Source organism: Rhopilema esculentum, chromosome 19, assembly GCF_057945365.1.
Source record: "Rhopilema esculentum isolate cy_ngs chromosome 19, ASM5794536v1, whole genome shotgun sequence".
In the NCBI taxonomy this organism is placed as follows: Eukaryota; Metazoa; Cnidaria; class Scyphozoa; order Rhizostomeae; family Rhizostomatidae; genus Rhopilema; species Rhopilema esculentum.
In genome coordinates this window covers 305,521-365,790 of record NC_142833.1, presented here as the reverse complement: position 1 = coordinate 365,790, position 60,270 = coordinate 305,521, and the positions used below count along the sequence as shown (strand labels likewise).

Here is a 60,270-nt window from a genome sequence, read left to right as displayed (position 1 = left end):
ATAACCATGAAGAGCAGACTCAAACTCTAAGGACACCATAACCATGAAGAGCAGACTCAAACTCTAAGGACACCATAATCATGAAGAGCAGACTCAAACTCTAAGGACACGATAACCATGAAGAGCAGACTCAAACTCTAAGGACACCATAACCATGAAGAGCAGACTCAAACTCTAAGGACACCATAACCATGAAGAGCAGACTCAAACTCTAAGGACACCATAACCATGAAGAGCAGACTCAAACTCTAAGGACACGATAACCATGAAGAGCAGACTCAAACTCTAAGGACACCATAACCATGAAGAGCAGACTCAAACTCTAAGGACACCATAACCATGAAGAGCAGATTAGATATACTAAAACAGTTGTCTCTAGGAGAGCACTTTGTTCATAGGTCTTGCTACCAGAACTTAACAAAACCCATATTAGTGCAAAAAAATAAAGATGAAAAGGCCAAAAGATCGCAAAAAGCATTGCCCTTTGGAAAAAGAAAGAAGGCTATGCGTACTGGAAGCCTCTTCTCGATACTTGCCATGAAGGGCCCGTCGGCAAAAGCAATCAACGGAAGAAGCAGCCAATCCGAGTAATAAAGATGCTTTCATCTTGTAAATCACTCAAGCAAGTGCATTCAACAAACTTTTCTCTTGGTTTCTCTGCAATGGAAAGAAAAAGAGCGACTCGTTGATGTAATTAAGGAGGTTCTGATGGCAGAAAACGCAGCTCTTCTTAGTTACAGAACTGTTTTTCCCCTCCAATTTTGCTGCACCAGAACTCGTCGAGGAAGAATGTCACCAATCGAAGCTCTTCAAACCAACCACGAAGAGGCCGACAAAAAGTATGCTTGCTGCTACACCACGCATTGAAAAGTAATAACCGTGGAATACTACGTGGAATTGAGAAGTAATACTAAATAGATTCTTCAGTCTAGCTCGTGGAAGATAGATATCCTTAAAGTCTTTCTCCCCAATGCAGTTCTAAACCTTGCAGACTACATAAGTGAGCCATTATTATTTCGCCTTTTTACCGCTAGATAATAACGGAATTTTTCTTCAAACTGTTGTCGCCCACTCGACAAGCATCTGACTGGTCGCTAGAATTTGGAGACAAGCATCAACTCCAATCATGCAGCAGGGTCACCCTCATTTCAGTATTCAGAATTCTAAAATTTTAATTTGAAGCATTTTTTGTGCCATACTTTGAAAGTTGTGCTGCTACAGAAATCTTTATAAGTTACAACTGTTACAAAAATATTTTAATAATTCTACTGGGTGAGAAATTAATTTTTTGCTGACGGACAAAGTATGGGAGGAAAGCGCCCTTTTTTAGTAGGCAATGCCGAGTTAAGGACGGCTTGTCAACTGAGCAAAGCAAAGGAGCTTGAGCTCGCTCCTCGTTTTTGGAAAACAAGAACTTAAGTAACAGTATTAAAGAACCTTCAGTCGATACAGAGTTTGATGCAGCTTTATCATCGTGCTCGGGATAAAGAATTTTTGCAATGTTGTGAATTTTTAGTATAGCCGTTGTAATCTTCCTTAACTGGCAATTAGAAACACAAACATCTGAAGAGAAGTCTTGTTTTCTATTTCGTATTTAACAGAATAAATCCAAAAAGTAACTGTAAAAGAATAGCTGCTGCATCTTTTACTGGTAGCTGTGCCTACTGGTAGCTGCTGCAATTTTTACTTTTCACTTCCAAATATTTTTTTAAGAAGCCCTGACTGAGAGACATTCTGTAGATTGCAGAAGATTTAAAACAGAAACAATCTATTCTACAGCCTCCAATCCATTCTACAGCCTCCAATCCATTCTACAGCCTCCATCCAATGCCTTCCTCTAGAATTCTCAAGTAATCGGTTATGCACTAGAGCGGTTATTATTCGCGGTTTTCTTTTAGAAAGAGGAGTGTTATGCCACATTAAGCTTGAAAATCTTTCCTCTCAAAATGTAACACTTACAAAAAAAACCATGTCATATCTCCGACAAAATCATAGTTTCTCCGACGAAAAAGATTCGCTTGACAGAGGGTTTCCAAACTCAACCCCCTCTATCTATGCCACAGACAGCTAGGCAACGTGCCCTGTTTCCCTGTGCGCTTGCTTCTCCAATAGGTATCTATCTTTTCCGTGACTGTTTCTATACAATCATTTTTTATAAGAAACAGGTTATAAGAAACGGTAGGCTCAATTTTTCGAAAGTCAAGAAACAACCCTTCCCAAATCGAAAAAAGCTAAGAAACTTTTATAATTTGCAGTTTTAATTTTCCGAGTTGACACTCGAAACAGTCTTGACATTGAACATCACTGTATATTGCAACAGTATACTTGAGAGTTTGCATTAATTGTCAGTTAATTGCACACTCAAGAATTTTCTTTTTAAAAATTTGTTTTAACTTCAATTTGACATTGATGTTGTTCAATGAGCTTAATTACTGTTTACAGATCTCAACAGAGTTAGTTTTTCTAGGAGAACAAAATTCCTTGATCACTTTGTTAGTTTATCTCTGAATGTGAGTAAACTATTTACTTTGCCTTGGAAGCACGTTTAAAAAATTCATTACATAAGAATTTAAGAAACACGTAAGAAACTTTTGATAGCAGAATGGCCAGAAAATTTAAGAAACTGCTTACCAGCACCGGACTTGTGTTTCTTATTAAAAATACCTGTACCACTTGTTCCTGGAATAATTTCCTACGCTCAAGTAAGGATAAGCCCCACCTAAAAAATCATTTTTGTAAATAAGCCCCCCCCCTCGAATATGCCCCCATTGCAGAATATTATCTTACTTAAGAAAGCCTCCAGAGGACAATTGCTATACAGTATTACTTTCTTTGCCAGGAGACCAAAAAGCAAAAAAACGAATTTTGTGATGGTAGAAAATTATAATGTTTGTTAGATCTTCACACAGCAATTTGCAACTCTTTTAATGATTTCAGTTGTTGTAATTAGAAGCTCAAAATGCTCATTTTCATCTCAAATTCTCAAGACTTTTGTAATTTTTCAATTTATTTCATTGAGAAAATTATGTCGTTTTATGTCGATCTTTGAGAAAAATACTAAACTTTGAAATACGACCCCCCCCCCCCCTCGAAAAAGACCCCCTCGAATAAGCCCCCATCCAAAAATTCATTTTTGCAAATATGCCCCGGCGGCTTATTCAAGGCTTGACGATATCGCCTATTCTCTATTCTGCAATTATTTTGGCTTTTTAGAAGTTGATATCGTGCCACAAAGAGTATGATGAAAAGATTAACAATTGACAACATTCGCAGATTGCAACGATGACATGCTCACGCACAACCCCCTGTCAAGATAATTTAGACATGTGCAGGGCCCAACTCACCAGTGGCTTGATAGAGGGAAGTACTGTCCTGTCCGAGAAGAGCAGCTAGTCCCTTGGTGAACGGTCACATATCTGAGAAGCTAAAAAAGCTTGGCAACAATGATTGGCCAGTCTAAAGAAGAGCTGGTCATCGAGGAGCCCGTCAAGTTCGGCCAATCTTCGGGGAAGGTGAAGTTTCTGGTTGCTATTGCCGTTGTACTGGCAGTTTTAGCCGTTTTGTTCATTGGGCTGTATGCAACTGAGCGAAAGAATCTTAAGAACCTCGAAGAAGAAACTGCATCAGTAAAGCAAAAGGGCGGCACCATGACAACGAAATCGCCTGTAACCAGAAATCCTGTAACAAGAAATCCTGTAACAACAAATCCCGTAACAAAAGCACCAGAACCAGATCTTCGACCAAGCACTATCCAGGTTGCTGCAAGTAAGTTGCCTTTGTTGTACTTCCGTTTTGTAATTGTGTGACAATATTCTGTTTGTCACAGGGTCCATCAGTTCACGAACTCTCGAGCATGATCTTTATTATCAAAGTGCTGGTCATCGCCAACTTTCCTATTTTGAGATTATTTTTCTTACCAGGTTATAATTGCATTCTTCGAAATATTAATTCCCAAACTCTCGGCGACTTTGCACGTACGAGGCCACAGAAATAGAGAATTACGGCATTCTAAGGACTGCCAAAACTGTAACTAAAATATTTAAATCTCAAATTTGAACGCTAGGAAGATCGGTTTTTTACCATTTTGCAATATAATTCAGGCACGCTGAGCAGTTCATTAGGGGGGTATGAAGCTTCGATGCCCGACGAAAGGGCGTGTCATACTTGATGGAAGGGTGTGTCATGCCTGAACATCAATTTTAGGTCACATTGTCTCAAGGGCTGAAATCATCGGGGACCACGAGAGAGGGTCACTAAGTATGTTAGGCCTTCAGAGGCTATTTTTCAAGGTCAAAAAATATCCCTCTAGTTTTTCTGGTGTTGGCTATAAACATTTTTTTCCGAAAAGCAAGCATTTGTAAGACCTGTCTTTTCTATAAAAGATAAATAGTCTTCACTTTCTAAATCTCCTAGCTAGAAGGAAAGCAATTTAAAAAGAGATTGAAGTAGGGTCTCAATTTTATCACAGTGCAACAACAAAAAACAGCTTGGAAATTTCGGAATTTAGAAACAGCTAAGCAGACTACAATGTTTCAATAAAGAAGAGCTTCAGTTGCATTTTCTGAGTTTGATTTTCAGTTTTCGGTAGTTCCGTAAGGAATTTAAACATTTTTAGACAGCCAAGCACAAAGTAAGTATCTCTGAATTCATCATAGCAAAATCCTTCAAGAAAAGCTTTTTTATTGGAAATATTTTACAGGTACACTTATCATCAAAGCTCAATTTTCGTGTTTTCATAATCATTGATATTGTTCAGAAATAGAAGAATCTCGAAAGTTTTTGGCAATTCATATCTTAATTATACAAATCCTTGATAAATTGTATATTATTTCCCGCTTGAACTGATTAAAACTTTCTGCTACTTGTTACGGTAATTTGAATTTTTTTAACCCAAAATTTTGGCGGCTGTACGGCCATTTTTTTGGCAAGGGTGCAGTACTTTCAGACCGTAAATGTTAAACCTTTATTTAATTTTGGGGCATAACTCCTTATGAATGTATGGTGAAAGTTTAATAAGAAAATGTTGCTTGATTTTTTTCTACAACGTATTCCTGAATATGAAAATTAAAATATGAAAACTGAACTGAACTGATTCCGAGATGGCAAATCCTTCATGCTTTGATTTATGATGCTTCAAAAATTATCAGTCTTCCATGGGCTCCGACGAAGGATGGAAGCGGGGCGGATCAGGGGAAGATTTAGCAATCTTTGACAAAGAAATTTGAAAAAAACTGTATTGTTTTGCAAAAAAGTGTTGAGGGGGGTATGCCCTGTGTTCATTTCCTTTTTGCATCAAACACACTTTACTTTCCGTCTATACTTTAGCTGTCGATCTATACTTCAGACTCTACTTCCGCATCTCGAGGCGAGATAAACATGTGCACGTCGAGCTCGAGACGAAAGCGCTGATCAGTGGACGAAAAACAGAAATGTATACATGTTGCTGTTGCTTGCCTCGTTTCTGTTTGGTTTTCCCAAATGGGCGGAAATTGACAAAATAATGGGGGAAAGACCATAAATTCAAAAACCATGCTAGGGCAAAGAGTAGCAATTAATGTGCGACCTAAAGAAAATTTCAAGATTTGCCCGACCGATATACCGGCAGCCATAAATTTGCCCGACAAAATCGGCTTTCTTGAAGATTGGGGGGGCCCCTCCAGCACCTCCCTCCATACCCCCCCAGCAGTTTCGCCCCTGACGCTGAGCCAGAAGGGCTGGGTGATCTGTAGCCCCCATCCCACTTTTTCTCTGAAATATGATATCATAGTTGTGGCATCAAAGATTATATCGTAAATCCTCGAATTGCCCTCCCCTCTCGAAAATCCCCCTCGAAACCCCCCTCGAACAAGTCCCCATCCTAGAACTACAAATTGTCAATAAGCCCCACCTTCGAATAAGCCCCCCTCGAATAAGCCCCCACTGCTACCGTACATTCTTGAATTTGGCCCCTCAATTTGATGATTTTTGCCATCTGAGGTATTACCTATGGCGTTTTATTGAATTACCGCAACAAATTCGTACTTTTGGTAGTAATTAATTAAATGCTCATAAAGAAACTACTACCAAAATAAACGAGGTCTGTTAATGATGTCTTCTTGATATCTACAATAATTTTGTATGAATTTGTCATTTTATCGTTTTGGTCAACATGGTTTGACGATATAAGACATGAACATAAGAGTTTTCAAATATAGCCTTTATCAAAAGAAGAACTATTCTACTCAAAACACAACGTTTGGTAGATTTGTAAAATTTCGGTATTATTTTGCAAGATAATAAATAGCACTTACAACCTGCATCACATTGTACAGTTTCTGGTACTTACTTGAATACATTGTATTCCACAGCTAATCCTTTCTTCACCTTTCAACCTTAATTGGAAATCCTAATATTTCTCCTATTGCTAACCACATGCATCTCTAAAACTTGGGTTTCTCTCCCTAGCTCTCCCTCGACAACTTTTTCATTTCTAATTTGTCCTTCTTTGGAATTCTGCTTTAATAAATGGGGTGGCGTGGCGATCAGAAATCATCATTTTGTATTCTTGATAAAATCCGGTCGAAAGCCTTTCATATATTCATATTCATATTCAACTTTTATACATAAAAACCCTTCAGCTTTACATTAATGCGAGATATTATTGCAATATATATCCTTTCTTCTTTCAAATCAACAATCCCTCCCTTGTTAGCCTCTCCCTCCTTTTCCTTGATGGGGATCCGCGTTAAGCTTTCAGGCATCATCCTAATACAAGTCAAGTCAAGTCAGGTCAGGTCAAGTCAAGTCAAGTCAATTCATATCCTTAGTCTCAGGACCGTTGGGTCACTTTGATGAATTTACTACCTTCTTCCAGTTGTCACGATCTTCAGCAGCCAAATGCAGTCCCTAATCTTTATGCCTGTCCATCTTTATATGTCATTCATCCAATTTATTCTTGGCTGACCTCGCTTTCTCGATCCTAATACAGCCAAGTAAAAACTCCCCTTGAGTGGAGCCTCCATCAGGCGACATAGAAAATCTGCCCCACTTTAAGGAATTATGCCACTCATTTTACCCTGTCATTTTATTGACGAATTCGGCGGAAAATAGGTAAAAATTAACCATATCAAAGTTTTTCGATAAAAATTTTTTTTGAGGGGCCTTGGACGCAAAAGTATCACGTGACCTAGTGGCATAGAAATTGACAAGCGGAGACTACGCTACAAACGCATAGAGTAACTAACAAAGATTTCTTTACTTTGAACGAATTGAATGCTATTTACCAAACAGTTAGCTCGTTTTGATAAAAGAATCGAAATAAAAGATTTCCAAGAGCCCCTTCGCCAGAAAGCCATTAATAAGATGCCACGAAATGTCGCCACGCCTCCCAAAAATCTGGAATACACATTTCATGTCATCTTTCCTCTAATGGAAACATTTCATTTTCAATTCAACTTAAACTACAATTACAAATCTCACTATTACAAGGTAATTTGCAATTGGCTAGCCTGGTTTTACAAGAAAAAACTATAACAATCGTAAGGTAAAAGGAAAAACTGAGAAAAATAAAACAACCAAAATTAAAACGGATGTAATTCCGGATTTGTCCATGGTTTATTTTTGCAACAAAATATGTAGTACGTAGTACGGATGGCAATGTTGGAAAGTTTAGAGATGAGATACCGTTTTTGTTGTTGATCGATGGAGAGAGAGTCACACATTTTGAAGAAGGAGATGCAGGAATTGCCAAAGATGCCAAGAGAGCTCATAGAAAGATTCACAAAAGAGACACATTTGAACTTTCGCTGTAAGTCAGATAGGAGAGGAGCATACTTGCTGTGTTTTCTTGTTGCATTTGTGTCAAGATTGGATTCAAAACCAACAGTAAGCTCTAAGATGTATAGGTAATTGTTGTTAGTCTTCAAGAGAAGATCTGGGCGAAGGTTTTCTCCAGTTATGATTGATGGTGAAAGATAGCCAGGTATATCAGCGTAGATGGTAGATTCATTAACAGCTTTAAGAGACGTAGCTAGAAAGTTTAAGATAGAGTTATGACGCCAGGTGTATCGGCCTTGTTCCAAGTATGTTTTGCAGCCAGCAACAACGTGAAGGAGTGTTTCTGGCAGAAAACAGAAAGAACAATCAGAAGTCTGGCTCAAGTTCCACTTTTTCAAGTTTTTCTGTGTAGCAAGGGTATTGTTCAGGTACCTTATGGTGAAATTGAAAATATTCTGAGGCATGCTACTTTGCACCTTGGACCAAAGTTTGTTTATTTGTGGAAGATCCTGGTTAAAAAGATGTGACAATAAAGATCCTTGGGAAGTTAGAATGTTTTGCAGACGATCTTTATGTTCTTGCTGGACAGCCTTTAATGCTTCTTTCGTGTTCCTATATATATCATATTGTATATTTGTGCTACTGCTGGTATTTTTCCATAAAGAGCGAATGTTATCGTTTGGTGAAGATTTCAATGCGTTGCGTAAAATAGTTTGACACTGTAGGAATTTGGCGGATGGTAAAGTTAGGCTGAGTCCAAACTGGTTTTTAGAAAGAATAATGCTACTCAAGGTAGCACTTATTGGGAGGTCGAGCCACTGGCGGATGTATTTGGATACAAGGTTGTCAAGATTCTCGACAACCCACGTCTTTGAAAGATCTGCTACAGTAAGGTTCCAAGAGATTTTAGAAAGAACAAAGTTGTGATAAAGAAGCAACTTATTTTTTGCATGTAGAGGCTGGGAATCAATTTGTTTGAGCATGTTGGACAGTGATGATAAAAGATCAGATTTATGTTCTTGGTTTGTCATTTCAAAGTCAAAATGACGACCGAGGTACTTAAAAGAATTTCCATTCGAGACAGGTGGGATAGATTCGTTGTTTATGAAAAGCTTAGGTTGATACTGAAGAGAACGTGTGGAAAATTTCTTTATTCCAAAAGTGATGCATTTATCGACACGTATGATCATGTTAGCCCATTGGCACCAGCGAGTGAAACAATTCAGTAGAAGTTGGTTTTCTTTCTCATTGCTGGTGATAACGGCAGCATCGTCTGCGAATTGAAACCAATGGACTGGTTGAAACATACGGTCGTTCTGATCATGTGGGGAGAAACCTAACTGTTTGTATTTTTCAGCTTTTATGTACTGTATGAATGTGTTGAAGCATAGATTAAATAGTAGAGGACTGAGGCAGTCGCCTTGAAGAACACCGCGACGGACTGGAATAGCAGGAGTATTATAGTGGCTTGTGATGATAGAGGTTTTAAAATCGGTGTAAAGGCTAGAGATAAGAAGTTGTATGTTGTCAGGGATATGATGGTAAGATAGTACAGTGGGTATCAAATTATGATGTACTTCTCCAAATGCATTTTTAAGATCGAGAAGAGTGACAACTAGTGAACGTTGCTTGATACGAGCTTTGTTTATGACCTGAGCCATCATGGCAGTATGCTCTAAGGTCCCTGAAATATTCGAGGTGAAGCCTTTTTGTATTTCGTGCTCAATGAGACCATTAACTTTAAGAAAATTAAATAGACTGTCACGCAGGCATGATGTGAAGATTTTCAAAGGCACTGGCTCAAGAGTGATTGGCCTGAAGTTTGCTGGATCGTCATTGCTACCCTTTTTGTGAATTAGGATAGTGCATGCCTTTTTCCACTCTAAAGGAACTTTTCCAGAGAGCCAGATATTATGAATGATATTTGTTATCAAAGAGCGTAAATATGGACATCGTTTAAAAACAATGATGGAAATTTTGTCACGGGGACATGGAGTGGCTGAAGATTTCATACGCCGAATTACTGATGTGATCTTTTCATAAGAAGGAGGCTCCAAAGGAAAAGGGTGGCCAGGCTCCCTAAGAGATGGAATCCATGAAGGAATAGAAAAGTTTTTGCATGGCAACAGAGAAGAAAACATTTTAAAGAAATACTGAGAGCATTGATCTTTGGAAAAGGATGGCAGCAGAGTCGAGCTTGTTTGGAGAACGCGTTTGACGTATCCCCAAAAACTCTTTGAAATGAAGTTATCGTGATTTGAGATGTTTTTAACTACTGTAGAAGCAGATGAGTTAAGTCGTTGACGTAAGAGCCGTGAAACGTATTTAATTTCAATGACAGGTGCGCCGTTTCTTTTCAATAACTGTAGTTCTTTTTTCAATTTTTTGGTAGCATGGTCTTGATATTTTGCAGCAAGTTCTTCATTTACTTCTTCGACAAATCCGCAAGTATCTCTGAAATAATTATAAATTGCTTGATTCATTGACTGTATGGATTGATCAATTGAGGACAGGTCCATGGGGTTGATTGTAAAAAAGTATTTGAAGTATTCGTTAGCGACAGTCCATTCTTCGTTTGACCTTGGAAGACAAACGCCAGGTTTCAGTTCAAAATATTCATTCAAAGAGATATCGGCCAATACAATCTCATTGTCTAGGGTTTCCTCTGATACCTGTTCGAAAGTGTCGTCACTTTGGAAACCGCTAATGACTCGACATCTCCTTTGATGCATTTTCAATCCTTTCATCCCCTTGCATTCTTTACCACAGGAGCATTTGACAATTCTTTCGTTGATGACAGACGCGCTTTCATTTTCTATTTCAATAAATGGAATGTTAATTGATCCCGACGGGCCACTGTCATTGTTGTCCAACCGTCGCTTGCACCTCCAAGTATGGCGGCCTAAGGCCTGAAATTCTTTACCGCAGAACGAACAAATTGCGAAAAACAGCAATATCCAAAGCACGAACGAACGAAACATATTCAAAAAAAGATACTTTGTTGACACAATAAAAAATAAGTAGTATTTGAATCCGTTGATGTAAGTATCCAGGCAGTTAAATAGCTATAAAACGAGAGCCGTGCACGATGGCATCTGTGCGCCAAAGCTCAACGACCATAATGATCAATAGTAATAATAGTAATAATAATAATAATAATAATAACAATAATAATAACAATAATAATAATAATAACAATAATAATAAAGCTGAAAAGCTGGTCATGGTTAAGGAACGGAGATCTGAAAGGGTGCACTGAAGCATTAGTATGTAGTGCACAGGAGCAGGCGCTGCGCACCAATTATACCAAGCACTACATTGATAAAACAAGTGATACGCCTTTATGTAGAATGTGCGGTGACAAGGGAGAAACAGTTAGTCATCTGGTGAACGAATGTGCTAAACTGGCACAGACAGAATATAAAAGACGACACGACAATGTGGCAAGGTATATTCATTGGTTGTTAGCGGAAAAGTGCGGATTTGAAAGAGCCACAAAATGGTATGAACAGAAACCTGAAGGAGTTTTAGAGAATCACAAGTTTAAGCTACTGTGGGATTTTATGATTCAATGTGATAGGGTTGTTGAAGCTAGAAGGCCAGACATTGTTGTCGTTGACAAGGAAAAAAAGGATGCGAAGATAATCGATATTGCCATTCCTGGTGATAATAGGGTAAAAGGTAAAGAACAAGAAAAAATTGAGAAATATCAACCATTAAAGGAGCAAATCGGAAATCTGTGGAATATGAAGAAGGTGACAGTCATCCCTGTTGTGATTGGGGCATTAGGGTGTATATTATATTGTTTTGAAGAGCACATGGAAAAGATCGGAATTGATGTATAGTTACAGGTGATACAAAAGACAGCACTGCTAGGAACAGCCAGGATTTTGAGACAGACATTGTCTATGTAAACTTGAGATGACAGAATGGGACCTTTGTCAGCTTGTTGCTGACTGCTCCCTCCTATATTATCCGGACCAATTAACATCTAGGTGTCTGTGAATCACTTAATTAGCCATAATAATAATAATAATAATAATGGAAACATTTCATTTTCAATTCAACTTAAACTACAATTACAAATCTCACTATTACAAGGTAATTTGCAATTGGCTAGCCTGGTTTTACAAGAAAAAACTATAACAATCGTAAGGTAAAAGGAAAAACTGAGAAAAATAAAACAACCAAAATTAAAACGGATGTAATTCTCGGATTTGTCCATGGTTTATTTTTGCAACAAAATATGTAGTACGTAGTACGAATGGCAATGTTGGAAAGTTTAGAGATGAGATACCGTTTTTGTTGTTGATCGATGGAGAGAGAGTCACACATTTTGAAGAAAGAGATGCAGGAATTGCCAAAGATGCCAAGAGAGCTCATAGAAAGATTCACAAAAGAGACACATTTGAACTTTCGCTGTAAGTCAGATAAAAGAGGAGCATACTTGCTGTGTTTTCTTGTAGCATTTGTGTTAAGATTGGATTCGAAGCCAACAGTTAGCTCTAAAATGTAGAGGTAATTGTTGTTAGTCCTCAAGAGAAGATCAGGGCGAAGGTTTTCTCCAGTTATGATTGATGGTGAAAGAAAGCCAGGTATATCAGCGTAGATGGTAGATTCGTTGACAGCTTTTAATGACGTAGCCAGAAAGTTTAGGATAGAGTTATGTCGCCAGGTGTATCGGCCTTGTTCCAGATATGTTTTGCAGCCAGCAACAACGTGAAGGAGGGTTTCTGGCAGAAAACAGAAAGAACAGTCAGAAGGCTGGCTTAATGTCCACTTATAATAATAATAATAATAATAATGGAAACTTTTCATTTTCAATTTAATTAAAACTACAATTACAAATTTCACTATTACAAAGGTAATTTGCAATTGGCTAGCCTGGGTTTACAAAGAAAAAGACTATTACAAGCACAAACAAAAGAAATTAACAAAAAAAAGAAGGAAAAAGTGTGTTCGTCATTGTTTGTTTTAGAAGTCGTCAGTAGCCGAGATCGTTAGAATTGAAGAAGTTCAGGATTATTCGAAGATTTATTTCTGCGGCAGAAAATGAAATAGGTAGTACGGATAGTTAAGTTGGATAGTTTGGAGATCATGAAGCGGAGATGATTCTCGCTGATATCTAGAGCGTTGCACATGTCGATGAAAGAGGAGCAAGAGAGACCAAAGATACCTAGGGAACTGATAGAAAGATTAACAAACATGATAGAAGAATAGGCTGAGCTTAGGCTGTGAATGAGATTCGAGTATTTCTCTCTTTTGCGGTTAGCATTAACATCCAAGTTAGTTTCGTATCCTACTGTAAGCTCGAGTATGAATAGTCGATGGTCAGAAGTGACTAGAAGGAGATCAGGACGGAAAGAGTCTCCTGTTATGATAGAGGGTGAGAGATAACCTGAAAGGTCTGCGTAAAGAGAGCAATTAGGTATAGCTTTTAAAGATTGTGCTAGGAAGTTCAATGCAGAGTTATGGCGCCATGTGTATAATAATAGTAATAATAATAGTAATAGCAACAACAACAACAACAATAATAATAATGAAAACATTTTTTATTTTATATTCTTCTACTTACAACAGTAACCTCACTTTACAGGTAGTTACCATCGGCTAGCCTGGTGACAAGTTTACTAATTTTACAAAAGTTATAACATTTAAATAAATCATATGAGTGCAAAGAATCTTTAGAAGGAGAGCAGTTCAGGGTTTGTCCAAGTCTTATTGCGCATACAGAATATATAATAGGATGTGCGTATAATTATTGCTGACAGTTTTTTAATTATAAAATTACGGTGTTGGTAGTCAAGTTTTAGTTCATCACACATATCGATGAAAGAATCACAGGAGTTACCAAAGATACCGAGACAGCTGATAGATAGATTAACAAAGTTTACTTTTTTGAACTTAATAATAATAATAATAATGGAAACATTTCATTTTCAATTCAACTTAAACTACAATTACAAATCTCACTATTACAAGGTAATTTGCAATTGGCTAGCCTGGTTTTACAAGAAAAAACTATAACAATCGTAAGGTAAAAGAAAAAACTGAGAAGAATAAAACAACCAAAATTAAAACGGATGTAATTCCGGATTTGTCCATGGTTTATTTTTGCAACAAAATATGTAGTACGTAGTACGAATGGCAATTTTGGAAAGTTTAGAGATGAGATACCGTTTTTGTTGTTGATCGATGGAGAGAGAGTCACACATTTTGAAGAAAGAGATGCAGGAATTGCCAAAGATGCCAAGAGAGCTCATAGAAAGATTCACAAAAGAGACACATTTGAACTTTCGCTGTAAGTCAGATAGGAGAGGAGCATACTTGCTGTGTTTTCTTGTTGCATTTGTGTCAAGATTGGATTCAAAACCAACAGTAAGCTCCAAGATGTATAGGTAATTGTTGTTAGTCTTCAAGAGAAGATCTGGGCGAAGGTTTTCTCCAGTTATAATTGATGGTGAAAGATAGCCAGGTATATCAGCGTAGATGGTAGATTCATTAACAGCTTTAAGAGACGTAGCTAGAAAGTTTAAGATAGAGTTATGACGCCAGGTGTATCGGCCTTGTTCCAAGTATGTTTTGCAGCCAGCAACAACGTGAAGGAGGGTTTCTGGCAGAAAACAGAAAGAACAATCAGAAGTCTGGCTCAAGTTCCACTTTTTCAAGTTTTTCTGTGTAGCAAGGGTATTGTTCAGGTACCTTATGGTGAAATTGAAAATATTCTGAGGCATGCTACTTTGCACCTTGGACCAAAGTTTGTTTATTTGTGGAAGATCCTGGTTAAAAAGATGTGACAATAAAGATCCTTGGGAAGTTAGAATGTTTTGCAGACGATCTTTATGTTCTTGCTGGACAGCCTTTAATGCTTCTTTCGTGTTCCTATATATATCATATTGTATATTTGTGCTACTGCTGGTATTTTTCCATAAAGAGCGAATGTTATCGTTTGGTGAAGATTTCAATGCGTTGCGTAAAATAGTTTGACACTGTAGGAATTTGGCGGATGGTAAAGTTAGGCTGAGTCCAAACTGGTTTTTAGAAAGAATAATGCTACTCAAGGTAGCACTTATTGGGAGGTCGAGCCACTGGCGGATGTATTTGGATACAAGGTTGTCAAGATTCTCGACAACCCACGTCTTTGAAAGATCTGCTACAGTAAGGTTCCAAGAGATTTTAGAAAGAACAAAGTTGTGATAAAGAAGCAACTTATTTTTTGCATGTAGAGGCTGGGAATCAATTTGTTTGAGCATGTTGGACAGTGATGATAAAAGATCAGATTTATGTTCTTGGTTTGTCATTTCAAAGTCAAAATGACGACCGAGGTACTTAAAAGAATTTCCATTCGAGACAGGTGGGATAGATTCGTTGTTTATGAAAAGCTTAGGTTGATACTGGAGAGAACGTGTGGAAAATTTCTTTATTCCAAAAGTGATGCATTTATCGACACGTATGATCATGTTAGCCCATTGGCACCAGCGAGTGAAACAATTCAGTAGAAGTTGGTTTTCTTTCTCATTGCTGGTGATAACGGCAGCATCGTCTGCGAATTGAAACCAATGGACTGGTTGAAACATACGGTCGTTCTGATCATGTGGGGAGAAACCTAACTGTTTGTATTTTTCAGCTTTTATGTACTGTATGAATGTGTTGAAGCATAGATTAAATAGTAGAGGACTGAGGCAGTCGCCTTGAAGAACACCGCGACGGACTGGAATAGCAGGAGTATTATAGTGGCTTGTGATGATAGAGGTTTTAAAATCGGTGTAAAGGCTAGAGATAAGAAGTTGTATGTTGTCAGGAATATGATGGTAAGATAGTACAGTGGGTATCAAATTATGATGTACTTCTCCAAATGCATTTTTAAGATCGAGAAGAGTGACAACTAGTGAACGTTGCTTGATACGAGCTTTGTTTATGACCTGAGCCATCATGGCAGTATGCTCTAAGGTCCCTGAAATATTCGAGGTGAAGCCTTTTTGTATTTCGTGCTCAATGAGACCATTAACTTTAAGAAAATTAAATAGACTGTCACGCAGGCATGATGTGAAGATTTTCAAAGGCACTGGCTCAAGAGTGATTGGCCTGAAGTTTGCTGGATCGTCATTGCTACCCTTTTTGTGAATTAGGATAGTGCATGCCTTTTTCCACTCTAAAGGAACTTTTCCAGAGAGCCAGATATTATGAATGATATTTGTTATCAAAGAGCGTAAATATGGACATCGTTTAAAAACAATGATGGAAATTTTGTCACGGGGACATGGAGTGGCTGAAGATTTCATACGCCGAATTACTGATGTGATCTTTTCATAAGAAGGAGGCTCCAAAGGAAAAGGGTGGTCAGGCTCCCTAAGAGATGGAATCCATGAAGGAATAGAAAAGTTTTTGCATGGCAACAGAGAAGAAAACATTTTAAAGAAATACTGAGAGCATTGATCTTTGGAAAAGGATGGCAGCAGAGTCGAGCTTGTTTGGAGAACGCGTTTGACGTATCCCCAAAAACTCTTTGAAATGAAGTTATCGTGATTTGAGATGTTTTTAACTACGGTAGAAGCAGATGAGTTAAGTCGTTGTCGTAAGAGCCGTGAAACGTATTTAATTTCAATGACAGGTGCGCCGTTTCTTTTCAATAACTGTAGTTCTTTTTTCAATTTTTTGGTAGCATGGTCTTGATATTTTGCAGCAAGTTCTTCATTTACTTCTTCGACAAATCCGCAAGTATCTCTGAAATAATTATAAATTGCTTGATTCATTGACTGTATGGATTGATCAATTGAGGACAGGTCCATGGGGTTGATTGTAAAAAAGTATTTGAAGTATTCGTTAGCGACAGTCCATTCTTCGTTTGACCTTGGAAGACAAACGCCAGGTTTCAGTTCAAAATATTCATTCAAAGAGATATCGGCCAATACAATCTCATTGTCTAGGGTTTCCTCTGATACCTGTTCGAAAGTGTCGTCACTTTGGAAACCGCTAATGACTCGACATCTCCTTTGATGCATAATAATAATAATAATGATAATAATAATCGCCCAAGACCAAAGTCTCTTCACGAGGAATTATCAAGCCAATGTGTTGCACAATGGAGCAAATGAAAAATGTAGATTCTGTGAGGGAAAGGTAGAAACGATTGACCACCTTGCCTCAAGTTGTTCTGTACTGACACCAATTGAATACAAAATCGCCATGATAGGATTGGTCAATACCTCCACTGGAAAATCCTGAACCACTTCTTCTTAGAAACCAAGAGTAACTGGTACGAGCACCATCCAAAACCAGTTACTGAAGGGAAAAATGTCACCATTCTCTGGGACTTTTCAGTCCAAACTGACCGCACTATACAGGCAAACCGTCCAGACATTATTGTCAGAGATAAGACCAAAAACACCTGCCTACTCATAGATATGAGTGTGCCGTCAGATAAGAATGTTTCTGCAAAAGTGTTTGAGAAACTCTCCAAATATAAAGACCTGGAGATTGAAATTGGAAAGATGTGGCACCTCAGAACAAAGACCATTCCAGTAGTAGTAGGTGCCCTAGGTATGATAAAGAAAGGAACTGCTAATTATGTAAAGCAAATTCCAGGTGATCCATCCCTTAACAAGGTCCAAAAATAGTCCTGAACAGCACTGCACACATACTGAGAAGAACGCTTTCTATTTGAACAATTCTTTTAAAGATATATTTCTTTTTATGATAATGACTTTATTTTTATACACACAATTTTTAAATATATGCAGTATAACAATGCTCTTAAATTACTCCAATTTCACTCACCCTAGGTCACTGGTAGTGACTCGGTGTTTGATCTAAAAATAGCAAACCAGAAGAAATTGACCATAATAATAATAATAATAATAATAATAATAATAATAATAATAATAATAATAATACTCTGACACTCTTCAGAGTTTAAAACGTCAAAACATAGATCGAAAACTCTGCGCTAGAAAATATTAATACCCAGTTGTGGAACGAAATAGGCCAATCAGAAACGCGAGCACATGACTGTTGAGGTTCCCCAATCAGTGCCGCTTGCCTATTGAGAATGTTAACAGTGGAGTTCTAAGGTGGAAACGAAGTGCCAGATGGAAAGAAGATCGGGCTTTACAAATAATCCGAAACATTTCGCCATTATAGTTTTTTGTACAATCTGGGCTTTTCAGTAAATGCTGCCCGATAGCAGAATCGCATGTTCTATTCAAAATCGATTTATACAGTTAAACATTTTCTAGGTTCCCAAATGATCCCAAATCCTCAAATCTCTCCTTTCAATGCTCTGCTTTCAGCAACTTGTCTAAGATTGTCAAGTTCTACGTCATACGTTTCACATGATACGTTTCTCGCCAAAAGTTTGGAGGTCTTATAAAACCTCAGATTGTGGCAATATTTTGCAGACACGTTAAGATAGCTACCATTTACAAGTTTCAAGATAAAAAATTTGGCGCCAAATTAGGTGGTATAAGTCCTTTAAGGACTGTCCTATCTAGGCAGAGATTGTACAGATTAAGGACAGAAGGAGATACAGCAATGCACTCATGTTAAATATCTTTCATTTTCGACATTTATGCCAGTAATCGCAAAATTTGCGATTCGTTGGAAATTTATAAAAAAATCCATTCGATTCTACCACATGTTTGGTTTTGAATGCCTTTCACCATTGTTTTTGAAAAAGGGAATTCAGGCTTTCCTGCAGCTTCCTCTCGTAAATCAAGACTGTTATAAGTTTTTAAGAACAAAGAAGGATGGAAAATGAAAATCTGCATAGAGGCAAGAATGTTCTTTTGGCAAAAAGAGTTTTGATAGCTTTATTACGCAAGAATAAGAGCAAAATTTATAAAAATTTATATTGGGCCCGCTACCGTCCCACGCTACCGCTAATTTACTACTAAGTAACAATGTTTTCTAAATCAAAATAAAAAATGAGTTGGAATTTCCTATTCAAGTTTCATCAATGCGATAAGATACGATACGATATGATACGATACTATTCAACACAATACATTAAATACAGTACAATACAATACAATACAGTACAATACAATACAATACAATACAATACAATACAATACAATACAATACAATACAATACAATATAGTACAATACTGTACAATACAATCAAGATATTGATTGGCCGTGGTCAAAGGCCGTGGAACGTCTTACTAATTAAGGGGGCTAGAACGTTTTTTGGGGAGCTTAACACTAAACATGCTAAAAACCAAGAACACTGCAATTTTGGTTTAGTTTTAAGTACATTTTGGAAATTATTGGGGTGTGGCTTAAGCCCCCGTGCCCCCCCTCCCGTTTTCGCGGTCTCTGGTCGTGGGCCTCTTCACAAGCTTTTTGCAATTGTTCCAATTTTCTGACATTCTTCAGCAGTTTCAAACCGCAAATTTCTTTCAAATGATTGTTCAGTCGTGTTCTGGTCTTCCGCTACCTCGCTTGCCGTGAACAATACCAGGGAGGAGAGGTTTTTCGAGGCTGTCATGTCTTATGACCGAATAAAATCTGCTTGCGAGCATAGATCATGTTCAGCATTCAGGTTTCGGCTTCACAGTTAATCGTTTGCAACACATCAACACACGTTCGTGTTCTTTTCTGCCCAACTGGTGCATAATTTGAAACTTTTCAACCTTTTTTATCTGATGACTTGAGGACCCAGCATTATCATCATAGGGATATTATCTTTTTTTTGCTTTTAAAGGGATGCTCCTATACTTGCAGGCAATGGCTGCACGTTTTGCAATGCCAATTCTTCTCCTGATTTCTATGGTATCGTCGTTATTATTCGTAAAGGTCGCACCAAGTTGGATGAGTTCATTGACCTTTCGACTGGTTCGTTGTTGACTGAGATGTAAGAATGGCTAGAATGGTTACCTGCATTACTAGTTCTTCCCATTTTCATGACATGATTTTCATGACCTTCGTCCTCCTTGCATTTAGCAAACGTCCCTTGCGTTCGCTCTCATTATTTACCCTGTTCACAAGATCTTGAAGTTCTGTAATGCTTGTGGCTATTAGAACAATATTGTTCGCATATTTCAAGTTTGTAATTTTGAGACATGCAACTTTAACTTTTCCGTCAAGCTCATGTAGCGCTTTTCGCATCATTTTTGAACAATCATTGAGCAGATGGAGATGGGAATCTCCATGTCTCGCATGTTTTTCCATGAAATGTCATGTATTATCGTGTCAAATGCTCCTGTATAATCAATAAAGCAGAGATACAGCCTGTATAATACAGGTCTTTTTCTTGTTTAGGGTTTGTTTTCTTCTGCCTTCCCCTGGTGTGAACCCACAGTGTTCTGCTGAAATTTCCGGTTTTAGTTTATTTTCCTTTCGACCAGCAATGTTTTATAACAGAATTTTGCTACTTTTGCATATTAACTACAGGCAAGACTAGTAGAGTGTTACAGCTTTGTTGCCGCCAATCTACTTTTGGTTTTTGAGTTGATCGTCTAAAGCAGAAATGCTAGATGCTTAAAATGATTTTAGCGACATACGAAAACTGGCTTGTCTTCAAGAAAGAGTATCAGAGTAACACAATAAATTAATAAATTTGTTCTGTTACTATGTTGAAAATTTCCTTTAATTAAGAATAGACATATTTTATATCATTTGGGTTAAATCTGATCGACCTCAATAAAAAATGGTGGCATGCAGAGAAGAATCTTAGATCAACAGGAAAGGTGCAGCGTCATTCAGCAAACATTCACAAAAACGAATCGTTTCGGTTTATCAAATAAATTAATTTATATCTCACAGGGTAGCGAAACCTCAGTCGTGTATTGTATAGAATATGGTTAAATGGCTTAGCGAAATATTTCCGAAGCGTCAGGCAAAACAACATTCCAAGCATCTTAAACCAATAAATGGTGCCAGGTTGATATTTCAGGGTGCTGGCTTAGCATCTCGTAAACATACTCCACGAGGCTGGAGTGCATGTTGGGGATGTTTTTTATTTTCAAGCGTAAGGGGAAGTATCTAGGGAAAATTTAGCTTCCTGTGCAAAGTTAAAAGAAGGTGGTGTATAAATTTGTGTACACGTGCCATTCTAAGATGATTCTTCATGTTTGCAGAAGACTCACAAACAAACAGAAACATAATGACTATTTGCTTGCATATATGTAATTTAGCAACGAAAGCAAACTAATTGCATGGTTATGATAACGTGTGAAAAGAGAAAATAGTCGTTGCCCACCAATGGGGATTTTTGTTGAAGTTGAGGAAACTGGCGCGAGAGACGTAAAACGCCTGCAGCACGGAAACCCTGGAAAAAACGTGGAAAACATTGAAATTATTTGCGATAAGGGCATGTCATTGAGATGTGATGGGCAGTTATCGTAATTTTGTTTGCTATTGAAAATACGGCGCTGAGAAAGCTTTGAAAATCTGAGCAAAAATCTTGTCCACTATATATGTACTTCCTATTGACGCAATATCTCAAGGTTTTATTTCCAAAGTCCTGAACGATATTGGCATCGCGCGCTCAACAAATACAGAACGTTAGGAAAGGCTAATCATTGGTTGCCTATAGCGGTACTTCAGTTTGCGGTCGGAAATCGGTTTGCTTCTATCACTCTGGTTTAGCTTTATACCAGTACTTACGAATGGTATGATTGCAGCAGGCATAGCCTATTCAAAGAGCTGAAATCCCATGAAAATACCTGATAAGCAACATACTTCTTCGACTGTTAGGAAGATGCCATTTGTCTAAAGATTGTTGACAACTCCTTTGTGTAAAGTTTTAGGCTATATCGATTTTGCCTGACTGGAATACATCTGGAATTGTGATATTCAAATTATCGACAGCCGAGAAAAATTGCAGGTTGCACATACTGATTCAAGCACCTGAGAGGAGCAGAACATTGCAGATGTGCTAGGGTGCTTTTGTGATATTTCCAGCTTGCAATACAGGGATATATCTAAGTTTGAAATTATGGGAAAGAGTGCAAGGAATCAGCAGTACTCGACTATAAGAATCCATCATACTATATCACGCCAGATTAGGAGAATTCGCTGTTTGTACACACTGGCCCTAGTAAGTACTGGAGTTGCAGTTGCGTTTATTGTTCTGTATGCGGTTAAGGAACAACAATCTTCTAGGAAGAAAGAGTGTCTGCAATCAAATTGTGTCCAAGTAGCTGCTGGTGAGATCAATTATTCCATTTTCAGCGTTAATTTTGTTTAGCGATAATTTTGCATGGTACTCGTGGTGAGATCAATTTTTTTGCATCGTATAGCAATGATTGATAATACATTGCAATTTATAATTGAAGGAATACGAACGAGAATTATTTCTTTTTCGCTCAAAAGATACCTTTGCAGTGATTGACATGTGAGTTTATTCAGCAATCTTCGGCGTTTAAAGTTCAATTGGATGTCACCTCTTAAATATTTTATTGTAATTCCTGCAATGTTATCTATGTGATTCAATCTTATTTCTCATCGCTGCCAAATGCACATTTCTAAATCTTTAAGTTTTACCTTTTCTACCTTGTATCAAGTGTGGCATTTTGCTTTGTTAAAAATAGTAGTCTACCTAGCTTCCGAGTGTAGTTTTAGGACACTTTCGTGAGACTATCGCGCAGTGGTCTTCCTCTCGATGTGACAAAATTTCTTGATACTCATGCCCGGAATTATATAGAGCTGGCCATACTCCTTGGCTACTCCAAGTGAGCCTGGTCATAGTAGGGACTCCAACTCTGACCCTTGGATCTTTAGTCCAGGACCCTGACCACCGACCCATCCCCACGCTACTTAAGCATTGCATAATCTTACGAGAAACACAATTTGCAACATATGGCAATATGGTATATAATGACTGTATATTTAATAGTAAAATTTCATGATTTTCGACAGTGATACTTACAAATTGAGTCTCTCAAATTACAAAATAGGGAAATTTGGAGGTTAATTTGGAATTTTCGAAGAAACAAGTATCCTTTTTGAAAATTCTTTACTTTTTAAAGATAGTGGTGTGTGGTAAGACTGATGTGATGATTCGCAAACTCTGAATAATGATATGTGTAAGGTTTCTCAGAAAGTTTTAAAAAAAAGATAACAAACAAATAAGAAACAATTTTTAGTTGACTGATGTTGATTCTTAGAAGTATCTCTAAATGTTCAGAAACGGGCTGTTAGAGGTTTACCGAGTGGTTTCTCATACAGAAATGATTCAATTCAAGCACATTCCAATCACATACTTCATTTGATCCTTTTTACCATCGGGTGGTTTCTAGATTTGCCTAAATGTAATTGATCCGTTATACGCAAATTGCGGATTCAACCACCGTACAATACGGAAATCTTGTTTACATGGTTTCGAACGTGTAGAAAGAGAGCCTGCACACTGTTCAACTAGAATGTTGCCTTGTTTTCATCATGTCTGACAAATCCTACAGATTTCCCACGCGAACGAGAAAGCGGAGAAATCGAACAGCCGAAGTAAATCAATTAGCATCATTTCAAACAATTTCCCTGCCCTACGAATGAACGTTGGTTTAGAGCTCTATTTTCATGGCATTTTCAGAACCAGAAATTTGAAAATATTTAGAGTCTATATTCAGTTTATAACAGTTATTTTGGTGCTTTATAGAAAATCGGACGAATTGCCAGAAAACTGTTTCTGTAAACGACTAATTCTAAGTGGTGTTTTTTTGTTGACCCAGCCCTGCTTCCAGCGCGTCTTCTTTTGCTTTTTGTTTCAGTGTAAGTTTTTTTGTGTCAGTTCACATGATAATGCGTTCATGTTCCATCGTTTTCGCATATCACGTTGCAAACAATGAAATAAATCATAGGCATCTTAAATTCTGGTGCATTTATGTTTTTGGTAGCTTTCAATAAAAAGCTTGGCCTCACACTAAAACTGAGGGAACTTCCTTGAGAAGGTACATTGTTAACAACGAAATTACCATTCAGCTCTCGCGTGAATCTGTTATTGTCTTATTTTGCAGCCAGCATTAGATAAGATCAGATCTAATCATCAACTAAGGCAAAATCGATATCAGCAAGGGTTGAATGTTCTCCGATTATCTTCGTACATGTTTTATAAATTATGTCTTTGATTGCTGCTTTTTACACACAGGTTCTAAATAATTAACTGTCCTCCTCGCACCATGCTGGCTAGAAGAGTCTGTATGCTTCTTCTTCCAGTAGGCTATCAGTAGATATCGGTCTCAGCGCATATGGTCCTTTTTAAGAGACTTCTCTCTGCGTAACATGTGTTTTCAATGAGTAGCTTATCACTTTAGATCAAACAACGCCAGATTTCACAATACTACTCTGCTTCTTTTTTGCTATTTCTTTAGGCGAATCATTTGTTGTCGTCATATTTCGCGAGTTCGGGATCTTTTTCATTTTAAATGTATACCTTGTATGAAATATTTGTGTGAATTTTTATGTAAAGGAAGAAAACTGTCTTTGTAGAAAGATAATCAATACTTTAAGATAATTAAATCTTTAGATTACCAATCGTCCTCAAAACTGTTTTTACCAATGTCAGCATATGTTTGCGCCTTTTGTAATCAGGAAATGACCAGAATTGGCGTAGTAGTGCAATTAAAAAATCCGCCAGTTCTACCACATGGAACAAGAAAAGCTATCAGTTGCCTACATCGAAACTTGCTATTTATGTTATTTAAAAATAATTAATTAAAATGAAACTTGCTGTTTAATATCAATTCACATAAAGCTCCCATTATGAAAAACAAAGGCACAAGTGTAAACAAAGGCTAAATTTGGCACAAAGTGTAGCCTTTATTTCATTAATGAATGAATTAACTCACTAATTAATTGGTTGATTCATTGATTCATTCATTGATTCATTGATTCATTGATTCATTCATTGATTCATTGATTCATTCATTGATTCATTCATTGATTCATTGATTCATTCATTCATTCATTCAATCATTCGTTCATTCATTCATTCATTCATTGATTCATTCATTCATTCATTCATTCATTCAATCATTCAATCATTCATTTATTTGATATATTCAACTGACTTTCAAGCAACCACATCAATCATTTTGGAAGTATAACTTAAACACCTTTTTTAGAAGAGGGGATAAGATTTATACCTAAAGATATAAAAAAGTTACAAATCAAACTAAGAATTGATATTCAAGAATTTAAACTATTTAGCGAGGAGACCTGTTTCAACTTAGGTGAGAGGCTTTTTCATTCCTTTGCAACTTTTCAGGAGAAGCATTATCTGTCCATTAAAGGTTGTTACATCACAATATTACCATAGTATTACAAAGCCCTGGCTTGGTTTTTCTTTGCAAGGATTCATTGTACGCTCCAACTTTAAAAGGAGAAGGTGGGTAGATGTTGGACTGAACATGCATGTGATCCGTCATGTGTATAGGGGTTTGTTCTAACATCTCTAGGCTGTAGGACTATAGAATTCTTTTTTATGCGAACATTTGCATTCTTGACGGTGTTTAAAAGAAGAAATCATAATCAGCGAATCGAATGCTCGTTTTAAAGTATTAGTAGATTAACAAGAATCATTTACGAGACAAACTCATTGTCTGCCAGTGAGATCCTGGCTACACAGGACGCACAACCAAGAGATTGGGATAGAATAAAAAAGCATGTCTATTCCAGCATTAGAAGCAGAATCCTCCCCAAAAGAGGACAGCCTCCTCGGTCTTGCAGATCAAAAACGACAACTTAAAACATGCGATCCAGCCATAGGACAGCATTCACTGGAAAACCCAGATTGTGCAAAAAACTACCAGTAACATGGCTCGCATTATTGGTAGAGCCTGATCGTCGTTCCGTCTAGCAGTTTTGGAATATATCTACATAATCATTCAAGAGAAGCTTATGTGCAGTTTGAAGGATTTTCTTTTCACCTTCGGACTGGACTCCACTGGTAACATTCTAAATAGGCAAGCGGAGCGGCACTGATGGGGCAGCCTCGCGTTTGTAATTGACCAATTTTGATCCACCAATGGGTATATATATATTTATATATTTCCCAGCGCAGAGTTTTGACGTTTTATCCTCTTAAAGTGTCAGACGAAAAGCTTAAGTATGATGCAAGCTCATTGTCATGAAATTAAAGTGAAATTCAAGCCCCTAGACAACGTCCTCTTTACAGTAGACTTTCGACCATTCTTGGTAAAAACCTTTGATTCTAGAACAAAACAAGGAATAATGTAGAAAACTGGGAAATTCCTCATATGATGATTCAGATGTGATGGAGCCTTGTCCTTTCGTTCGATGTAATGAACGGGGATTTCAGGGCGCTTGCTTAACCAAACTTAGAAAAATTTGTTATCGTTCTGCTTTAATAATTGTTTTGAATGGCTGCCATTTGTTTGTAAGTTTGTTTGTAAGTTTGAGATTGAAGTAAATTGAATCTTTGCTTTTGCAGGTGTTATAAGTCGTATGAATACGACTACAAATCCATGCGAAGACTTCTACCAATACTCCTGCGGTGGCTGGCTAGACAAGACCGCGATTCCGGACTCTAAAACTCGTTATAGCATATTCTCTGAAGTAAGCAGCAGAAACCGAGAAATCATTAAGCTGGAGATCTCCAAAATCATGAGTGGCCAGAAAAACTCATCGGTAATGCTGTCATTTTTGTCTTTTTGCTTAGTCTAGGCATCAGTAGGTCTAGGTTTGTTGTCTTCAAAGAGATACAGGGGATTGGGTTTTTGTGAACAAACATATTCCGTCTAGCTCTTCATTCTTAGACAGATCTATGCAGCATCTGTGTCGTCTTACTGCATGCGGACATGAAAGTATTCGGGTTTTTAGTTTCTTGCAGAATCTTAAAAAGGGCATTTTTTCCATCCTTAATAAATCAAGCAGTCCGGAAGGAACCTGGTCGAACCACATGTTTATACGACATTTCAGTACCCTCAAATAGAAAATTAGCTGCAAAAGAATTTGGATCACAAAGCATAAATCCTTCCGAATTGAAGAAGTGAAAATGCAGTGTTTAAAGGCATCGATGGTAGCAGTTGTTATTTTGGCACTCTGATAAATAAAGAAGGGCACTGAAAAACATCTAAATAAATAAGTAAATAAGCTACGAGAAATACTTGGTGCGCGCGAGTAGAGTAATAAAGAAAAGATAGAGATGCTAAAAATGTTTAGGTGCTAAGAAAGTAGAGTAGAAAGATCGCTCATCAGTAGCCCTAGGGAGGCGGCGCTCAGGGATATTGGATACAGCACTGTTCTCTTTACACGAGGGAATTCTCATCCAGCTGGATAAAATCTCAAATGGAAGTTGGCCGAGAAAAATGTTGTTTATGAGTATCTGAAAATAGAAAAGATTTTACCAAAAGAGAAAAAGGGTATTGAAAGTTTACTCGTGGAACCAAGGAAAAACAATTGATAGACAAGATAGTGCCGAAAAATCGTTATAGAATGATCTAGCTTTTACATAAAGGTAAACGATATGGTGCTCAATAGTTGGATAAAGCAGTGCCTCGAATGGATCGGAAAAATGTTAGAAAATTCCCGAGTGATAGTATGGGGTCATTGGACGCTGAGTGAACATCATCTTTTGAAAGTTTGGAGATGTGCATATCCGGAGAGAAACATTTCAAGGGGACAGCGTATCACCATTATTGTTTGTTTTATGTGTGATAGCAATATTACTGACCTTGCAAAAGGCATAGGCGTAAGCAACATAAAGGCATTTGCTGGTTAAGAGGATTCAAAAACAAAGTCTGCTATTTATAGATGTTATTTGCCTTGAGTTTTTTGCTAAAAACCCAGATAAAAAAGATTCATTAATACAAACGCTTCGCGAATACAGCGAGGCCATTGGTATGCAATGTGGCTGAAACAAGTATGGAGTGCTAATCTTTAAAAAGAAGAAAATCGTTGAACCACAGGGTCCAAGCAGTGAAGGAAACGAGCAGAAGGGGCACAAATATCTAGGAATCAAGGAGATGAATAAGATCAATTGGAAAGAAAGGAAAGCTTGAAGGCGAATATAAAAGAAGGTTAAAGCTGGTTTGGAAATCCAAGATAAATGGGTGGAGAAAGATATTGGCAGTTAACGCATGGGCTGTAGCAATATTGTGATATGGAGCAAGCATTTTGCAATAGAGCAATAGACTGTTGATGAATTGAAGATATGACTAGTTGATCAGAATGTATGGCCAGTTGATCAGAATGTATGGCCAGTTGATCAGATAGGAATCAGAATCAGCAGATGCGAAGGAGTTTTGGAAGAGGTTGAGAAAGTTTATCTAAACATCCAAACAGAATCTCTAGTGTGTGCAGCACTGGAACAGGCACTGCGACGAATCACTTTCTCTGTCTTGCATTAATATCATCCACTCCTCGTTTACACACCACATTCCCCTTACCATCGTTAGGCCTAAACCGTTTCCGCTCATTCTCATTATGTCATTACAACTATTCTGGCCTTATTTTTCCATGAACATTAACATTCAAAGTATAAAGAAGGAAAAATGTAACTGTTTACAATACAAAAAGGATAGATGCTTCTACTTAAATATAAACATGAATTATTTTAATTACACATCATGTGCAAATGTTGCATATGCAAGTTTCTCCTTTCCAGCTCTTGATCACGTGCTTTGGGCATTTCTATTGTGTCAGATGGTTTGTTCAACAAAATGCCTTTCTCGATCAGTGGAGGGTAGTTGGCTCACCAGACCTTCTCAAAAGATCGTCAAATGTTGCATCAAAATCGTTATACGTTTTTGGACCTTTGTGCCCTCAGTGGCGCACAGTGGAAGTTTGTTTTACCGTTTGCTTGTGTTAATTGCAGTTTTCTCTCAGAACTTCGAAATCCATGAGCAATAGTTGAAATTTGAGAGAATATTTGCATGCTAGTATAATTTTGCCCTCTCTTCCTCAAAATAGCGTGCATCCGAGGAAAGTTGTTTTTTAAATGAATTCCTTACCTCTTGATAAATTCCTCTTGATAGAGCTACAGAAACTGGCTATGCCGGTTGGTCTTTTCTATAAAGATGCTTATTCTAGTCAGCAGAACCCAAAAGCACCTGATCACTTAAGGAAACATAAACAATCTAGATGTCCACGTTCAAGTAAGGACGGTCCTGTTTTCTCTGCGCCCTTTTTATCATATCTCAACAAAATAATTAATACCCATGTTTTTAATGCATGCAAGATTTATTTTATTTATCTTTTTAACAGTTATTTCTAATTATGTCAATTGATTTCCACAGTCGATGTCAATAAGAAACGCTGTTGATTACTACTCCTCCTGCTTGGACAAAAAAAGCATCGAGGCTCGTGGCGACCAGCCCTTGAAAGACGTGATCAAGCAGTACAACTCATGGCCAGTTACCGACATGAATTTCACTGCTGGAAACTGGAACTGGACCGACACATTTATTAGAGTTCACAAATATTTAGCAATGGCCCCGGTTTTCAATATGTATGTAGGAAGTGATTTGAAGAATTCTTCGGTAAACGTTATTACGGTGGGTGTTTTGATTCATCTGGATTTAAATTTGTATTTCTTCTGTTTTCTAAATTGTCTTTAGCATGGTATTTCAAAATGTAGATTGTTGAAAGCTCCTTTATTTTTTTCTATTTAAAAGAAACAGATGATGAACATTTGATCTTTAAAACTTCCTGAAACCTCTGCAAATTAAATATCAATCTTTTGCGTTTCTCCTTTTTTTAGCTTGACCAATCTGGTCTTGGAATTTCGAGAGAGGCCTACCTTCGCAATACAACATACCACAAAAAGGTACATAAAATTCTCCTTCCTCTTTTAGCATTAATATGTATTTCATCTTGTTGGTAAATTTTCACTGCGATTGCAAGGTAGTATTTACCGTCATTGGAACCTCGAAATAACAGAATTTGATAAGGACTGGTTGCATTTTAATGCTACCGAAAAGCAACTTTTTTTTACGTCTTTAAAATATTTTCGCCTTTTTAAAGCAAGCCTCTGTGTTATCGTTTCCTAAAAAATGTTATTTGTCAAATTCTTGTGATTTGTAGGTCAGCAGCGCTTATCGAACCCTTATGAGGAAGCTAGTCACGCTTCTTGGAGCCAACAAAAATGGGACACTATTGATGGATAAAGTGTACGAATTCGAGAAGCGATTGGCAAACGTATGTCTTACAATGTTTTCGTACCACTGCTTTCGTACCATGGTATTGCTTTCGTACCATGGTATTGCTTTCGTACCATGGTATTGCTTTCGTACCATGGTATTGCTTTCGTACCATGGTATTGCTTTCGTACCATGGTATTGCTTTCGTACCATGGTATTGCTTTCGTACCATGGTATTGCTTTCGTACCATGGTATTGCTTTCGTACCATGGTATTGCTTTCGTACCATGGTATTGCTTTCGTACCATGGTATTGCTTTCGTACCATGGTATTGCTTTCGTACCATGGTATTGCTTTCGTACCATGGTATTGCTTTCGTACCATGGTATTGCTTTCGTACCATGGTATTGCTTTCGTACCATGGTATTGCTTTCGTACCATGGTATTGCTTTCGTACCATGGTATTGCTTTCGTACCATGGTATTGCTTTCGTACCACTTTGAAGACTAGATCGTTTTGTAAGCCTTTTCAAGATTTGAAGCGAGCGATTTTAATTTATGGTTTCAGATTTCAGAGACTTGTTTTTCTCAAGACGGGCATATGACTTTAATGTATTTCGTAGTTGTTTTTACTGTGAAGTTTCTCATTTATGTCAGATCACTTTACCGACTGAGCAAGCGCGTCAGTACAATAAAAACTACCAAAAGATGAAACTAAAGGATTTCGCAAACAAAACCGGAATACCGGTAAGTTCAAAATTTTTTTTTTTAAGAAATATTTTGAATCGAACTTGTGTTTTCTTAACAAAATGACAATCCAGTTAAGGGACATTCGCCTAATCGGCAACTCATACTTCACAAACCTCTCCAGCCTCTTCATTGTTGCCGTTGTTATTGAGTTTTTTAGAGCCTACCACGGAAATTGTTACTAGTTGTTCAGAGATGCCTTCTTTAGTTCCCCAAGACATGTTCCAAGCACAACAAACTCTCCCCAAACTCACCAATTGCAAGTGTCCTTGCCAAATTGACGAGCTCTGTCGACAGCTCTTTATCAACATCACGAACTCTTTCCCATAGTATCAGAATCCCACCTCTTTTTCTTAGCCTCTAATTTCATTCCCTTGTTAGACCTTTACTATTTGTCTCCAGACCTCTCCCTGATATCACCAACTAAAGATAACGTTGCAGATTAGCCTCATTTCATGCCAGATTGTTAAGACATTACAGCCGGTTTGAAGCTAACGTTATGCCAAATTTCTGTTTACTGGCAATTCGACTTGCTGGAATCTCCAGAGCTGATAGCGTTTGTCTCTCTGGTCTTAAACGTCTCTGGCTGATTTTTCGTTATCAGGTGCAATCTTAAATTGCTTTATTTACAGTTGGATTGGCTGAAGAACTGGCTTGACTGGGCGTTTTTGGAAACAGGTCACAGAATCTCTGAAAATGAAGAAGTCGTCACCTACTCTCTAGATTATATCAGGGATTCGTACAAGCTGTTTAAAGAAGAGGATCCTTTGTAAGACTTTATTGTTTTTAGCGCGTTTTTAGAGATCAATGTTATGTCCAAAATTAGTTGTTGAACAATTCTTGGCGGTACAGGATTTAGAAATGGCGCTTAAAGGAGAACCGACACGCAAAAATATATTTGGCTTATTCGATGCAAAATTTGTTGCTGACTACAAATCTGCAAAAAGTTTTCTTCTTAGATTCGCCGTTTTTCTGATATTTGCACTTTTATCCGTCAAATACGTCACAGCCAGGACTTAGGAATTTCCCGAAGCGGAAACATGATTATCGCCAGGAGTTGTTGAAATTCTCGGTTGACGTCACAAGTGACATGTTAACGTGAAAGTACAAATGAAGTTTCGTGTTTTATTGAAAATAGTCCGCGGTGAAAAGACAAAAAATTGTCAGGTATTTCATTTATAAGTATGTAGAAGCTAGAAAATCCTAGCTACATGTCTGTTGAGACGCTAATATCCACATAAAATTTATTTTTATGCCATGATATCTTCGAACCAGCATGCTTTGAAACATTGAAAGAACCTCTAAGCTTGTGAAAAAAAGGAGTCGACTTTGTTTGAAAACTGATGCCGTTTCTTCAAAGTTTTTATTTTTATATTTACAAATAAAATTGCAACATGGGGGACGAGGGGGGGGGGGGGGGGGGTTGAAGCAATAGCCAAAAGACAAACGAAACCTAGTGGAGACGGCGGTAAAAGCGATCCTGCAACCTGCTTTGGGTGCAGAAATATGAATTCAAGAAAAAACCTTGGTTGCTGGGAGCTGCGAGTGTGACTAAATAATAATTTCACTGAACTTGATTATTGTATTTTAACAGAGTTTGAGATACTAGGGAATAACCTAGTCTTGCAAAAAGACCATCCCCCACCCAAGTCAAAATTGCTCGAAAAGAAGATAATGCGCCAGTTGATATTCCTATGACAGCTAAACAGCATTTTCTTCGACTAAGAAATCAAGTTCTTTGACTTAGAGCTAAGAGCCTATTCCGTAAATCCAGATTTTTCGACTGCCAGGTAACTTATCAGTTCCCGAAACCCTTCACGCCCGGTGAAAATGGCATATAATCCGCACAAGTCGACTTTTAACTCTCCTTTACTATTTAATATCACTATACAGTTAACGCGTTTGGAACATTGAAAAACAAATAACTTGCAGTTCCGTTTAGGGCATCATAGGCATTTCAGCGAATTAGCCCATACAGACAAAGCAGTCTGGACAAAGACGCCTCAATCTGAAATGAAATTCTAGTTTTAGGATACCTGATCTCATTTAGATTGTAGCAATGGCATTGTTTTTAATAGAAATTCCATATCAGTTTGTAATTCCAGTCTGTACTTTGTTCATAACATCGTCACTGTTGAGCCATGGGTCTGCCCAAGCGGCAGCGCTGGTTGGTGACAAAAACTCAGACGGCTGAAACTCTCCATTTGTTTCGAAATCAATGTAATAAAACTCGGATTCAGAGTCCCAAACCTTTCAAATGCACAAAATAAACATTTGTCCGCAGCATTTTCTTGAAGGTTTCTATAGAGAAACACAATACGTGCTGAGAACATGTCACTTGTGACGTCAAAGATGATCGCCCATTCGTGACGATTTTCGCCTCGAATCTCAAGTTGTCGGAATAATTGTCCTTTCTCAACTTAAAACGCCTGTATTTCAACAACGGTAACTGTGATTTAAAAAATTTTTTCGATCCCGGAATTTGCTTGTCACAAACTACCGTTTTAGCCAAACTTATTTTTGCGTGTCAGTTCTCCTTTAAGAAAATTTAAGTCATACCAAAGCTTTTCGTCTAACAAACTTTCCACAACTGAGCATATTAATTGCCAAGCTGTTCGATCAATGTTCTGCAGTCTATTCTTTGAAGAGTGTTAGACCAATAGCTTGAATATAAACTGCAAGATCTGTTTTTTGTGAAAATATGATCTGCAGCTAAGCCAATAAAACTTGAATATTGGGTTTTATGATAATAGTTTTAGGGATTTCTTTATGAAATATGTATTTTTATTTTCTAGTGTCCAATCGTCCTACATAATGTGGAAGGTCGTCTTTTCTCTTGGATCCGTTTTGCTTGGCAAATACAAGGAGGCGTACAACGACTACTATTCGACGATTTATGGAACCACTGCGGAGGATCCACGGTGGGAGACGTGTATTTCTTCGACAACATCGGCATTTGGGTTTGCATTGGGAAGGCTATTTGTGGACAAGGCTTTCATAGGTTCTGCAAAAACCATGGTTAGTTAAAAAAATTGTCATAGTTTTATTACATAGATTCAGTACACGAGTGACAACACATTCTAATTGCATTGTTTCTTGGAAGATTGTGAATGAGCCCAGCAGCTTGCACATTTGATTTCTCAAATGTCAGCCATTACTCTCAGAGGTAACTAAGTCTAATTTTGGACGGGAACATGCCATGTTGGTCAAAAAATTTGGACCCATAATTCCACACATGTTTGAGAAATTGTGACCAATTCCGCCAATTTGATGAAAACTATACTCATAATTCTTCAAAGCAAATTGCATTTTTAAAGCACAACAAAATCATCAAACAAATTTTGCATGTCCTCTGCCCCCAAATCTCAATATTACACATTTTTTATACTTTCATTTCTAACCGGACATTTATTATGTTAATGCTAGATCTCTCTCCTAATTATTTTGCACCACGCCACCCCCCCTCCCCCACCCCCACTCCGGTGGCGTGGTTCCTGAACTGCCTTGTCATTTTATTTTCCGTCACCATTTTTGTGCCGGAAACACTCTCGTCTGGAAACAAAGTGAATAGTGAAATTTCGTTATTTTCAATCTACAATAGGCTTCAAATTTCATCTCGAAATGCAGCTCAACAGAATCTTGGCTATTTCTGGGAAATAGACGTCTTTGAAAGTTGTCTTTCTATGCAGACGTCTTTTATGGTCTCTTTTAGATTTATTGCTTGCTTTATATACTCTCCAACGCTTTAAGGGTGGTTCTGAACTGCATCTCTTTTAGATTTATTGCTTGCTTTATGTACTCTCCAACGCTTTAAGGGTGCTTCTGAACTGCATCTGTTATTAATACATTTTTTCTTTCTAATCATTATGTCTAAAATATAATTCTGTCTAAAACACAATCAGTCCGTTACTGATCAGCGTTCAGAACCCTAGAGTCAACTGGTTGTATACTTTGTGTTCATACAGGCTGAAGAAATGATTCAAGGAATTAGAAAGTCGTTTATGGAAAATATTGATACGTTAAGTTGGATGGATGACGCCACTAAGAAAGCTGCGAAGGAGAAGGTACCCACTCTCTGAATTTTGAAAAGGTTACCATAACATGATAAGCTTCTGAAGACGTACTTTTATAGATCAAAGTTTTAAAGTTGTTTTTCTTCATTTTTATAGGAAATCATTAAAAGCAGGATTCGTTAGATCTGAGTAAAACAGTTTTTCTAATTCACCAGAATCTGTTCTAAAGGCTATAATTTTCAATGCTTTGAGGCTTTTTTATTTTTCTGCAATGATTTTTCACAGGTATCAAATAAAGTGCTGAATTGAATTAATTCAATTGATCAGTTGTCTTTTGCTGGTTTCCCCAATTTAATTTTTGTCTTCTTTGATTGCCAATTTTGTTTTGTCTTGCCGAATTATTCCTAACCAATTAACTATTGCAGACTTTACAAAAAATAGTTCAATTTGTCTAGGCAGTCGCAATTATTCAGAACATTGGATACCCAGACTTCGTTGTTAAGGACAGCGATTTGGACAAATATTACAAAGGGGTAAGTCTCAAAGGAATGGCTTCATTTGCAGTTTTCTCTCATTTCGTTATTACTTGGTGCTCTTTTGATTTTCAGATATTTTATGGAGAGTCGTTGTTCTTGAATAAGGTTAACTACTACTCTGATAATTCAGCAAAACCTTGTTTTTGTCGGATTCTTCATTTAGTTTCACTTATTTAATCTATATTTTCATACTATACGTTTATGAACGTAGAAATGAATCTGATTTTACTGATGAGTAGCATCAAGAAATATTTGAATGAAATTAAAAAAGGAGCGTCGTTTATCAAATTCGATATGATTGAATGACTTGAAGATCATCTTATTGCTTTTTTGACTTTTTATGGATACAATATTTCTACAAAAATACAAGCTAAAACTAAAACTTGATCGAAAACAGTATTCGATAAAGAAAAATTTAATTAATTTGAAGATCTTTTAGTTGCCTTTTTTGATTTTGGAATAGTGCTCTCGTTGCCTAGTAGAATTTCCATAAATAATCGTAAGATACAGCAACTGGGACAGGGGGGCTGTTGTCACACACAGTGCAAGGGTCTTTCAGTGTTAGTGGTCTTCGTTTTCAATATTTTCTAAAATTTATGCCTGTAGAAAATCGGTGAATAGAATTACTCGAAGGATTCGTTTTTGCACTACTAGTAGCTCATTTGTGTATTTGTGGAATATTTTATCGTAAACTTCTAAACAATAACTAATTTATGATTTAAGAAGAGATTCACATATCTTTCTAGAAAGACTCGTTACTATATTGATTTTGCAATTATTGATGAGAATTTCATTGTTTACTTTCTATTTTCTGAACATGTGTCTTCCAGAAGCTTGAATAGGTGTGTTTCTTCTTTCGTAGTTGGTTGTCAGGAAGGGAAATTTCTTTGCCAATATCGTTAGCAGAAGACAATTTAACAACATTCGAAACTATGTGAAATTTGGAAAACCAGTTGACAAATCCCTGTAAGATTTTCATCAGTGTCTAGAATTTCGTCAAGAAATTTATGAACGTTTGCTATGATTACTGTTGGTGTCAGTAAAAGCATACCTGGTTTTTGTTTGTGAATAAATTTCTATTTATTGCATTGCACATTTAGCTCGTATTTTTATGCCTTCTACCTTTATCTCCAAAACAGAACAGAATGAGCCTGTTAATGGTTAGATAAGATCTATTGCACTTGCACCACAATTAAGCTTGTTTAATTCTTTTCACCATTTTTACAGGTGGGCAATGACTCCAGCTCAAGTGAATGCATACTATTCTCCAACAGAGAACAAAATTGGCAAGTTTTTGTAACTATCGTTCTTATCAACCTGTGATTGCTATAAGAACTGTTAGCTTATGTTCCACAGACGTTTCTCTCTGTAAACTTTAGAAAATTTTTAAAAAAAATGATGATATATAAGCAATTAAATTATAAATTTCATTCAGAATTTCAAAATTTCAATTTTTTCTATTCTTTTTCAGTTTTCCCTGCTGGAATATTACAGACTCCATTCTACGATCACAGGGCGCCAAGGTATTGTCATCTATATTCTTGCTTTCGTGAAAAACTATAAACTATATAAGATTAAAGGAGTATATCAGGCAAGAAAATATTGTTCTTAGTCTTGATTTCGTCCATGATTTTGCAAATTTGAGCCAGCTACATGTACCAAGCCTTGGCTGATCTCCTGATGTGCATTTTACGACAATTTTTGCGCCAGCCTATTTTATGATTGGTTTTAACAGGGCGCTGAATTATGGTGCAATTGGTGTCGTTGTCGGTCATGAGATCACACATGGATTCGATGATCAAGGTATGAAGGAGAATTTTCCAATATCCTCTCAAAGCACAATAGTAGAAATACCGTCTAACTTAATGAAGGCAAAGCATGGATGCTGGCCTATTTTGCACGATATTCTGGCGCTGTCCCTTGTACAGTGAGCCTAGAACCACAGGTCTAGCTGATTCCTTGCAACTGTGTATGATGTGTTGTTCATTTTCATAAGTCAATCTCTTATGTGCAGCATTCCGTTTTCTACCCTCTGGTAATTTCGCTTGCAAGCCAGTACAGGACATTTGAAGTGAATAGAGCATTGCTTTCAAAACTCAGCCCTAGTTTTGGATCAGAGTCGCAATTGAATGGCTACTTTCTCCCTTAATCGATTAATTCATTGTTTGCTGATATGAAGATCCATTCCGATATTAAAATCTGTTTTTGAAATGCGCCTTTTCATAGGTAAAACCTTTAACAAAGACGGCAATTCAGAGAACTGGTGGACACAGAAATCCGAGCAAGGCTTTAAGAATCAAGCGAAATGCTTAGTCGATCAGTACTCCAAGTACAGCATGTATGGAAAAAATGTGTGTTTCTTTGGAATTTTTTAAATTTATGTTTACAATAATATATGGTTTTTAGTAACCAGCGTATTTAAACTCAGTGCTACAGAACAGTCAGTCCCACAGAATAGTCAGCCCCACTTTCTTATTGTATTATACTAACGTTATCTAAGTTTGCAAAACATACCTAATAAAAGGAAAGATTTATAAAAACAAGTCAACTAAGAGTATTTGTACGTTAGATGTTCGCCGACAAAACTTTTTGGTAATGTCAATCATTACTGAAAACGATAATAGTAAAGAAAAAAGTAAAGAAAGTAAAGAAAAAAGACAAGTAAAGGAGAAAGTAAAGAAAATGTTTTTGCAAATTGCAACAAAACCAGGCGAGACAATATTTCAAATGGACAATATAGAGGAACCAAATATAAACCTTAAGCGATTCCTTAAAAGAAAATATTTGATAATACACATAAAACAAAACAAAAACAAACAAAACAAACATTATTAGGGCATGATCATAACCTTTTTGTAATTGGTTCTTGATTAAGAATTTTCTTTATATCTTTTCTGTGTTTCTGTGGCTGTATGCATGCATTTATGTGTATTTAAATATTTAGAGATTTTGCAATAGATTTCAGATTGAAATCTCTTTCTAACGAGAAAGATGATATAAAAATGGAAAAAAGAGATGCAAAAACAATTTGTGAAATCCACACCGAGTAAAGCTTAAAAACAGAAGAGACGCGAACCAAATATAAACCTTAAGCGATTCCTTAAAAGAAAATATTTGTAAGAGAAACCTCGGTTCTTTCACCTGTCTTGTCTCTGCAAATTTGCAACAGTTTCCTTTGATGCTTCGCATTTTAAAGTGTTCGGTGATTTTTTTCTAAGCTCCAGTACTAACATCAGAAGGCACATGATGTCATCACTTAACCCCTATATTTAGCCTTATATTTTCTAGTATGTAAAATTTCTTATATTTTCCGCTTCAGTTGAATGGTAATCAAACATTGGGTGAAAACATAGCCGACAACGGTGGAAGCAAAGCTGCATTCAAAGTATGTTTACCCCTTTTAATAATCGATTACCCTCCAACGAATGCAATGGCAAAATTTGAGCGGAAAACTTTTTTCCATACAGAGGTGGAAAAGTGCGCGAAGCGTAGGAACTTGGCTATCCAGAAAGAAGGAACAGTTGAAAGAAAATAGAGACAGCGACGGGGAAATTTCCGGCTAACCGATTTTGAAAAATTTTGCCCTCTCCGATCCTTCCACTTTCTTTATTTCCAGTTCTTCAAATTACTACCAAAACTTTTACAATAACATTCCCCAAGACTTCTATCAAAACTTTGTGTCCTATTTTGGCTGATTTGTGAAGACCTGGGATTTTGGAACAGTGACAAGATCATTCTTTAAATCACAAATTTTATATTCGCAATATTTAGTAGAGACCTATCAAATGCAAAAGAAAATTTTCTTCAATATTTAGGGGAAGGTTTTCATCCGCAAAAGTTAATTCTGCAAAATGTTGGGTGAAATGTTGGGTCGTTTGAAGAGGTCAACCAACATTGCTTAATAGAACGAGGAGCTTTTTACCATTTAGGCACAATAGCCCTGAGTAGCGATTAAGATGCTCTTCAAGTGACGAAAAGGCTGTTGAGCAATCAAAGAGAAATGTTTAGGGAATTGTTGGGCAAAATGTTGGGCTATCTCTGAATTTGAGCTGTGATAAAAACTGTAGGGTGAGTGTTGGTTCAATTAAACGGGGCCTTTTAAGTGACTTGATACGCGCATAACGACTCCGTTTCCTCCTGATAACTCGAAGCCTGTTGATATCTTTCTGACGTTAGTTTCAATGAAAATAATTAGACAAGTTCAGAACATGTGCACAGCTGAGCCTGTCGAGGTGGTTTGCCTTGAAACTTGATCCTGTCAATTTTAATTAATTACCACTATTCTGTGGTTTATTGTACGCAATGATAGTTGACAACCAACATAACACTATTTTCAGTCGAATGAGCTTCCCCGTCCTGGCACTCAAAGAGCACACACATCTCATTCAGCTGTTATTGAGTTTCCCTTTTAACTTCCTTTCTCTTTGATGGGTGACTTAATGCCTGCTTATATGGGGCGAGCTGGCCCGGTAAACGGGCTGGCTCGCTTCCATGTAATCGCATCAAACCGAGCCAGCTTGGCAAGCGGGCTGAAAACACACATTGGAGCATGCACAGTTTCTTTTCATCGACGTGTCACAAGAATGAAAGCCATCATTCGGCAAATCAAAATGGCTGACAAAGTCAGTAAATCTGCTGCTGCTGCTACAAAACTTAACGGAAAATCGTCTGAGTATATGCCAAACTTCTTTCCAGTCCGTGATAAGATACAAGCTTGTCGCTTTCCTGTACAAACTGTAGTAATGCCGCATCATTTTAATTCTACATTTCCCGCCTTTTCACATACAATGCACAGAACTGTAATGCGCAGGCAAATACAGCCGAGCTGGCCCGCTTGCCGAAACAGCTCTTTTCACATATAATACAAAACGTAAATTCCGTCTCGGTAAACGAGCCAGCCCTCTTACCGGGCCAGCCCGCTTCCATATAATCAGGCCCTTCCTAGCCTGTGTCCCAGACCCCTAACTTAAAAGTAGAGGCCTTTCTGTAGCTGTATGCATGCATTTATGTGTATTTAAATAAGCCCTCTACTTTTAAGTTAGGGGTCTGGAACACAGGCTAGCCCTTACTGGCACACCTGATAATTTCATATCGCCTTAAAATGTAAGAAAATTACTCTCAAGCCGTAAATATCTCTTTTTGTAATAAATAATTTTTTACGGTTGAAATTCTTTTTTAAATTTTAACATTTATCTTTCGTTAGGCCTACCAAGAATGGGTAAAAGCGAATGGCGAAGAAAAGCGATTGCCCGGCATCGACCTCTCTCCTGAACAACTGTTTTTCGTTGGATTCGCACAGGTAAGCCCCCTTTAAAAATGCTATTTAACTTTATTGTTCTTAATTTATGATTTAATATTTGATAAGTGTTTGATACGAAATGTAACAGTTGTCAATTCCAACGATTCAGTTTTTTGTGTAATTGTACAGGTTTGGTGTTCGAAATACAGAGAGTCTGCAGCAATAAGCCAGATTGAAAACGGAGTTCACTCTATTTCCAAATTCAGGTAATTCATTTGTAAAGGAAGTTTATTTCATCGAAAGTAACTTTATCGCACATCTTACTGAAAACAATTTTTATAGCACACATAGAATGCTTGTATATGGCAATTTCGAGTCTCAGATTGCCTTTACTTCTAAAAATCTTTGTTCAATCTATCATTTTTACATATCTGAAAGTCAATCTATCATTTTAGCCAAACTAAAGTAGCTTTTCCCCATATTATTTGTCATGTCAATGGGACCCCCAGCTTAGAGCTGATCTGGTTAGTTTTAGTATTACCGAGTATTTTACCACAATCTCGATATATGCATCATATCTTGGCTGACAAACCTCAGAATAATACTGGGTTTTGGCCTTAACTGGGTTGTGGCCTTATCAAAATTTGTACAGGTAGCTATCAGGCTTTAAGAGACAGGCATTTTCAGCACTGAATATACCTATATACATAACAATTATAGCTTTAATATCTGCTGAGTGCATGTTTTTCGTTGGTGAGTCATGGATGTTCCTGGAAGAAGAGTTCAGAAGAAGAGTTCTTTTGAACCACAAACTGTTTTCGGTGACCTTTCGTAAGGTACTTCTCCTATCACCAAGCTTATATTTGGTGATTATTTGCTCTAGTTTGGCTCGTGCGCTGCACCGACACCCGCTTGCAGCGAAATCATGTTAAAGTTTTGGCAATTTGGTTTGATGGCATACTAATGTAGTTTTTGTGTTTCTTTCCTTTCGGTGGATTTTGGAGGAATGGTATAAACAAAACGGGAAGGTGATAAGGGCTGAACATTTGTGACCGAGATCCTACAATTTCTAATTTCAATTTCTGTCTTTCGTAGAATTATTGGCACATTGCACAATTCGGATGACTTTGCACGTGTTTTCAAGTGTCCTAGTAAAAGCTTTATGAATCCTTCAACGAAGTGCTCAGTTTGGTGAAAACGCACTATCAATTTTATCGTTTCCTTTCCAACTCTATATCCAATTTTTCAATGCCTGTCTATTGACATCGAACCATTTTTATCAAAAGGTACACCTATAGAGTCAGTTTGAAAGCCTGTTCCTTTTTATATAACTAGTGAAATATTTTTTATTGGATTTTGTTATGTTTGGATTTTGCTGTCAAAAGCAGAGTCTGCTACGATAGAAGTTACCACATATATCACACCAGACATCTGATTTAATTTCAATCAGCGAGAGCACAAGAATAACATTACATTGCTGTGCATTTCTATTGATTCGAATTTCATGAACGCAAGGTCGTTTTTATCATTGTAATAAACATTAAATGTACTTGTTTTTGTGATTTGTCCTGTGATGGCAATACATATTGATGATCTGTTTATGGCTTAATAAAACTGATTTTAATGCATCGTTCAAATATACTTGTGCATCCAAAGGGTCGTGTCACATCATCATTGGCTGACAGTTTCAAATACCTATCAAACAACACAGCCTGGTTGCAAATACTGACAAAAACTCCCTTCCTTTGGCAGGCGTAACTTAGCGTCAGTCGATTATTTCATGGGCCATATTTTGGAGCTCAGGGGCCAAATCTGTTAAACTGAGAACAATTTTCCAACATTTAATTAGATTTGGGAAGATGTCATTTACACTAAAAATTTGACACAGACTGTGTAAAAAGTGGTAGCAAAAAAGAGAAGCTATATGTAATAAATTGGTGCATCTTGGTATTACGTATACCTCTATGGCTATTGCTTTGAAGAAGCTCAGAGGCAGTGATAATTTCGGCATGAGGCAACTGCTGAATTTAGGGTAGATAAAGTTATATTTCATTTGGAGAGATTGATAGCTGAAAATGGCGGAAAGGGTGGAAATTCCTTGCAGAAGAACCTTGCGGCCGCACTCACTTATATGCACTATCATTTCAACGAGCAAAAACCGCTTTTCTTACGGCAAGTGAAAGTGACAATGTTCACTTACATACCAAATTGTCTCGTATAGCTGCCAACGAATTAACCAGCAACCCTATAAAAAGAGCGTTAATCCTAGACTTTCTTTTTTCTCCTTGAGCGAGTCCTTTACATGTTTGCTTAGCACAAAGAGAAGTAGAATGTCATTTAATGATATAGAGGAATGTGGATTGCTCAATTTGAAGATCAGTCTATTTATCTAGACTTCCAAAATGAAAGTTCGATGTAAAGTGTATTATACATTTTTGTGAGACACTGACAATTGTGAGAGAAACTGTCTAGTGCATTGAGCAGTTGCAGAAGCTGGAGAGAGGGGGTCCAGGAGTTTGCCCTCTGTTCTAGTATCAAGCCTTCAAAAACGTATGAAAAGATTTGTTCGATAATGGATATTAGTAAATACTGGCGTTCTATAAATATGGATAATGAAGAAAGGAAAAAACCTTTGCATAAAGGAACTTCAGAACGAAGGGAATTGCTGGGTCGCCCAATTAAAAGGAAATGGCATGAATTGTGCAGGAGAATATGTTTACTAAAACACTGCCAAGAGTTTATTTATATAGGGGTCCAAGGGCCTAGTCCAAGTAAAACTTCCAGGCGTCATGGCAATTGAGAATTTTGAAACCTTCTCATTCTTAATACTGAGTAGTATCTGCACATAGAGAGGTATCTTATATCCTCGAGATATTCTCGTTATCAGATATAGAATGAAGCACCATTGTTCCTCTTGAACTCGGTAATTCATTGTACTGTAAATGTGAACGGCACGTGACTCTGTTTGAGCAGGCATTTTATTTTTTACGGTTATCTTTTGCTAGAGCAGACATTTTAATAAATGCTATGAAACCTCAGAACGGTTTCAAAAATGGAGCAAATTGTCCCTTTCTCCACCTCAGGCTGAAACAAATTGTGCATTCGACAAAATCATTAAATGTATAGTTCTAGATATCACAGAGGGGGAGTCAGATTTGAGGACAAGATCGGTGGTGGAGAGGGGATATACGCTCTTTTTTTATAAGAACACGAGCCTCAAAATTTGTCAAAAATGCAATTTTGAACGTTTTTTCTCAAAATCGAGGATTTTTAGCGATGTGTGGGTGCTTTTTCGGTCAATATTCAAATTTGTCAGCAAATTAAGGCTGTCTCACTCACATTGTTGGCAAATAAGAACTAAACACCACCCTAGAGAGAATAAGCTAGCACCCTATTAGATTAAGAACAAATTAAGAACAATCCAGCCTCAGATTTTCGAAAAAATTAAGAACAGTCAGTCTGAGCTTAAATTTACTGGTTCTTATAGAAAAAGAAAGTGTAGCCCTCAGTCACAAAAACGCTCAAAATATCATTAAAAATAAAGAAAAACAGTCACAGAAACAATTATGATCCTTTAGGGGTCACATGTTGAAAACGTTTGCTTTTAAAGTATTGTTGTTTGGTGAAGCATTTAAATTTCGTTTCCTGTGTCGTCTATCCCTTACCATCTGTCTCTTAAATGTTACAGTTTGGATCAGGAATCCGTTCCATAAAACTCCTTTTATCAAAGCATAGACTATGATCAAAGTTACCAAAAATGGACCGACTGAGTCAAATTTGGAGCTGTGACACCAACACACATATGTACACCCCTGCGAGCGTAGGATAGCCCAAAGTGATAGTCTTGAGAAATCTATGGGTATAGTGCAAACCATAAAGGTGTCCCATCCCTGTTGGTGGAACACGAAAATGAACCCCCTTTATCAGATGTAGCAAGTTTTCCAAGTTATCACGAAAAACATTGAAGAGGTTATGAAAATGTTTCTTCAAGTTTTATTTCACTTTTAAATAATGTAATTTGCCATCAAGCTGGCGATGCCTTTCCCATGTAGCAACCGGGCGATTTCCTTGTTAAGTGGGAAAATCAGCTGGCAAGCCGATCAGAGATGCAGACGGCAGCGAGCTTCCTGGGCAGATCTCATCACATTCACAACATGCCTACGATGTCTGAAAACAGGCGATGCCCATGTGAAATAAAGAATTTTATTCGGCGTCTTGAGACTTGATGGCAAAGTATGTTGTTTTGCTTCTTCTCGGTAGGCCTGTTCATCATTTGCAACGTTGATATAAAATCAAAATTCTACATACGTAGTATCAATATTTTCTGCAGCAAGACTTTCGGCTGCAAAGTTTTAAACCTTACAGGAGAAGTATTTATGAGCTCTTTGAGAAGTGCTACAAGGTAATTCCACAAGACTGATGAGGAATTTCGTTGTGATAGCTTGTTGATCCAGAGGTCACCTCCAGCGTTGGAAAATTGAACAACATTGACATTTCAGAGTGTCATTGCAAGTCAAGCGACACAACCTGCCAATCTTCGTCCAACTTTGCAGTTCTGTGCATGCTCAAGTAGGCCCTGTGGTGGTGTTGCGTCGGATTTGACAAGAAGGTGTTAAGGCTACCAAACAAAAGCAATGTGGAGTGGAAGAGACATTGGAGATGGGTTTGTTTTTATATGAATTCTGTTTCTTATTCACTAAAGTGACCATCGGAAAGGGTTTTGAACAAGAATGTCTATCTGCAATGGACCCATGTTCCGTAACTTTAGCAGGATATTGAAATATAGCTCGTTGGTATTTAATCTCATTCGGCTCTGTTCCATTACCAAGACGTAACGAAAATCTGTCCTTAGAACTGTATGAGATTTTACTGTTCACACTATATGGTCTATTTTGTCTCTTAAGTTTTGTTGTCATGGCAAACAACGCGAGTATTACAAACGCAACATCACTAAACGGAAGTTTCTCTGCTGAACAGGGTGTTCGGGATAAGGTGCTCGGGGGCACCTTGTTGACGATTAACATTTTCATCGTGATGCTGAACTCATTGGCAGTCCTTGTGATCATGAGGTTTCGTACAAAAAATTGCATTGATATTTTGGTGCTTGGGCTAGCAATGACTGACCTGACTAAGGGCCTTGTGCCCGTCCCCATGTCTGTATGCACTTACTTAACTTCTTGGTTCATGAAGACTGGAACGATTCCTTGCGACTTCTTCGGCTGGATCGCTTTCACTACCAACAGTGCGTCAATGCTTATTCTAACGATGATGGCGATAGAGCGGTTTGTCGCCATTGTCAGACCCTTCGCATACAAAAGTTCCATAACGAAAAAACGCATGGAAATAACAGTTTTCGTTGCCGTAGTATTTTCAGCATTTATTTCACTTCTTCCCGTTCTCGGATTCGGCCGCATGAAAGCTTACAACAACGGAGCATACTGCCACTTCAACTACGCAGATAAATCGACAGAATCGAAAATCTACTCGATTTTCATATTATTTTACGGCTTTTTAATGACATTTGTAGTCTTGGCTGCATATTCAATAGTGTTTTATAAAATAAGAGACCTAATAAAAAGACATAAGAGATTTGCCATTTCTCGCACCATTTCAACATCAAGCGGAAAGAGAAAGAAAAGTGGAGAAATAAACTTGAAAGTAGAGAAGATGTTTTCATATCTAACACTTGGCTTAATGCTGTTATTCTGGTTCAGCTGGTTCCCATTCCTTGTAAGTCTTTCAATTTTTAATTCTATCACCTTTTAGAATTGCAAATTGTCTTAAATTATATCTGTAAGTTATAAAGTTTAACGTTTTTATTCAGTTCATTTCGGTGATTCGAACAAGTTCACTGAAGTCTTTGACAGCCTCATTTTAACACAGCCTTGTTTTTAATTAAAATTTCATTCGCTGTATCGGTGCACTTGATAGCAAAGAAACGATTCAGCTCCGGCGGGTCAGCTCAATGGTGACCATGCTTGCCGATAATTTTTCAAATGACCCTAATCGAATGAAGAAAACAAACCTTTTTGTCGCCTTTTCTCTCACTAATTTGTAAAAAAGAGCCCATTATTGCAAGATTTCACAGATAATTATACATGGTGCTAATATATGGTCAACATTAAATCAAGTTCTAGCTAATGCTACCACCGTATAGTGCCGTTGCCACGGGATAGACTGGGGTGGACAATCTGTTTAAAAACTTTTGGGGAAGGGGATTTACCAGATCACTTTTGATTAACGTTCTTCAAAACATCCCCCATGACGAAAAATGCTGCTTGAGAAAGTCACTTTTTCGCAAGTCTGAAGGGCGTCGTCAAGAAATTATTTTCCTTTACCCCAGTTTTTCAAGCTGGCGACGCAACTGCCAAAGTAGAAGCCTTGCTCTCTTAAACATGGCTTTTCTACCAAGTATTATTTTTAAAAAAATTGTTGCATGGTTGCGTTATGTTTTCATGGAATCCTTATTATTGTGTTAAGAATTCTCGTCATATTATTGTGTGCAGAACCTGCGCTGCTACTTCCAAATGTAAAATACCTGAGTAACGAGATCACCGGGAAAGAAATCGAAAGCATTCATACAAAATGCCTTTTTCAGGAAAATATATGATAGAAAATGCTGTGTCTGCAAACGGAATCATTTGTTGACAGAAATGATAACATGACACAATTCATGTGACTTGGTGATGTAACTGACTTAACAAACATTTACGATATTTAACTTTATCTTAGAAACCTAAATGTTAAACCCAAACTCTTTTTCCTGGTTTCTTTGTTCTAGATGTGCTGAAAATTTCGCTCCCTTTCTCGGAGATTTCGTTGACGCGCATGATTGAAACTACACCCCTATAGCTGACCCGCCAGGAACTCAACGACGTAAGATTAACAGCAATTAAAGCTGTATGTAGGATAAACGAATCTGTAGGACTCGTGAGAGCTATCTAGCCTTGCATTATATCAAAAAGAAACAAGTAGATCAGGGATAGATAAACTGCAAGATTGCTTTTGCTTGGTAGCCAGATTACGGAAATGATGAATAAGATCATTAAAAAATCTCCGTGGTGTTTTGTATTTTTAGGCTACAGCTGATTCAAAATGACCAACCTAAGAACTTTTTTTTCAGGCTGTTTTACTTCTGAATCTAGTGAAGGCTTTGCCTCTGTCTCACGACAAAGTCGATCTTTTCGCAATGCGAGTTGCAGTGGTTAACTCAATGTTAAACCCCATAGCATGTGCCTCCTTCTGCAAACCATATCGACGTGGATTTTTCTATTATTATCGAAAACTGCTCTCTTACGCTGGATTTGCCAGACCAGACAGTGATGTATTTGGTAGGTAAAACGGTTTTATGCATTTAGAATTGTTTATTTTGGTTTAGCAAGCTGCTTAAATCCTTTAATATCGTCTTTTCGAGATGCTTCTTGAAACCACCGACCGCCCTCCCTCCCCCCAAAAAATGTACTAAATTTTCGTTAATATCTCATTGGTCCTATATTTTTGGCTCATCTAGGTTATTATAGGCCTTAGTGCCCGCATATGCTTCAGTATGGTTTGTTACATGTATCGAACACATTACAAAAAGTGCCATAGCCAGAGCATATTAAAAAGAGTGCCATTATAAAGAGTGCAGGGTTTTGAGACCTCCCCTGGCCTATTTCGGTATGACTGATACTCTTATATAAGCTGATTGCTCAATCGCCGCACTGACTTTGCTGATCCACTACACTTTTCACAATCAAATAAAATGTGGAATGCATTGCAAACAACACCCAATCAAGAAGCTTCAGATAAGGTTTCATTATTTCATATATCTGTCTGCTTTATATAGCTTTTGTCCTTTTCCTTGAAAAACGTGTGACCTTATTATGTTTGGCGCAATGGTAGTGAATACATATATCTGACAGACTTACGACGGGTGCTCTTGTGTGGCATGACCTAAAAAAGAGGATCAGGTCAGCGATGCAGGCTCCTTTGTTCATAGCTGGAATGGAGAATTGGTTGAAATGAATTCGCGAATAAAAGTTGCTGACAAAGATTCGTCCCCTTTTTTAATTATCTTCATGCGTAATCTTCTCTTTTCAGCAGCAAGTTGACCCTTGGGTGATTACATTTCATTTCTAAAACCAGCAATTTTTCGATGTAATTTTTCAGATCCATGGAGACAAAAGTCACAGAACACGCGTGATCAAACTCCAATGGGCTCGTTTGCCGCCCCTGCTGAGACCAAACCTACTCGCGTGGCCCTTGCTTCTGAATTCCATTCTCATTATGACTCAGGCTTCATTAGCGACTCTTATAGTCGAGGTGGACGAATCCCGTCCGTGTTAGAACCTATACTCGCTCTAGACTGTCTGCCTATATTAGAAGATGAAAGTATGGAGTCAGGACAGAAATCTGAGGATGGAAGGTGATGTGTTTGCAATTTTCTTAATGAACAATACACTATAAATCTCTCTTTATGCTATGCAAGACAGAAAGAGAGCTAGTCCAATAAATCCCTCAAGAGCGCCAAGCCTTCTACATCTTTCTATATGTTTTGGCCTTAGGGTAGTCAGGATTTTCTGCTTCTTTTGGTATATTATTAGTAATTTCATTCATGTACATTTTTACATTGCGTATATAAAAAATTTCCCCTGTACTTACAGAAAACGCGTTTCATAGTGTTACAGCAAAAGTTGGATAAACGAGGCTTCTTTGGAGTCATTCTATAAAGTACAGAACTATTTGAATTAATACTATCACCACCAAGTTAACAGCAAAGCTATTTAGGAAAGAACAGAATTATTTGAATTAATACTATCACCACCAAGTTAACAGCAAAGCTATTTAGGAAAGAAAAGTTGAATCCATTTCATAGCAGGCAATAAAAACAGGATCATCTCTAGATATTTGCAATAAAAAAAATTTGCTTTTATAAAATTCTCAAGATTTCGTTGAAATGAGCTCGGAGATACTTTGCTCTTATCAAATTCGAAGACTTATACCGATGTCGCCTTTAGATATTTGTCGAATCGGCGCAATAATTTTGCGTATTGCGATGTCATCAACAAAATAAGACCAATATGTCACAAAACTTAACCCTTTTATATGTTGTTAGTTATGTTGAAATTTTGCTAAAGGACACAAACTTTCTAAATACCTATGAAAGTGAAAAAGATCAGAAAAGAGCCAACAGTTTCTGCTTGATATATTATAATAAACCAATTGAGAAAAATGTCAATCTAGAGTTAGGCATAACTTGATTAGTGAGAGTCAGGAAGAAGGTGTCTTGGTAGCGAACTTAACAACATTTAATAGTTTGAAGCAAACTCAAGCTAAAAAATGCTAGCAAAAAAGAAAGACAAGCCGTGTAGATCAAGATGGCGTTGAAATAATGGTGGTAGCCTTTGGTACTTCGAAACATCATTAATATCAAATGACAAAAATCCATAACAGGATTTTAAGAAAACTATTTAGACTTTGCAGCAGATATTTTCTAAGAAACTTGTACTAATCATTAGGAAGTATGATTTATTATAAGCGATTTATTATTATAAGAATTATAAGTAACTTTTTGAAAACTAGAATATGACTTTAGAGTGTAGTGTATCTTTGAGTAAACGGTTAATGCAAACATCACTAGCTGCAATTGTAAGCTGTATTTTGAGCTAATGTTGATTCGCAGAAATTAGTAGTTGATATTTAAACGCTAGTGCTGCGTGTCTTTTATCAGAAGGCTGAACCAATTTTATTGTTGCTGTTTTTAACATTGATATTTATGTTATTTTTCAAAGGCTATTGGAAGGTCAGGTAAACGTGCATCCAGTTCTCGTCCAGCCTGAGATGAAGTCCCAAGGTGAAGTGCTCTATTTACATCTAAAAAAGTTTCAAACATAATTTTTGTTGTACATATAGTTCACAAGGAATTTTGATCCAACTCGTACTGCTTGTTTATATCTTAAAAAACTTTCCTATCTACAGGACTGATAATTGTTTCCAATTGGATTATTACTGTATAAACATTCGCAATGGCCTAAATGCAAAATACGCGATTAGCAGTTTCATGTGCTTGTCAATCGCTTGAAGCAATTATGTTTTGTACAATCTGCGTTCTCTATGGCAGTTGGATAAGCTAATATGAATCTTTGTCAAATCCGAATTCATATCTTTGCTATTCTGGATATTTTTTGCTGTACACCTCGGATTCAAAATTTTTCATTCATGATGCCAGAAAGCGAAATTTTTTATGATTGTTTATTTTATTGGTATCCTGCGCTTCAGTTATTTATCTAATCTCTATTCAGATGACGATTTTGCCGATGCTGGATGTGCAATCACAGAATGGAAACAAAACAGGCAATGTGGACAGGGGGTGGCTAATTCTTCTGAAGAAAAGGAGCCCACCAAAACGATCGAATTTAATGCAAAAGAATTTAAGGAAACATCTGAAAATATTCAGAAAGAAAAGATATTAAAAACAAAACGCTACTCAGTGCCGATTCTCAATTATTGTGTGAATTCGGAGAAGAAACCTAGACCGAAATCATTAGAAGGGTTCACAAAAAAATACGGAAAGTTTCGTCCTTGGTCGTTGGCACTAAACGAAAGCTTTCAAAGATGTCTTGACGAAAATGCTTTTGATAGTGCCGTCAAGCTCACGGGCTTCTCTATAGCAAAAATCACTGACGGTAGCCTTCAGCAAGGTGGTAGAACAATCGAAGACATACCAAATTTGAAAGGAGAATGCAATAATACTTGGGACGATGAATATAAAAAGGCCTTTAGGTCTGATAAAGTTTTTACAACAGATAATCTACAGGAAAGATCTGTGGAACAGCAACAATTAAGCAAAGCCAAGACTTTTAATGACTGGAGTGTAACAGGATCCAAATATTTGCTAGAACTGAAAGAAACTGAAAATTATCTCCCAAAAGGTACCTTTTCATTTGACAGCATCCTTTTATAAGCGTATTTTAATTCATATTAGTAGTATTTTCAATGTAAAAAAATATAAAGCTGATACATTCTTTCAACTGCTCAAATTTTACCGGACGCTAGTAACAATAAGTCAGAGGCAATGTGATATAAATTGGGATGAATTTGTTTTTGCAGATGCACTTATAAAGAGAAGGATGTTCGCAAAAGCTCGCAGCAAATCGACACCAACACCAAGCTGGGACAGAAGGGAAAAGGCTATCGTATATTCAAGTCTAAGAGATGACTTGGACAAAAGCCTCTTACAGATGGACCTTTTGGCAAAGGGTTTACTCACGTTTTCTTCGTCAAAATTAGGCAACACAATTAACTGAAACTGCATAAAATATTTCAACATTTGTCGGTAGGCCGCACTTTGTTTGTTTTCATCGTTGTATTTGCAATATATCCATGGACAGGTTATGTTCTAAATTCAATTATATCCCGCAATATTTTAGCTTCAATAATAAGTTATTTGTATTTCGAAGCATTCGCCAATCTCTCTTTTGCAAACCTGTCTAGTTTGTCTGAGTTAAATAATTTTCACCAACTATTTCATTCTCGTAGAAACACAAAAGAAAACATGTTTAATTTTCTGAAAAAATATTGTTGAAATGAGCATGATTTTATTTTCTTACAGTAACATGATATTTGATCTCACAGTAACTTTCTAATCTGGTCATCAAGCTTGGAGAGAATCCACAATTGTTTCCTGTCCCATTATTGTCTCATTTACCCCACCCCACCCCATACATTTTAACCCCTGATCTGCTTAAATCCCAAGAATGTGTTTTAATTGTAACACAATTAGCTCGCTTATTACATTTTGTACAAAGATTCTTAACATGCATGTTATATCGCGGTACAGGTTTCTACATGGGGTCCCCATTATAACCTGTGCACAGGGCAACAAAATTCCTAATGCGGCTGGTGATCTAAGATTTAATATTACTAACAATGATATTTTTCTATGTTTTTGATGCAAAATGATTTCAAAATGATTTTCATTTAGTTTACAAGCATTGGACTGTTCTCTGTTTCTATCCACACATGCAGGATAAATATAGATATTTATTTAAGTGTCATTCTACATAATAATTGACAGGTCCATCCTCTCCGACGCAATTTGACAGGTCCATCCTCTCCAAAATCTATTGGGAAGGTTGCACCTACTAAACTAAAAGGGTTGCCTAGTCTACAGCACTGCGTAGAAGTCCTCTAAAAATTCAATCAATACGTATGATACGATTGTGTACGTAACGTATCTCAACAGCATAAATATAGATTCATGCTTATCCAGTCTTAGTCAAAACGAGGCCCTGAAATGAATACAAAACTTTAGAAATGTTTTAGAACGGAATCTAGCATTTGTAAACAACAGACGCTAGCCCTGCTCCAGTAAACAACAGATTAATGACAGCTCATATTTCGCTTAAAGACAATACTCACCTGACTGTTATCAGTGTCTATGCTCCTACAATGCAGCAATCAGAAGTAGAGAAAGAGATGTGCTATGTGCAGCTCGGTGATTGTATCACCAAGGTAAAAGGAGACAGCATTATTGTCTTAGGTGATTTTAACACCCGAGTTGGAAAGGATTGGCAGACTTGGACATCAGTCATAGGAAAGCATGAAGTTGGCAAAATGAATTCAAATGCTCTACTTCTGTTAGAATTTTGTACTTGTTTTTAACTTTGTGTCATGGGTACCATGCTCCATCGTAAAAATCACCTTAAAACTAACTGGCAACTTGTCCGTTCCAGACATTGGCATCAGCTAGACCATGTATTAGCTGATGAAAAAGCCAGATAATTCATTAATGTTACAAAGATCAACTCACGTGCTGATTGCTGCACAGATCATAAGCTTCTTTTTTGTAAATTATCCATCGTGATTAAAAAGAAAAAGAGGACACCAAAACGTTCACCTAAACCAGATACCATCATGAGTGAAGAGAGAAGAGAAAAGCCTGAGAATTTCCTTGACGAACAACTTCCTGAATGCAAAGAATCCTGGGAACATCTCAGAGAAACCCTTCAACTTGCTGCAAAGCATATATTTGATAAGAAAAAGAGAAAGAGCATAGATTGGTTTACGACCAAGAGGATGACATTCGAAATCTGTAGAAAGATAAGAAACTAAATGCTGACAAGCAAGCACTTAGAGATGAAATCAGAAAGCTCAAGAATGAATAGTTTCAACAAAAAGCAAAAGAAACAGAAAGATACTCGAATGAGAGGAATCACAGAGAGTTCTGTGCAACACTAAAAGCTGTGTATGGTCCCAAATCTTAAAACGTCCATCGAGTAAAAGCAAAAGATGGTGTTCTTCTTTTGGCTAAACAAGACATAAAAAACAGATGGGTTGAGCATTTTAGTGAGCTTCTTAATCAACCAACCGATGTTGATCCGGACATACTCGATGATATAGAGCAAAAACCAATCATTGAAAAATTGGATGAGCCTATCTCTTTGGAAGAAATAGAAAAAGTAATCAATAACACCAAGCTAAAAAGAGCTCAGGACCTGATGGTATTATACCAGAGGTGCTCCTTTATTGTAGCAATGTTTTACGATCATTCCTTTTGGCAATCTTTAATCGTGTCTGAATAACAGAAGTTATGCCATCCGACTTTACTGATGCCAACATTTGCATCCTTTTTAAGAGAGGAACTAGAAGCCAACGTGGAAACTATCGAAATGCCTCATCGGTACACTGCGGTGCCTTTAGGGATGTTAATAAAATTTACCATTACACTCTTTTTTATAAGAACCAGTAAAATAAAGTTCAGGCTGGCTATTCTTAATTTGTGCGAAAATCTGAGGATGGATTCTTCTTAATTTTTTCTTAAATTATAAGTTGTGTAATTGCTAGCAATTGAGCTCTAGGGAAGTGTTAAAGCCTCGTTTGCCAACAAAGTGAGTAAGATATCCTTTATTTTCCGAAAAGTTAGAAAGTTCGTCGAATAAGGACCCCTAGATGGCAAAAAAATCCCGGTTTTTAAATGAAACATTTTTCAAAGTTAAATTTTACAGCAGCTCAGCCTCCGCTTGGTTTTAACTTTGACCAATTTAGAGGCTTGTGTTCTAATAAAATTATTCTTATAAAAAAGAGAGTGTAAAGGCAATATAATTATGTTTGAGAATAAAAATCACCATTTGTTCTATTTTATATGCAGCGGAATGGTTTCCCCATAATGATTTTTGATGGCATCGAGGGAAGCTTTGATACACTTCTTCTTGAAAAACGTTTGTCTATAGTGATTTCACGTATTGGTGTAACGAAGTCAGTGGGATGCTAGTGTGCAGATCAAAAGCGTGTTGTAAAAAGTAAGGGCATGCTCTTTAACTTCAGGATGGAGGGTTGCCTCACTCATTATAAAACTTTCTCTTGCTCGCCTCCCCAAGGCTAGGCAAACACGTCGGTGAACTAGTGGATACAATAAGCAAAGGCCTAAGTGGGTACGAGTTACCTTGATAATTATTTTAGTGTTACGGGAACCGAGGGCCGATTCCCCACATTTTCGGCTTTTGCCAGGACAAAATTTTTCTGCAGGGAAAATGTGCAGCCACCAGCCCCCCCCCCCCCAATAAAAAGTATTAGGTGACGCCCCTTATCTTACTACAAAGACTTAGAGAACAAAGTCTATCGGAAGCTGTTTACCCTGAATCACAATCAGGTTATAGAGAGGGCAGAAGCACCATTGACGGGATATTTACTCTCTGAAAAATAATGGAGAAATGTAGAGAGCAAAGAAGAAACCTGCACATCGTGTTTATTGATTTCTCTAAGGCTTTTGATAGTGTAAATCGTGATATGCTCTTCAAGATTTAGGGAAAACTCGGCTGCTCTGCTAAATTTATTGGTATCATCCTGATACCCATGCCAGAGCTATTATTGATGGAGAACTTTCTAATCCAATAACATACAACAGTGGAGTAAAACAGGGTTGCAAGCTCGCACCGACTCTCTTTGCAATCTACGCTGTAGTATTATTGTACCTTGCCTTTAAAAACGTCAACCCATCATATAACATCGAAACTTGAAAACAGTTTTCTTTACTCAAAGAAAAGTCAGTTCTGAAATAAGAGAAATATGTTCTCATTTCGAAGTTCCTGTTCCAAGTGGTTGTATTCACCAACGCATATCTTTTTGGGAATTGGCTCACGGGCTAATTTTGAGTAAGCTCGCGTTATCGCATGCTATTTCACACTACCTCAAGTTAACTTGAATTTAGACCGTGAGCTAACTCATAGTAAATATTTTCATGGGCCGTAATTAATGCACACAATCTTAACGTCATCACACAAAGATACTAGCATGATCTTTGATCACACCCTTCAAGAGACCTACTCAGTGCATATGTTTTCTTTGTTTGACATCAAGGGCTCAAGAAGAGGGCTTAATAAAGAGAGGGTTTTTTTCAATTTTTGCCTTTTAAGGGGGCTTAATAGAGAGGAAGCTTAAAAGAGAGGGGGCTGAATAGAGCTTGTACGGCATATACTTTTTACCAAACTCTGATTCAATTGAGTTGAATCAATTCAATTCATACGAAAAAGTTACTGAAAAATATTTCTATTCTATATACAAAGTCAAAGGACATCAGTAACGGATTAGGAGTAGAAAAATGCAAGGCAAGGCAGAGAAGAGCTCTTTCACCATTCAGTCTTTTTCATCTGAATGGCAAGAGGTAATCCAGATTTGTTTGCTTTTTCCTGATGCGTTTACAAAGGCGCAAAACTGTATTAGGAAATCATCTGCAGCGTTTAGATCGTGGCGTCTTCAAGGCCCCTGGCAACCAAATAATAAAAGGCCTACACCTAACTTCATGAAATGGGGGGATTTGATAGAAGATTTGATGGAAGAGATACCGTTTGTAGTGCAGGGAAAGCTCGGGTATACGTCTAGGTTCCTTATTTTGCCTATGGATGCGCAAAAGAATTTAATAATGCTTGCTGCTCATAATAAAAACAACATTAGTCAATTTTATTATGGAACGTTTGGGACATTTTTGGTAGAAAACGTCGAGAGACTAAGTGGTTGGTCTCAAATGCTTGTACGTAAGCACTTCTTAGCAGATCATTTGCATTGTGGGGCACACAAAACACAACCTTATGAATCACACACTTCATCAACTTTTATTGAAACAACTAATGAATTAATTGTGAATAGAAATGGTAACAGGTATGGTAATAAAAATCAAACAGTTTTGTCAGGTGAAGCAGAGAGTTACCTAAACACCCTGGCAAATTACATTCGCCTTGATAGAAAAGGATTTGCAGGTTATGCAGAAGGAAGTTTCTATGGTGCTGGGATAGAAAATGAGCAAACTAAGAAATCCTTCAATTCATATACTGTCCCCGTCATACAAGCAATGAATGGGTCATGTAAAAAGTCAAAAATGTATCCAATTAGCGAGAAAACTCTTGACATTCTTCATAATAAAGATAATGAAGATCCTAAAGAGGAAAATTTGATTGATAGCAGCACTGATAAGAATGCTGAACAGAATTGTCAAGCAAGACAAAAACTAGAGTCGGTAGGTGGCTCAGAGACACCAATATTGAAGGTACCAAGCAAAAAGCGAAGGTTTGATCAAACTGATGAAATTATTTGTGTTAAAGACAAAGATTTTAATAACACAGGTATTAATGTTAATGGTGTTAAGGCACTGTCATCAAAAGGCCATTTGCCTCAACAACAAGTTTGGCCCGATGAGGAAATGAAAAAATTAAGACAGATGTTACAATCCCCCTCAGATTTATCTTCCATCTGTAGATACATCATAAAGATTGCAGGTAGATCATGCATTGAGATGGAATCAATATGCCACAGTCTTGCAACAGGCAGCCTTGATGAAATCGAGTTGTTTAATTTGATACAATGCATTGAGTCAGAAGAGCTGATGTTGAGCTCCTCAGTCAAACAGAAGATTGTAAGTGAATCATTATTGGAATTTCTAAAGAATCTCAAAAGACCAATGTCAAGAAATATGCACAGCTTTTTACAAAACTGGTTCAAGGTTTCAAAGAATGAATTCATTAAATCAATTCTTGTTCCATTGCTTTTGCATGGAAAGGAAAAATCTCCCCAGGAGAATGTTTTACTCAAGATATTGAATTCAGATGTAATTGAAAATGACGATTTCCCTATCATACTGCATGCACTTTTTGATCGCAGTTCAAATGAACAATTTGGTGCCAATTGTTGTGTTATTCGTTGTTTAACAGCAATTTTAGGGAAAGTTCCAATGCTCCCTGCAAGTGCAATGTCTTCAATTATATTTATGCTTCTTAAAAATGGAAAGCAACTGATGGATTCAATTGAAGTTCCAAAATTAATCCTTCTCATGGTTAAACAGTATAAAGCATCAATTACAAGTGTAATTAGTGAAATCAATTTACTTCTTCAAAGCAATAAAACTTTTTTAAAGAGAACAGCCATAAAGGAACTGAATAATCTTATGGAGTGATAAAATCAAAACTTATTGCAATTCTTGTTATTGAATCAGAAATATGCTTGTAGAGAGTGGAAAAGTTGTCTTAAGGTTGGCTTCAATTTTGGCTGTTTTCAATCAAATCCAGACTGTTTAGGCAAGCATCCTTTATTCTTTAGCTGAGGCTTGAACTGTCAACAATTATTTAGCAGTTGAGATGCACATGCTGAAACTTGTACCTCTTTCAAGAGTTCTAAAACTATTCAATTACAGATTCTCCAATAATAAGGTTATGTCCTTCATGGAATTAGAAAAGCTTCTATGGGGACAGGGGTTAGGCTTTCAATGCCTATTTTGTATGTTTTCCTTCTTTTTCCTTGCTAAGTGGCCTTTTGTGCTGTATGAGTGCAAACATCAATAGCACATATTTTAAAATTTGTATTCACATGGCAATTAGCTGTTGGGTGATTAGCTGACCTAATGTCTTTATCAAAAGGTTTACTGGTAGTGGCAAAGTTGCAGTCAGTTATATAAAGGATAGGCTGCTTTTAAGGTTCTGTAACTAAACAATATATCTGTGGAACTGCTACAGCCCCAATCAGAGCAGCATTATTGGAATCGCTGTTCAACAATGTTAGATTTTTTACAGTGTCAGTAGGAAGATAGGTTTTGCATATTTCAGAAAACCTATTGCCCAGGAAGCTTTAGAAATTAAGGTTTTAATGTGTTTCTTCATGGTGAGATTATGATCTCATTGAATTATGAGATATTTAGTAGTGCAGTGACAGATTTAAGGGGGAAGGGAGCAACTAGGGGCAGTTGCCCCTCCTTCGACAAGTTGAAGCAAGTCTGGCACTCCTTTTTTGGAAATTGTGTGCCCCTTTTGAAGAATGAGAATCAGGTGAAAAAGTTTCTGAGACCTATAGGTTAATTTACTTCAAGGATAACCTCAAAGTTTAGTTCTTTATTCTGGAAATGGATCATGTTTTGCTAAAAAGGTCACGCTTTTGAAGACAACAAAAGGCTATCCATAAAGTTGTGTTCTTCAGTTCCTGCCTTCATTCAAACAGTATTCAATTTCCTTCGCTTAAAAGTTGTATAATCCTCATTTCATAATCAAACCAAATAGAACTATGGAGCATAATTGTGGTAGAATATTTGTCTTTTGTGCTTAGGGTCCTTGGTTCTCTAAAATGTCATAGTTATCTCTAAAATGTCATAGTTATAAAACTTTTTCTGCCACCAGCATCAATCTTACCTTTTACAATAACAACATACTATTGAATTTTAGAAGCATTCATTAAAGGGCCTCTACAGCCAAAACAAATATTTTTAATTGACTAAAAAGTTAGCATCTGGTGCGTGTATTATGGCAAAGTTGTTGTTTATGCAAAATTCCAATTAGTTTAGAAGTTATAAGGCTTTAAAGTTGCACCTTTCCGAGAAAAAAAACGACAAAAGCCGAATCAGTTTTGTGACATTCTGACGTCACAATGTGCGGCTCTCGTTCGCCATGAATTTCGTATATCTTCCACCGAATCGTGAAGGAGTCATGGTCACGCGTTGATAACGGCATCTAAATCTAGAGCAGGGGCTTTTTAGGATAAACTATTAAATGTTTACAATCATTCTAAGTTTGCGGGTCGGAATGTGTCCATGCTGTGTCACGACTTTGTTTTGATCACCTGTGTAGGCCCACAAAGCTACGGCTTCCTGTTCCAGCTCTTCCCTCGCGTATAATTAAGCGAAATTGACACTTCAGTTGTTCTCCAGAAACGCTGAAGAACTAAAGGCTTCAGAATTGATATCTGAAATGCTCAAACTAAAAGCGGGTGGAACAGAACTGAGAGTACCAACACTTGCAGTGTTCAATTTGCGAATCGCCGTCGTTCGATTCGGTTTGAGGCGAGACTAACGAAATACACTGTGACGTCAAAATTCCGTCACAGTGTCACCAAACCGAAAATTTTTTGTCGGTTGATTCAATTCAATTATCGAAATGCAAGAGCTTATAGCTCACAAACTGTAAAAAATATCGAAAAACAAATAACAAATTCGTGATCAGCAGGTTCAGCTCCTTTAGATTAGCCAATAAAATGCAAGTGCAAAATTTGGCTGGAGAGGCCCTTTGAATTACTGTCTCATTATACAGCCAGACTCCAAGTTAAACTTAAACCAAAAGTGGAAATTCAGGCCCTACAAAATTCCATTTCCCTGTAAGGAAAAAGCATACAAGTCAGCCTCTTTGCAGAGTACTCTAGCTCAGTTTGAGCCGCTATGGCGGAGCAGCGAATGTTCACTCGGAAAATTAATCTATTAATTTTTGGCATTTTTATTGTGAAAATTTCCTCGAATAGAGAGTCGTCTGTCAGTAGTAAGGGTCTGAAATTGTTGTATACAGGGTAGTCTCGCCACCAATTTCTTTAAATTTTTCAGCGCCCCCATTACCAAATGCCCCTCCTTCAAATCTGCGCTGGATCTTCGCTAGATCTGCGCCTGTAGTAATGTAAACAACTTCTGTAGGGTTTTAACGTCAATTTACTTTGTGGAA

At 37.2% G+C, this 60,270-nt stretch overlaps 2 protein-coding genes across 3 annotated transcripts; both read left to right on the top strand.

The window, feature by feature from the left end:
• Window positions 1-3,240: 3,240 nt before the first annotated feature.
• LOC135688458 (endothelin-converting enzyme 2) lies at window positions 3,241-41,944 on the top strand. 2 transcript variants are annotated; one of them, XM_065205315.2, is made up of 19 exons: window positions 3,241-3,765; window positions 26,148-26,344; window positions 28,954-29,211; window positions 29,418-29,483; window positions 29,741-29,854; window positions 30,453-30,542; window positions 31,175-31,311; window positions 33,338-33,560; window positions 34,508-34,606; window positions 35,011-35,088; window positions 35,954-36,057; window positions 36,319-36,377; window positions 36,563-36,614; window positions 36,827-36,894; window positions 37,318-37,442; window positions 38,411-38,476; window positions 40,295-40,390; window positions 40,520-40,596; window positions 41,426-41,944. In XM_065205315.2, the coding sequence occupies exons 1-19, from the start codon at window positions 3,444-3,446 to the stop codon at window positions 41,523-41,525; spliced, it is 2,331 nt and encodes a 776-aa protein (XP_065061387.2). In that variant the 5' UTR covers window positions 3,241-3,443; the 3' UTR covers window positions 41,526-41,944. The 2 variants fall into 2 exon arrangements, with proteins under 2 accessions (XP_065061387.2, XP_065061388.2); XM_065205316.2 differs by lacking the exon at window positions 3,241-3,765 and adding an exon at window positions 20,122-21,906.
• Window positions 41,945-42,081: 137 nt separating this feature from the next.
• On the top strand, window positions 42,082-55,649 carry LOC135688459 (uncharacterized). Its single transcript, XM_065205317.2, has 6 exons — window positions 42,082-46,060; window positions 47,454-47,661; window positions 48,482-48,737; window positions 50,104-50,165; window positions 50,614-51,243; window positions 51,422-55,649. Exons 1-6 carry the CDS (start codon window positions 45,245-45,247, stop codon window positions 51,616-51,618), a joined length of 2,169 nt encoding a protein of 722 aa, XP_065061389.2. The 5' UTR covers window positions 42,082-45,244; the 3' UTR covers window positions 51,619-55,649.
• Window positions 55,650-60,270: the final 4,621 nt, after the last annotated feature.

Bases quoted from the DNA above. Each gene is read 5' to 3' on its own strand.
- LOC135688458 (XM_065205315.2), top strand. From the start codon at position 3,444: ATGATTGGCCAGTCTAAAGAAGAGCTGGTCATCGAGGAGCCCGTCAAG. The intron at 3,766-26,147 runs GTAAGTTGCCTT...TTGCTTTTGCAG, and splicing joins CACTATCCAGGTTGCTGCAA to GTGTTATAAGTCGTATGAAT. The intron at 33,561-34,507 runs GTTAGTTAAAAA...GTGTTCATACAG, and splicing joins TAGGTTCTGCAAAAACCATG to GCTGAAGAAATGATTCAAGG.
- LOC135688459 (XM_065205317.2), top strand. From the start codon at position 45,245: ATGGCAAACAACGCGAGTATTACAAACGCAACATCACTAAACGGAAGT. The intron at 47,662-48,481 runs GTAGGTAAAACG...GTAATTTTTCAG, and splicing joins ACCAGACAGTGATGTATTTG to ATCCATGGAGACAAAAGTCA. The intron at 50,166-50,613 runs GTGAAGTGCTCT...ATCTCTATTCAG, and splicing joins GCCTGAGATGAAGTCCCAAG to ATGACGATTTTGCCGATGCT.